This window comes from Centroberyx affinis, unplaced genomic scaffold, assembly GCF_046629955.1.
Source record: "Centroberyx affinis isolate AG114_WGS23_722 - 3 ecotype Tasmania unplaced genomic scaffold, CSIRO-AGI_Caff_v1 ptg000355l_1, whole genome shotgun sequence".
NCBI classification, from domain to species: Eukaryota; Metazoa; Chordata; class Actinopteri; order Beryciformes; family Berycidae; genus Centroberyx; species Centroberyx affinis.
Window position 1 is genome coordinate 145,354 of NW_027279026.1, and position 52,934 is coordinate 198,287.

Below are 52,934 nucleotides of genomic sequence, written 5' to 3' on the forward strand. Positions count from 1 at the left end.
AATGCTGTGTCTGCCGTTTGCCGAGTAGAATACTACTCACAAAAGCTAGAGGGCTAATATATAGCTACGATGCTAATGCGGCCATGGTAGTTAGCATTAGCGTTAGCGACTACTAACATAGTACCTGGATGTTACTATCCAGTACACTGCTGCTCAGAATGGGCTGTTCTACATGGTTTCATGTTGTGTTGATGGTTTTGCTGGAGCTAAGAGTTGGATTAAAAGTGAATGTTTTACCACAAAAAAGTAATCACACAGAGCTTTAAGAAACTATTACTGGTCATGTACTGCTATTGTAGAAATTAAGATTAGACTGATATTTAGACTGATATATGCTTTTGAAGGCTGATAATATTTTTAGCCTGAAGTTGCTGATTCAATATCTTTAATTTTTAGCATGTTCATGCCAAATAAGTACAAATATTCATTGTTTCCCCCAGAATTGTATTCTTGTATGGGTGGAAAAGCTTCTACGTCAGCATTTACACCACCAATACAATACAATACAACACAGTGCAATGCAATACAGTACAACTTTATTAATCCCCAAAGGGCAATTTGATTTTGGGCATAAAAACATGACATAACACAGACACACTTATAGACACATAGATATAGATAGATGAAGTGCAATGTTGGGTCATGGGCTGTAAGTGCAGTTGCTAAAAAAGAAAAACACTCTGAGATGCATTACCATCTTTAAATTAATAATTAATTTTCAGACAAAATATTGAACAATTAAATGAATGAATAAAATGTGCAAAGAAAAAAATTATTCATTACAGGTTTTCCAGACTGTTTTTAATGTAGCTGTGGTCACGGAGGAACCTCCATCATTTTGGAGGTGGATGACACTGACTGGTCGATATCTGGTTAATTTACCATTTGATTTAAGAAAAGGACGGTTGGGGTTAGGGTTAGGGTTATATATCAGCAAACCGACATATCAGTCTAACCCTATTGGAAGTCTTTTAGTATTTATAACCAATTGATTTACTGTGATTTGTCTTGCAGTTGATGGAAGGCTGACTGCTGAGGTGTATTTGAGAATGAGCAGGAGGGGGAGGAGGAGGAACAGCAAGAGGAGGAAGAGCTCCAGCAGCAGTAAACGTGAGCGGCTTTAAGGCAGGAACCTTGGGTAGTGCATTGAGGTTAATCGTGTAGTTATTTGAGTCACTTTTTGCCCAAGGCTGCACTCAGCCTGTCAATATTTTGACGATTAATGGTGGATTAATGATGGCTACTCAATGGTAGGATATGTTTAAGAGGTTCGACGTTTGGATTAATGCCAACATTAACTCTGAGCACCATCTTAGAGAAGTGAATGCTGATCAGAATTTAGATGTAAAAATGAATGCTAGAACCTGAAATTATGAGCATATATTCCCATTTAGATGTATCACCTAAATATGTCCCTAAATATTCCCAGGGTATAAGTGATCTCAGTGTAGAGCTGCAACGATTAATCGATTAGTTGTCAACTATTAATCGCCAACTATTTTGATAATCGATTAATCGATTTGAGTAATTTTTTAAGAAAAATAAGTCAAAATTCTCTGATTCCAGCTTCTTAAATGTGAATATTTTCTGGTTTCTTTACTCTATGACAGTAAACTGAATATCTTTGGGTTGTGGACAAAACAAGACATTTGAGGACGTCATCTTGGGCTTTGGGAAACACTGATCCGCATTTTTCACCATTTTCTGACATTTTATAGACCAAACAACTAATCGATTAATCGAGAAAATAATCGACAGATTAATCGACAATGAAAATAATCGTTAATTGCAGCCCTATCTCAGTGTTTTGATATTATTAACATTATCATATTTATTATTATGATTTTCTTTTTTCATGCAGAGAGCGTCTCACCGTTTGCCTTTCAAAAGCACAACAAAAGTAACAGTTGCAGCTATGAAGATGACATCATTGAAAAGGGTGAAACAGACTCTTTTCGAAAGGAAAATGTTTTATCAGGATCAGAAGAGGACAAATGTAATGATATACCAAGCAAGGAGAAAAAATTCAAACAAGATTATCATCTGAATTTATTTCAAAACCAAAGAAATCCTAGTACCACAAAGTCAGAGGACAAAGAAAAAGGAGTGAAGATAGTAACAACAGTTACTATCGATGACATAAAAGATTCATCCCCAAAGATCATATTTCAGCAGTCACAAGAGCCATTATCTGACGAGCCCACCAACTCGACATCCGTCACTAATGTGGTGAAAATCAACTGTACTGGCTCATCTGTGAAGCTTGAAATCCAAGGAATGCTACAACTTGATACCTCTGGCATCAAGACCACGTTTGTTTTCGTGAATCAAAAGGGAGATGGTGCTGAAGGTTGTTTCAAGAGCAAATGTGAGAGGACATGGGCACCAAACAACGACCCAACTGAGCAGTCATCTCAAAATCTGAAAGTGATCAATCAAAATAGAACACAAGACACCATAAACTACAAATTTAGTTTTGGCAACCCAAGTGAACAAAAGGACGCTCAGAAGAATTCCAAATTTGTTATTCCATCGAGATTTTGCAACAATTCAAACTACTGCCAATGCTGTTGCTGTGATAACAACACAGACGTTACATTGGCACGTCAATCATCAAGCCCGCCACCACTTTCATATGTCTGGCCTCGAGGGAAGAGGCATTCTTTTCGCAAAAGCTTAAGTAGTGATCAATTCCGGGACATTCCCCCACCCCATGAGTTTGCAGATGTTAAATATAACACCTTAGAGGACCTTACACAGGACCTAGCTTCCTGTAGGATTGGTGCCTGTAGTTCCACTGACAAACAGCAAAGGGATTTTCACCCCACACCTAACACAATGAATAATAATAATAATAAAGAATGTGGTTTCCCATGTTCACTGGATGAGGATGAAAGTGCAGATCTGGCACCTTCCTTTGATCAATTATCAGAATCTGACAACTTTGAGCCCATGTTTATGAGACCCTCACTGTCTATTAGCAGGTCCAGCTTTACCAAAGATTTTATCAACAATCACGAGAGAAAAACCTGGATCCGAAACAATAGCATTGCCACTGTAGAACACAAAGCATGTTCATTACCGAAAAAAAGACGGCAAACATTTCCTGGCATGTCAGACGGTCCAAGTTCGATGCAGGAGGATCTCTTGCCTTATAGGGAATCTTTTTCCTCAGGTACCATCTCCTCTTTCATCATGCAATCCCTTCCTCTTCAAGCTGAGAGACTGGGAAGGTTTTACCAGGGGGATGACCGGCTTTCTCCTTTTGGAATAGAATGTTATAATTCCTCACAAACCAGAGATAGTTATAAACCTAGCTCAGAAACTTCAAACAGCCATATTGGGAAACAACAACCTGTCTACCCCACCAACTTTGAGGAGAGCCCTGAAGATGCGTTCATGATCAATCAGCATTTTCAAGAGCAGAGCAAGAACACACACCAACCTCTTGAAGATCTCAGGCAGCATGGGATGGACTTAGAAGAGAGTGTTTACGAGGACATGGAAAATCAGGATGGCTATGATGTTGGAGATCAAGTAGAGCAGAGTGAAGTAGCAGAGAGTGGGTTTGACGAGGAGATGGGTGAGTTAGGATATCACAGCCCAGGGCCTATTGCAGATGAGCTCAGTCAAAGGGCCTTCGTTATACAAGTCATCCCTCCATCTCGCTGTGGCTCTGAGGAGTACATGCTAGAGAGTAATTCAGAAAGATTATTCCAGTGCCAGGACATGCTGGACACCAAGGTCAAAGAAGCAAACCAAGATGGTCCAGTTTCTGTACTACCCAAACATAACAAAAGCTCAGTCTTGACGGTAACAGCTGGTGCATTTGAGTCCCTGCAGGTGGACTCAAAACCATCAGAGGGTAGTTCTATGGAGAAACACCAAAGGGACAGCTTTAACTCTGAGGAAGAACCCTCCATGTCCTCTGTCGTGGACATGGATGAAGTTGATTCACTGAGCACAAATGAGGTTATAGAGGAGTCTCAACCAACAAGATGGCCCTTTGCAAGCATTTCCAGCCCTGCTCTCTCACAGAGTATTGAGAAAACAAAGGATCCTCTGTTAGAAACAGGAAGACAGAGTATGGAGTATTCAGAAAGATCTGCAATCACTGTATCATTTCTTTCCAATGACTCCACTGATCAAGAAACAGAAAGCCATGGAAAAGAGCAGCTCTGTAAAACTGACAAGGCAGAAAAACAGATTGTATCCAAATGTAAGTTACTCTACTGTAGATCTCTGAGCCTTTTTTCAGAAAAACACATCTTATAACTAAGTTCAGATCCAGTAAACATAAAAGTTTAGATGGACCTCCAAGTGATTGTGATGATTGTGTGTCATAATCTTTTGCAGCTTCCTTAGAGATGAAAGAGCATCTGAAACCTTTGATTCATCAAGACCAAGACAGTGGCTCGGACCACTGGGCGAAGAGGCGAAAGCTCTTCAAGGACAGCAAGCAGTGGAGCTCTGCTGGGGGAAGTTCAATAATGAGTGACATTACAGAGGACTCAGGTACCTGACAATTAATCCAGAGCTACACTGATTTTGTCTGGAAGAGGACAATAGCCATATACATTCATCTAAATAATGACATAAATAATCACTTAAATGCGGCTTAAATGCTGATCCAACTTTCTGGTTATTGAGAAGGCCTTGTCATGTTAATGCAATTGTGCTTTGAGGGGAGCTTATCGTGGTGTGTTCATTATTTGTCCATACCTTGTATGTATTGCACTGTACATTGTACTCTTCTGTGTTATTTTTTGTGTAGTATCAGAGGACACCCGCTCTATGGACATGACAATGCGAGACATTGAAGATAGAGGCTTTTATACAGAGACTTTCCACTCTGCGGCATGGATTTACCGAGGAGATGATGTCAGTTCAGGGGCTAGTCCTCCCAGCCTCAGCACCAGACCTCGAGCTGTCTCAAGTAAGCTGCAAATTCTCTGCACACGATTTTTCACAAGAACACCGCCATTATTCTACCTCACGGTCAAGAGTGAACTTCATTCAGCAATGTAATTCAACAAGAGGATTGGAATCTCTTCAATCAAAAACAAATCTGAAGAATTTCAAGTGTTTCAAGCACCATACAGAGATGATTCTCTATACTGAGTTTGTGCATTAAATTGACAGCACCATTAGATACGTATGGAAGCATACCTACCTTTACTGAATTAAGCTTTTCCTTCCTTTCAGTTCGTGAGAGGACTGTCAAGATCAGCAAGGGGATGGGAGAGTATCCCTGGGGCTTCCGAATACAGTTTTCTAAACCCATTGTGGTTACAGAGGTCGACACAAGTGAGTAAATTTGCTCATCATGCAGTGCTGACTTATCTACATTATGCAGTGGGCCCTTTCAACAACCAAGCCGCTTGGTAAATCCAAACTGAACATCTCGGGGATGAAGCTCCCCATCTAGGTCTTAAAAAATATAAGGAAAGTCAGATTTTTTGTGTTTTCTGTGCTGGTGACATCCAGTTACTCACACTATAAGAAAGACTTGGAGAAATCTGGATTTGTGCCTAATTGATATGTTTTTAATAGAGGTGAAACTTACCCTTAATATCGCTTCTAACTTATCGCTAAACAATTAAACTCCACACCCCCACACCAAGCACTTGGGTGAATGGTCATGTGAGAGGAGAACTCCAGACACCATCACTTATTATTAGTGTTAATTGTGATTTAATTGCAGTTATTTTGTCCCATTTGCCTTCCTTACTACATTCACAAGCGATGGCAAAATAAGAAGATTAGAAGCCCACATAGGCCAACAACGTATAACCAAGACCCTACTGCAGTGGTTCTCAACGTGGGGTCTGGGTACCACCAGGGGTCCTTGAGGTGGTTCCAGGGGGTCCCCAGCAAATTGATGAATTTTTAAACTTCACCATTTTTTCATTTACAAGAAGTTAACACAATTAGAGAATGTAGAAGAATGACTGTTTTGGTCATAGTTTCACTGTTATCTCTCTACCTACAATACAGATAGTCATGGAATTCTGGACAAAATAATTTCTAACAATAAAAAATATTCTCAGATTTGGGTCTGAGAGACAAAATCTCGTCAAATGGGGGTCCGTGGCTCTATTGTGGACTAAATTAGGGGTCCTTGATATGAAAAAGGTTGAGAATCACTGCCCTACTGCACCTGACAGCTGCAATCAAGATTGCAGTGAGATGCAAACCTCAGAGAACTTGGCCTAGTTGTCCATGTTTCAAGCAACCACTCGCTTTCAGTCGCTCAGATTCAGTCTAAACAGAAAGAAATTCGGGATTTTTGGAACGGAGGGCTGATGAAGCTAAAGCCAAGCCTTAGGCAACACCGTTGAGGCACTCAATGAGACATCCTTCTCTGTTGCAGCCCTACTTTTGTGGTTAAGGCTGATAAGACTGGATTTTAAGTTGGATTTTTATATATAAATCTTGATTAGCATTTTATTCTATAGAATTTTATTTTATTATTTCTTTTTCTTTTCTCTTTTTGTATTCAGATTTTGTATTTTTGTTAGTCTTTTTCCATCTCCCCTCTTAATGTAAAATCCTATTTGAATTGTCTGAGTTAATCTTTCTACTTTTCCAAATGCATATCAAGAATCATATCAAAAACTATCATTCAATCCTGCGGTTTCAGATGGTGCTGCCGAGGAGGCAGGGCTGATGGTGGGAGACTATGTCCTGGCTGTTAATGGAACTGATGTAACCAGCGTTCCCCACTCTGAGGCTGCTGATCTGGCCAGGCAAGGTAGGGCATGGATACTGGATGCAGGCCTAGACTGCTACACTGTTGTCTCATGCCAATATGCAGTGAAATTTTGTGAAATGTGCCACTACCTCTTAAAATGCAAATACATGCTCCATGCACAAAAAGTGAGAGAGAGATACGTTTCCACGCTGTCACAGGATCACATGAGGGAGACATGACAAGAAACAGGTAGTGGTCTGTGGACCAGTAGTGGAAATAGCGTGGTGGAAAGTGAGAGTGTGGAGGTCAGGATGGTGGATAGGTGGATACATTTACCTTCAACTCCAATGACCTCGGTTCAATTCCCAACTCAAAAGGTTTTCAACTGTGAGTGAAGTTTTCATTTTCAGCAAAGCTTTGTCTTAAATTGTTTTTGTTGCCTAAACATAACTGTTAGCTAACCTTTTCAAGTGACAAACAGTCCGACACTCCAATTTGTACTATTGTTACATAATCCTTTTATTTGTGTCCACAACATGCAATCTGCATGTCAGAATTCATGCTCATTTCACAAAATTTTATGAGACTGTGTTGGACATACGGAGTATGTTGTGTTGAAATGTAACACAGGTATATCAGACACATAGATGAAAATGACAAACCCTTTTTAAAAGTGCTCATTTGACAAAATGTAATTGTTTAGAACATTTTTTTACAGTGTTTGAGTATAATGGTGAAATGCATGCTATCGAGTGAATGTTTATATAATGACATTAATACTGTAGGTCCAGACATTCTGATCTTGACCATTGGGTCAGACATCGCCCGTGGTCCTAACACCCCCAGACCAGCATGTCGGGGTTATCTTCATAAACGCACCCAGTCTGGACTGATTAAAGGCTGGAGGAAGAGGTGGTTCGTACTCACACATGACTGCTGCCTTTACTACTACCGACACAAACGGGTGAGCAGGGAACAATCGTCAGCATCAAGTAATAATTCTGTCTTTGAAAGCGACAAAATTGAGTCAGCTAAGGTTCAACAAAATCCCAATAAGTCCCCCTTTTGAGTCTTTACAGTTTTTATTCTATTCATTACAGGATGAAGGCAGGAGGCGTGCTCTGTCAGCAGTGAAGCTGGAAGGGGCTGAAATTGGACCAGACGTCACTCTGGGAAAACCATTTGTGTTCAAGTGCTGCCCTCAGTCTGCCAACCGAGTGTATTTCTTCTGTGCCACTTCCAGTCAGGAGATGAAAAGGTACAGTATTGAGAAGTATTTGCAAGCTGTGTTATTGATTTTTCTTTTAATCACGCTTACTAATTTACTCATGTTTATTTGTCTGTATATCGTCTTTTATTATCCTGGTTTTCTTTTAAAGTTCATCTGTGTATTTAAGCAAAATTGAGATTTAATTTCATTGCTTCAGAGCCTCTCTCGTAAGCAGTCTTTGAACTGCTGCTGCCATAGTTTACTAAGCTGTGCTATAATGACAATGAAACCCTTAAGCTGTGTTTGCAATTTCAGGTGGCTGGAGGCTATGGAGAAAGCCATTCATCCTATTACACAGGTAAAATCATTTTTAGACACAAGTTATCAAGTTGACTCATTAGGTAGAGTTGTAATGCAGTTGTGGGTAAACAACCTGTATGCCAACATCCTGCATAAAAGTATCAATGTTGTAATTGTAATATATTTGTCATAAGTATATTTTGACTGCATAATAGTGGCCATACGGAGAGCACACTGGTGGATTTGCATGTGCCATGTTGTTGTCCATGCTAGCTTACCACCTCTATATTTAGCACTCAGGCTGTAACACTAATCTCTTCAATTAACTCTCATGTCTTAGAATCACGTGTGGGTGGACGTGACTAGACACAACTCTAACCTGCCCCCGCTGGCTCTGAAGAATCCTGAGTGTCTGGGATTGCTTCATCAGATTGACAAAAACAAGGACACGTGGGTGCAGCACTACTGCATTCTGAAAGATGGCTGCCTCTACTTCTACAGTGGCATCCGTTCAACTCATGCACTGGGTATGGGTTCATATTTTAGCAATTGATAGGCAACGTGGTAATAATGGCAGGCTTTCAAGTGACCTAATGCACCCTCTGATGGCCATATTAGAGGTCCTCAGCTCTTGAGTAACAGTGGCTGTGAACAGCTGATTGTGATTTAAACCATAAAATTTGGCCTTCTCAACAGAACTGAATAGACATGGTTAATTTCTGCATTGATTTTGACTGGGAACTGATCATTTAGCCACTGATACATTGATTGATTTTGTGTTTAATATCAGCCAGTTAACTAGTATCTGATCAGCTAACCATCACTGTCTTGTTGTAAACATACATGATTTGCACACTAGCTAATGTATCTAAAACCATTCGTAGTGGCTAGTAGTTGCAGGTTAACTTTTAGGTAATTTAGTTTTTTTATTTTTATAATCTGTTTATTGTTTTATGGGCAGTGTAAACCCCACCCACTTCCTGATCCCCCACACTTCCCTACATGACTGAAAAAGCAATATATTTGTTAATAACCTGTAGGTAATTAATACATTCAAGAGTGGATAATGATTTAAAAAGTAGTAGTAGTATGACCAGTGAAGTATTAATAATAATATAGATGCAAGCGGCAATTGCAGGGTCCAAGCACACTTTGAAAAGACAGACAAACAAAACATGGAAGGTAGACATGGTAGGCAGACAGACACACAGGTTTTGTGAATATTGGACAGACAGTCAATTAGCTATTGTCAATTTTGTGTTTGCCTGTGACTTTTGTCAAGTTTATCATTTAATTGCAGTCATATTGTTCATGGTACATTGTTCAAGTTATTCACAATGGCCAAACTTTCTGTTTCTGGAAATTACGAAATTACGACTTCAGAAAAGACAAGCCATTTAAACCCACAATATTCCACATACGGAGCTGATGTTTTACCCACTAAGCCAAATTCCTTGGCCTTGCCCTTGGCCACACCCCAATCAATGATGTGATTTAGCGCTGGGTTACTTATCATGAAACTTCAAACTTCAAAATGATCACAGTACGTCAGGCACTTGAAATCACAATCCTGTGCTCCAAAGAGCTGTGCTTAACCACTCTTCCAACTTACACTTAGGTGTTCCATCCAGAGTGGGGAAATTAAAAAAAAAGTGATGGCTCATAGGTGATAGTCCCATCTATGTTGAAAGAAAGAATATTATAACTGTATTGATGCCCCACATTAAAGGCATGGTTCACCCAAAAATCTCCTCACCCTCATGCCAGTTGAAACACAGGTGAAGTTTGTCCATATAACACACAGGGAGGTTGCCAGCACAACTCCATAGCAGCCTTCTCCAAAACAACTGAAGTCAGTGGGGACCAGTTCTTCAGAGTTCCAAAAAGACCTACAGTATATTTACACCATCATTTAGTGCAAATCTGAACTACAGCTGATTGATTTGCAACAAATAATGGTGTATAGGTCTTTCTATTCACAGTGTGATTGTTTGGCTGTTTTTGTTTTGGAGCTCTAAAGAACAGGTCCCCATTGACTTCAGTTGTTTTGGAGAAGGCTGCTACCAAGTTGTGCTGGCAACCTCCCTGTGTGTTATATGAACAAATTTCACCTGTGTTTCATTTGGCATGAGGGGGAGTAGATGATGACAGAATTTTCATTTTTGGGTGAACTATTCCTTTAATTAGTAACCTTTGTCTTTAGTTAGATAAAGATTGATCAAACTATCTTGAACATGTTACACTATCAATTTATCAAACTACTGATAGTAACCTAAATTTGGAAACAAACCTACCTCATCAGACTATCTATTTTTACTTATAACATTAATTAATGGATGTACACTCAGACCACAACAATCTTTTTCAGGTATCTCTCTCTTTCCTGCCCAGTTTTTATACATTTAACCAGTATTTGCACCCAGCCAATTCTCCACTGAACCTCCATGATGGTGCGGTTGTTGGAGATCGGTGACATGATGACAAAGCCTCCATACAAAAATGTAATACTAGAGTTACTGATCAGTGCACAATCATCTCTGTCCACAGGTGGGATTTACCTTCATGGGTACACAGTGAGAGAGCAGCCCTTGGGATCCAAGAAATCCACTATTGAGTTGAAACCTCCATCTGATGAGTTCAAAACATTCTATCTCTGTGCTGAAAATCCTAATGAAAATAAACGGTAAGGAGCCGACACTTGTTGAGCTCACCCAACACTATTGAATGGAGGAACGAATAGAGCAATAGATTTAGAAATTCAAATTTGGGCATGTTAATGATTCTCCTGATGTTGTTTACAGATGGAACATAGCTATCAAAGCATCAATAAACAAGTGGCTGCCTTTGCATCAGGCCATTCAGGACTACATGAACCGGCCACCGGAAGAGACAAGAATGTGAGCCAAAATGCATGCTGCCCTTGACACTAGCATGTGCTGTCTTTGCTTGGAATTTGGTCCATGTCGCCATCTTTGTGAAAGAAGTAGAATTGCATGTTGTTTGCATTTGATGTTTCTATGATAGTTATCCAGTGAAGGCAGGCACTATTGCGAAGTGAAGTGTCAAGTTTCTGCTTGGGGCGTGATTTTTGTTCACACTTGCACCTCGAATTTATGTTTTATGTCATAAGTAGTCCTATCTGGATGTAATAGGTTTGTCTTTGTGTCAACTCTTAACAATGTTAAATGATGGTCCACACGCATGCACTTCTTCCTTCTGAGAGATTCCTGATAGTCAAAATCGAATGTGTAGTGTGTGTGTGTAAAAGCTCTTGGATCAACCAAGAATCATTTTTTAAAATAAAAAATACAGTAATAGCAGTGATATACATCAAAGTACTGAGCTTGCAATCTCAATTACCAGAAGACACTGTAGTTAATCTTTTTTTATGTTTTTATATTTATCAAGTGTCTCAGAATCACTCCAAGGAATCACACTGAAGGTTTGACTAGGACTAACAAGCACAGATCCTGTACAGTCCCGCGGCGCATGTTCAATTCTATCATAGCTGTGATAGAATTGTGTAATGCCTATGATATGGGTACTGAACTGGCCTTCTGCTATTGGTTGATCTTTGGTGCCAGGTGATGTCACCTTCTATAGAGTACAACAGGTGGTGACATCACCTGGCACCAAAGATCAGCCAATAGCAGAAGGCCAGTTCAGTACCCTACTTTACACCATTAGGTTGTCAGGCTTCACCAAAGATTTTGGTTTGGGGTTTAGTTCCTCTTGTTTTTAAATGTATCGGTCTTGTTTTTGGAAATGTTGAATGTGTGTTCTTCTTCTAGCCTACAAGAAAACAACGTCAACCAAACGTCATCACACTTTCAATATATGGCTCGGAAAGTCATGAGATGGTGACATCATTCATTCATATTAGAATGGTCCTACTCCTCTCAGAGTGCATGTAAGAGGCTTGATTCTAACTCCCATGTCCTACTCTGAGCTAATGTTTTTAGTTATAACCAAACTTTTAGCGCAATTCCTTGAAGTAATCCTGAGATGCTTGATAACCACAGGCCCAGAGCTAAAAACTGAAGATGTTGATAGGTATGTTTTTAGCACTGAATACACTGGTTTATTCACTCAGATAATCAACACTGTCATTCCTTCCTACTAATGCTCGTGTGTGTTTTTATTTGTAGTAATGTTGGTCTTTTAGAATGTTCAAAAGGGCCATTATATAATATACACTGTGTTGGAAATTTCCTCCAAAGTGTTTGGAGAAACGTCAAGATTTGACATGAAACACTGCCATTTTATGCCTTTGTACTACTTGTATATTAGATTCTCTCAGTGTGCTTTTTCTGCTATTCCATGAAGTAATTCTTAGAATGTAAATGTTTGCTCTCAATTTGTTTTATGCTTTTTGATATACAATATACAGTATATATACAGTATAGTATGTACTGCTATTGGTACTGCTTTTACTTACTTTAAAGCAGAATGTAGTGCCTGATTCTGTTGGCCAAATAATAAAAACTGCTGCTTGAAAGTATGAATCAAATTACCTCATTACTATTAATTGCTCATAACTGCTACACTGTCATTCATTGAATGACAATCTGAAAATGAGTAAACTTAAATTCGAAAGAATCGTATAGCCTCAGTAACTACGTGTGATTATAATTCTATTAGGCAAGCAAAGAAAGGATAGAAAAGTTTCAATACACTCCAGGTCAAGATGCCAGGAATTGTATTATGGCAACCACAGTGTGTTGTTTCATGATGGTGACAAGTCTTAAACCCTGCATGCTGCCACATAGGAGCTCAGGTCATGATACTGACAGTGACAGTGCCAAGCCACCCTTCAATCAACAATAATACATTACTAATGCTTATTTAAGAATATGTCAAGGTACATAACAAAAGCATAACAGTAATTAAAGCTTGTGAGGCCTTACCATGCCCCAATGCCACTGAGGTCCTGAACCACACACTTGGCACAGCAGATCGCTATGCTGACATCATTGGTTAGAGGTTCTGTAAGGAAAAAGGAAATGTATTTTAAAGGAATACATTTGCAGTTTTGTGTAGACTGCAAAATGGAAATAAAATGAGTTAGCGCTTTGAACGAGCAGGGACTACTTTCCCTGTTTCTGGAAATGAAGGTGGTGGGCGATGGGAGACTATAGCTGAAAATCAATCATGTGAAATTGTTCCAAAAATAACCTGTGGTTACATCAGCTACTGAGTTAATGATAATTCATTTTTAAAATGTATTAATCTAGAGGCCATATAATAAAACTCACTAACAGGTTTTAATTAAAAGGTCAGTCAAAGTCAAAGAGACAGCTAATTGCATATGATCCTTTAAAGGGGAAATAGGAACAATTTTTACTGCCCTTTAGCACAAAATGACCATAATATATTTGTGGGGGATTGATAGGGTTGTTTATCAATACCAATTGCTTCCCCTTTAGTGTTCCTTATATAGGTCTAACCCAGAAGAAGTTCAATATACATTGGTGTAGCTACATCATACAATGTACCATTTGCTTTGAATGTAAGCCAATTTCAACAAACATGTTGAAACAGTGGAGTTTTTCCACCTTTTGTCCACCATGACTCAGGGATATTATGGTTAATCTTTGAACAGCAGGTTTGTTTTAGGATAGCCAACTCATTAGGTAAATTTAATCAACAACTTATCAAAGCTATCAAAACTACACAGCTGTCATCTCTATAGCAACATGACGTTATAAGGTTTACATCTGGCAAAAAAACATGAATAAGTTATCCAATTCTATGTCTACGTGCTTGACACACCTACCAAATTGGCTTTGTGAGTTTGTTGTGCTATCACCATAGTAACGGCCTCTATGGATCATGGATATTGTTTTGTTTGGTGTCGTTTTAAACACGGAAGCAACAGAAAAAAGAAAAAAAAAGATTTGGCATTAACGAGGTTGAAACATTTGTAACCGAGGATCATTACGGCAACCTTGAGTTTCGTTTTTTCTGATCTCGGAGACTCAAGGGATTCTCTGTTGTGTAATATGGCTGCTATCGCTAAAGTTAAAATCCCTATGAGTCTGGTGGCTGGAGAATCTGCGTCAAAAGCGCTTACGGAACCGGATGTCTCGACTCTATGGGTTGAAACTTCTGGCCACACCCCAATCAGTGATGTCACAACAGGTATTTTGCCATTGACACGATGCTAAACACCTGCTTTGAGTTTTATGCACTATGTGTTTTAGTGCTGATTTACTTTTCATGAAACTTCAAAATGTATATCAGGGTCCCGAACTCACAATCTTGTGATCCACAGACCTGTGCTTAACCACTCCACCAACTTCCACTGTATGGTTCAGAGTGAGGAAATAAAACAAAGGGACAAGTGATAGGTCATAAGTTATATTCCCATTAATCAATTACTACCACCTTTAATCAATTTAAACATGGCTTTACAGACATCATTCTTATCTCAACACTGGGGGACAAAATTAGCTTAACTTAATTTGCTTAGTTGGTGATGCCAATAATAATGATATAAGTAAATGAATAAATGAATAATTGGCCAGATCCAGCCCGCCTTGCTTCCCCAAGACAGCAGCGCACACCCCAGCATGAAATCCCCATGCCTCCCAGCACACCAAGTTAAGTTCACCAAGTTAAAATCACCTAGTATTAAAATTCTATCGGGTTTAGGCATGATGAGAGACAGAAGGTCGGAGAATTCCTGGGTGAAATCATGGTTCAGTTTAGGGGGTCTGTAGACTAAGACACATACAGTAGCAAGGGAGCCTTACCATTTACCAGGAAACTAAGTGATTCAAAGGTTTAAAAAAAAAAAAAAAAACTTTGATTGTACAATTGCTACATATTCCTATTAAAGGCTTAGCTGATGAAGAGTGTGATACACAATTGCTTTGAATACTGTTGACAAAAATGCACTCATTGTAAGTCGCTTTGGACAAAAGCGTCCACATTACATTACATTATGTTTTGTCATTTAGCAATGTGACCAAATTTTCTCACTGCTTAGAGTAGGACCTAAGAGGTAGTTGTCTACAGAGCCTCTAAGGCAGAGGTTCTCAATTGTTTTTCAGCCAAGGACCCCTTACAAGATAGAGAATATACCGGGGACCCCCACATTCTGATTTGTGATTTTGGGCTATATAAATAAAAATTGACTTGACTTGACATGTATGTCCCTTGGAATAATCTGACGTAGCCTATTTTTTTACTTAGGTATGTGAAAGAACAACACAAGAGAAATGTATTAGAAAGATATTAGATATGTTTTAAAAATATTTGCACCATCTCAACACAGAATACCCATAAAACAATCAATCAATTAGCTGCAAGTAACACTGTACCTAAACAAAATATCAAAGGGAAATCAAGAGAAAAGTGCTAATTTGAAGTGCGTTTCAGAACACACACACACACACACATACATATCAAGATAAAGTGTTTCACTCTTAGTTCATACGTAATGATTGATAAAAGTCTAATCATAACAACCCTAACCCTAACCATAACAAACTGAACACATGCCTGCATTGCAATTGGACTCATCCAATTGAACCACAAATTCAGACACTCTCAATCTTTCCAGGAGTTGTGACTTGATATCAGAAGACATGTCCTCTTCTGTACACTTCTTTTCACGGACCCCCTGGCAGAGTGCCACGGACCTCTGGAGGTCCCCGGACCCCACTTTGAGAACCACTGCTCTAAGGGGACATGGGCAAAAAAAAAAAATCTTTAAGTTTTTGGTGCGCACAGAAAACTATCTGGTGCGCACCAGAAACTATCCCGTGGGCACAAGAAAGTTTCCCGTGGGCACGAGAAAGTTTCCCATGGGCACGTGCCCATGTCCCCTTAGGGGCTCCGTAGTTGTCAAATGTCTCTCACGGGAGAATAGGGCACATTTCCAAAATAAGACATCATATTTTTCCCCCCAAATATTATTTAGCGCATTTCATCCAGTCAGTGAAGTTCAATGTGCTTTCCATTAACAACAAAAACAGAGGAAAAGACAAAAGAACAAAGTGCAAATAAAAAAAAGTTACAGTGAAACACCACTGAAGTGAAGTGAAGTGAAGCCATCAGCTAGCTAAAGAGATGGCTAACATGGCTACAGTTAGCTACGAGACACCAAGCTAGCCGAAGTTAATTACATCGTAATAACAGTCACAAAACATGTTGGATTACCACAACAGTCAACAAAGTGATGAACAACAGCTTGGTAAGTAGTTTTCACAACTAAAATAAAGTTATACATAAAAATAAGAATATTTAAGAAAAAAAAAAATGTAGGAGTGCTTGCAAAAATGTCAACCTACCACAGGGAGATGAAACAGCAGACTGGGGAAGATTGTAAGGGTTTTACTCCCCAAGTCTGCAGGGGTCTAAGAGGGGGGGGCTTGTCACATTAAGGGGTCAGACAGAGGGTCCCAGTGGATTCAGAGTGACATTTGTGGCCATAACAGTAATGGCAAGTGGAATCACATTATATCCTGCTACACGAGGGTGAGCTAAAAACGCTCCTTGTGATCTTGTGAGCCCTTCAAGTGAACCAAAAAAAAATATTGGAGGTATATTATTTGTATTAAAATAACACTATAGTTTTTTGTATTAAAAGTACACTACATAGCCTATAATAGCCAAACAGAAAGTCATGGGTAGATCCAGGTCCAACATCAACAATCACATAATCAAAAATGATGATGATTGTGTGAGTGATGATTTTTGATATGGGTGCAGTCAATGACACCCAACAAGTTGTTTTTGAAAAATTTGTTGTCAATAAACCTTTGTACGATATGAGGTGCCATCAGTGCACAAAGGGTTTGACGGATTGTTCTTCTGATAGCAGATTTGGGTAGTAGACCCAAATCATTGCTCTTACACTGCTGCATTTTTCCTCTGGCCAAGAAGCGTAAAGTGGCGATTACTTTCGTCTCTGCTGAGAGAGCATAAAGATCTTTCCATAGCTGGTGAGGTGGCCTTCGTCACATAACAAATACCATTCCTGTCTAACTGGTATCTTTTGATTAAATTGACATTATCTAGTGTTTGCAGAACTGTCCTCCTCCCCCTAAATGTGCGTGCAGCCATCTTCTGGTAACTCAGGTAACTAAGGTTAGGACTCTTAAATGGACAGTGACATAGTCATAGTAATGCTGATAACTTGCTCTTACTCCTATGCATAAAAGTAGGACCAAATTTGCTTTTGAATTTTTGGCCAATCGGGACTACTTTTCTTCTGACACACTTGATAACTATGGGCCTTGGTCTAATGTTTTGAACCTGTTTTCCAAGCACAGTCAAGTATTGCAAAAAGTTGACTTGAGACTCTTCAGTCCCTCTGCATTGCATTAGCATTACCCCTTATGAAAGATTAGAAATATTACGAGATTTAAAATTATTTCTCTAGTTTTCTGTATCATAACAACTAAAACAGCTACTAACAGACACACAACACGACCATAGCCTATTGCCACCTTGTGGACACCACATAATTGACCCCTTTGACTAAATACAGTGTTTTCTAAAACAATAGTTAAATTACCCAGTGGATTTTGAGTTAAATACTAGGCCTATCTGCATAATGAGACCTTACTCATTGTGAGTTTTTGGCAATTCTTTACTATAAGTAGCCTATGCCTATATCTTGCACTTATGGCTGTAACAGGACATTGTTAATTGATATGCTCCCTTTAAATTTTCACTTCATTTTACCTTTGGGTCTTTGTATTATTCCTTAACCTGGCAATATTGCTGCTGCCATGTGAAAACTTCCCAACTCCAATTTTGGTGATTTTCATTTTTCAGCTTCAAAGAATCCCACGACCTCTGGCCTTATGAACTGGATAATTAAAAAAAAAAATGCATGGCAGTCAAGCTAAAAAGAAGGCTGTTTTTTCTTGGTTCCTGAAAGGTTGATGTTCTGAAGATAGGAGTCGCGAGGGCTTTTATTTTGAAAAACGTGGACCGGAGGTTTCATTTTTTTATTCCTGCAGGTTTGACAGCGGTCGGACAGACGAGGAGAGGAGTGAACATCTGATTCTCTGCAGTCGAACAGGTTTGTTATTCGTCGGTGTATTTATGCAGTCACCGTTGTATAGTTCCTCGCCAACCGTGAGATTATTAACCATGAGATATTTCACCGAGGATTAAACGGTACAGGGACACCAACCGTAAATTTGCCACCATCATGGAGAATGGTCAAATGCGTCCTATGGCCTCTATCTAATAAGGATGATAGGAATCAGTGTTTTAAATTACAAAATGCTTCATATGTTTCGTGTTGGTAACATAGACTATTAAAGACAATATATGGTCCTAAGACGTTAATTGTTGTCGTTTCCATGCAGTGGTGCTGGGCTTCCCAACCAGCACGGAAAAACAGGATGAAACCGGCCTGTCATGTTTTTTTTTTCTTCTTTTTTTTTTTTTTTTTTCCTCTTTTTGTTTTTGTTTTTTACGACAGCCGTCTTTTACACAGCCTAACATATTTACATATTATTAAAAAAATATTTACATTTTTTTTTTTCATACAACTTCAAACACGTACGCATATTATATCTCGTGTTGGCTATTATGTTACGTGTCTTATTGTGGAGTAGCCTATTTCTGTGATGGCAATGACTGAATGGCGCATCCCTCGTGATATTGAATGGGAGGATTTTCTACGGGCATTGCTCTCTGTTTTAGTCAGGGAGTCTGTGATTGTACGTTATTTGTGGATATGATCAATTTTCTGCGCCATTTATGATTTATGATGGAGTAAATTTGACCGGAGCTTTGATGAAGGGCTTTGACTGAATGGGGTGCGCTTGTTTCTGGATGTGCTTTGAGACAGAGTGGGCTTCTTGTCAATGCCATCAATACCACGCCATGTGTAGGCTATAAACCCAAATCTGCTTGCTCATTAGCCGGAATTCAATAAAAAAAAAAATAGGCCACACTTTTTTTTCCAGCCAGTGCAGTCTATCCATCTCTTCCGCTATCTATTTGGACAATTGCTAGTTAAATGTTTAGGAGGGTGGGGCCACAGTGTACCACCTTCCTATCTATCAAAGAAGGGACACCCGGGCATGAGGGAGGGAATATGTATATGTATTATTCATTATAGTTGTAGTATTTGTTATAGTTTAAGTAGAACCCTCCACCACCAAAACATGCCCCCCACCCCAAATATATATACTATGGGTGTGTGTGTGTGTGTGTGTGTGTTGGGAGGGAGGGGAGACGGGAGGGGATTACCTATAGCAGTGGTTCTCAATGTGTAGAAGAATGACTATTTTGATCATAGTTTCATTGTTATCTCGCTACCTACAATACAGATAGTCATGGAATTCTGGACAAAATCATATCTAACAATAAAAATATTCTCAGATTTGGGTTTGAGAGACAAAGTCTCATCAATAGGGGGTCCGTGGCCCTAATGTGGACTAAATTAGGGGTCCTTGATATGAAAAAGGTTGAGAATCACTAAACTATACAATGCATATTTTAGAAATGTGTTGATTGGTTGTTAGCTTATGAGGTGACATTAGTTATTTATACAATATTTATGTATGGGACAGCAATACCAATACCTACCAATGTGCCTAATATAAGCTTAACTGATAATTAATAGGGATGGGACGATACATCGAAATTCAATATCGCAATATAAAAAGGCAAGTATTTTGGGGCAGGAAAATGAGTGGTGATATTAGCTCCATTTTATTCTGCTGTAGTAATCACAAATTAGACGGCTTGACCATCACTATTTCACAAGCTCTTCTCTTATTGGTTACATGGTATCTTGGTTGTATTGAATCGCGAACCTCATCTCGCGTATAGAATCGTATCGTGAGATCAGCATTTCGTCCCGGAAGGAATAGTTCACCCAAAAATTGAAAAAAAACTCTGTCATCATCGACTCCCCCTCATGCCAAATGAAACACAGGTGAAATCTGTTAGTCCATATAACACACAGGGAGGCTGCCAGCACAACTTGGTAGCAGCCTTCTCCAAAACAACTGAAGTCAATGGGGAACTGGGGCCTATACTACGAAGCAAGTTCAACAAAGTCAGGGTATCTTTGAGTTAGCCGGCTTCACTAAACCTAACATTGGCAATCCTGGATAACCGGTCTCACGTAGCTGGTTATCAGCTGGCTCTGTCAACCCAGGATTTACCTATCCAGCTATGAGCATGTTCACATGAAAGAGGCGGGGTTTGTAACAAATACCCAATCACATGCAACATGGACAGATCTAGATCAGACAATTCGGATAAGATAAGATGAAACTATTGAAGTAATATGATTCAGCGGGGAAAAGGACATAGAATAGGCCCATAAGCGCAAAACTATAAAATAATAGTAAAAAAATAGGCGAAAATAATAAAATAGGCTAATCAAACAATAAAAGCCATAGAGAATAGACCTAATTATAGGATGATATAAGCCCTAATATTTCCTGCTGACATTTTAAATCGGAAAGAAATGGATAGCAACTAACATTGGGTTCTTCTCTCAAGAAGAACAAATTCTTATAATGAATAACTGTCAGCATTACAAAACATAACCGCGAAAAGTAAAAGTTGTTTCTGCTTCCAAGGCTAGAGAGGATGACTGGAGGAACTGTCTGTCATCAGGACACAGTGGGAATATTTTTCATTGATAAAATAGTTTGTGGACACACTGAGGCTGTAAAAAGATTTTCTATTCATAAAGTCGGCCTCATGTTCTTCGGGGCTGCGGTAATGGAATATGAAATAGCTTACATTGAACCAAACACTGTCAGGAATCCAATTAAATAAAGTCAGCACAATTAATATATGCAACGGTAACTTCCATTAATAATATGGTCATATGTAACCCTATATATATATATAGCCTACCTGCTATATCTCCGATATAATAAGTTATCATGGAAAACAGCGTGATTCTACTGGTCTGTAAACACGTCGCCCTGCCAACAGCACTTCTTACTGTCTGTTAATTCAAAAATAGCCTAACAGTTTTCAGTTTTTTATTGTGATTTCCATTTGTATATTTGTCCATATCGGGATCCAGTAGGAATGGTGACTCCCTGTTTCCAGAGAGCTGATTGGTCAGAAGGCGGGCCTTTCATACGTTTTTGATCCGATACCCTGAACTTAACCTGCTCCGGAGCAGGTTGCCATGGTGATCTACCCCGGTTAAAAGTGAACCACCGTCGTAACCCTAAAAACCCAGGGTTAAACCTGAAGTTACCTCACTAACCCCAAATCCTGCTTTGTAGTACAGGCCTCTGTCCTTAAGAGTTTCAAAACAAAAACAGCCAAACAATCACACTGTGAATAGAAAGACCTATACACCATTATTTGTTGCAAATCAATCAGCTGTAGTTAAGATTTGCACTAAATGATGGTGTAAATATACTGTAGGTCTTTTTGGAACTCTGAAGAACTGGTCCCCACTGACTTCAGTTGTTTTGGAGAAGGCTGCTATGGAGTTGTGCTGGCAGCCTCCCTGTGTGTTATATGAACAAACTTCACCTGTGTTTCAACTGGCATGAGGGTGAGGAGATGAGGACAGAATGTTCATTTTTGGGTGAACTATTCCTTTAAGCTGCACTTCACTGAGGTAGAATAATGAAAAAAAATATTGTGCACAAATTTCATGTTTTTTTTTTTTGTCATGTAGGCTTATACTCTCCCACCCATATTGGGTGGTAACACATTAATAATGCATTACATTAATATTAGTCTACTTTATTCAGTATTGAGTATTGTAATCACTATTGTAATATCGGTACTAATACTGCAGTTGCCAATCAAAAAGAAAATTTGTTTTGTTATCCCTTCAATATCAAAATGAAGATGAATTATATCTTTTGATTTAGGTCTACATTTTAAGCGTTTAGCTGATGCTACCCAAGCATAGGATGATATGAGCTAGCCTAGATGCAAAATGGCAGGCAAGCTGGGTGGAAGTATTCCTGTGATTTTTATCAAGCCAAATGTTAACAGGAACATTGTTATCGACTGTAAATTGTGTGTGGGCACAAAAGGTCCTTCCACTGCAAATAATACAACTTCAAATATCCTGAAGCAGCTGAAAATGACACAGCAGCATCACAACAACAGCCAAACTCATGGTGAAAGATCTCAAATTGGACTTTAAATGACAAGCAGGAATCAACAACAGTTGTAGGCGACAGAAAAAAATTAAAGGGGCATTTAGTAATCTCTCAACCATATTGGCGACTGGTTGAATTTCTCTCCTCCTACATAAATCTCTGGCAGAACCCCCCCATCCCTCCCTCCCGTCCCTGTGAGCTGTGGTCAGCCTGTAAACGGAATAAGTAATTACATGAAGGTTGCACACTTCTCTCCATATGAAAATATTTATTTTACACCACCGACATGTTTCGGCAGTATGCCTTCTTCAGGGTATGTTCCAAAAACTATAAAAAAAAGGTAGCACATCTCAAATTTCCAAGTCAAGGAGGACAAAATACTAACATTTTACTTGTTTATTTGGCTCACATCACAATAGAAAAACGCTTTTGACACAGAGCCTTCTTCAGAGCGTTTGAGCTATACAGGTTCAATTTGGTAATATAAGGGCAGAGTTAATACACAGCTGGGAGTTGGACCCAATTATTTAGGAACCAATCGCTTTTCTTATCCTATGGTTCTAGATACAAGGACCAATCACAATGTGAAGCTTCACAAAACACTGTTTCTGGCCATCACTATTAAGACCATACACTAGATGGCAACAAAGGGACATAGATTAAACAGTCTTAACTTAAAAAGCATTTTAAGCTGTAGTCATCATTAAGTCCATTTGGTGTCATAGTATTGAGTGTGTATATGCAGAACATTTCTCTCTGGGCCAGTCTCTTCAGAACATCACCTCCTCTTGTGGGCATCATGACTTTCTCAATCCCACCGAATTTTAATGAAGAGGGTGAACCATGATTTGCTTCAGCATAATGTTTTGCAATTGCATAATCCATATTGCCTGTACGGATTGCAGTTTTGTGCTCCGATATTCGTTGTTTAAGGGGCCGTTTGGTTTGTCCAACGTATGCTAGACCACAGGGACATAATAACATGTAAACCACATGAGTAGACTTACAGTTTATAAATTCCCAAATAGGAATTTTCCTCCCAGTGTGAGGATGATTGAACGATTTCGTATTTGTTGTATTGTTGCAGCAGGCACAGTTACCATGTTCCATTGTTCTTGTATAAATTATAGGGTCACTTAGCCTGGATCAGTTGGGCCATTACTCAAACGATGATGTCCCAGAAGAGCAAACTAGTTAGCCATGAACTAGCCATGAACAGGCTCACGATTAGGCTTGCTCATGTGGGCCAGGCGGGGCCAAGGAAAGACACTAATGTGCATGTATTTTCAGCCATGGAAGTAGGGATGCCAGATGCCCGGTTTTAGACCGGACTGTCCAGTTTTCAGATGCATTGTATGGGTGTGGTCAGAAGGGTCGACCAGACGCTTGAATGTCCAGTCAAAATCAGTCTGTAAGCAATATTCTATTCTAGCCCTGCTGATATTTCCTGATCGTGGGTTGGTATTAGGAATGTCCATCAAAAATCAATGATCGATTTATTGTTTGTTATGTATCACGTCGATTAACCTTAACCGTTAGCGGCTGTTTGAATTGCGTCATCGCAGCCGGTTAGTCCAACTGCGCAAATGACCATTAAACCAAAGTGAAGAGCTACTTGCAAGAAATGCCTCCACCACTTGATACGAATCCACTGGACTGGTGGAAAGCCAACCAGGTAGGATTCCTGGTCTGACAGCACTAACGCAGCGGTGCCTCTGCACCCCGGGACCTCTGTCCCGTCAGAGCGTCTTCTGTGGGACCTCTGTCCCATCAGAGCGTCTTCTCCGATCATGCTGATCTGTATAAATGAAATGTTCAGGCAACAGCACTAAAACAGTTAACCCCAGACGATTTGGTCAACAATAGTTTTTTTTAAATTTCATTTGGAGTTTGGAAACGTTATTTCAGTCGGATTAATAGTGGAATATGAGAATCCCAAATGAAAATGCGGCAGGATTTTACGAGCCATAACTGCATCGCCTACTAATACTGTAGCCTCAGCCTACATAATATTCTTATTTTGTTCTTTATGATTATAGCCTCCATTCAGCTTCAATATGCTTGTCAGTGTGACTTATGTTGTTTGTCTGGATAATGCTTCGATTCGAAGTGTGTGTAGTGGCGCACGTGTTTAACTAGCAGTGCAAATTGATCAAGACTGTTTTTGAAAATGTGCATCCCTAGTTGGTATGTGTTGCTTTAACACGCTAAAGGCGTTTTGACAGGCTCATGACTAGAGCACGGGTAATTTCCACCAATCACAAGTGACCATATCACCCCACATGGGTGGATGTTTTATTGTGGTCTGTCTGTCTGTCTCTCTCTCTCATTTCACCAAGTCAGGGCTTGCTGCATGAATTTGCTAGTCAAGCTGGCACTGACTTGGGGCAGCCAACTTGTATCGAGCTCTCATTAAAGGACATCAAGTCCATCCATCAGCCTGTGTACCCCAGTGCCTTTTTTGGGTTGATAGCCAGAGACTTTCACCTGCTGAGTTGTCCTGTTCTGAGAGCACCGATCCCGAGGCTGAAGCGCGAGATACAATGCGTTGTATCTCTTCTTTGTATGTAAAAATCGGCGAACTTATCCTTTAATGTTAGGCAAGCTCCGGTGTAGCATTGTTGCGCTTGATGTAAGCCAGATACTAGCCTTAATGAAAAGAGCAGTGTAAAATCCTGGCAATTTGAATAATTCGAGGCTATTTTCTCTTGCTAACATCTATCAAGGTTTTGGACTCAGAAATGTTAAACTGACATTATGGAGTTTGCTAATAATGTTGCTTTACTCACCCTGATGTGATGTTACACCTCTACATGTGCCTTCTCCCTCTCCATGAAGAGCTAGGGGGGGTGTCTTTAGTCAGAGTGCGCTGCAGGAAACGCTCCAGCTCAGTATCTGCTCTTTGTTCAGGCATTAAAGTCTTTTAAGGTTGCTTTATACTCCTAAGTTTAAAAAAAACATCAACATTTTTTTATGTACAAAATTAATGTTGTTTGACCGCTATCTATCTGTGACAGAGAGAGAGAGATACTTGATAGGAGAATGCCATGAGAATGTGCATACCTCCACGCTGTACACCATGCATATACAGACTTTTATGAGTCAGCTGTAGTGAGTGTGATGTAGCAATGTGGCAAAGAGGAGGGTAATAGCAAAGAGGGAATTTGGGTGCCATTTTATTTTGAGTCTTAATCTTTTCAGCGCACTATAGTAGCCTATTAGGTCTCATCAGAGTTAAATATAATAACATTTATAGATGTGTGCGTTAACCTCCTTTTTTCTGCGAGTGTGATTTTTATACTAGTGCGAGAGCAGATTGAAGAAAGATTAAGGAGGTTCGCAAACATGTAAATTTGTATCACATCTTATCCCCAAATTATAAAGATTACCAGAAATCGTAGCGAATAATAATCTAGAACATGTGTTTCAGAGAATGTAAACAGTACTACTTCTGTTGTTATTACATCCGTGCTAACAAAGCACGCCACTGACATGTTGCTTTCCGGTGGTCTACGCACAGAATCAGACCTTAGATTGGGCCCAAAAAAACAAGCCCATGTACGTTCTGTCTGAGCCCGGCACGGGCCCGTCCCATTGGCTGCATTTATGGGCCCGAGCCTGGTTAAAACCAAAATTTTCTTAGTAAGTTGGCTGTTTATAAGTAAACTAATTCCGAATAATCAGAATTACGTGCGGGATCTTACTGAATAGCCTACTTCCTCTCGCAAAGGACTCGCAAAGCGAGTGGTGACCGTCGGTCTGCTCTATATTTTACAAGGTTTGGCAAATCAAATGCAGGTTATTCTAGCGATGTCCATGGGAATGCCAATCATCTCTCTCATTCCTAGAAAGCAGAAAAGGCAGCTAAACCCTAAATCTCCCCGTCATTAGGAATTTGTTGTTTGTGGTTGGCCTTCTGGGGTTTTTGTCTTGATCTCATTGACACAAAATGATTTTTGCTTTGCAACAGCTTTGAATCCCATGCTTGGCTCACCCCAGATCATACGACCATATGTCCATTTTAATCGAGTGTTTGAGCTGCATTCCATTGTACTCGGAACTCTGAGAAAAACGACTTCCAGCACGGAAAAGTTTGTAGTTTCCATGTGTAACGTAATTCAGTTGACTTGTGCTTCGTTACTTGGTAGAAGTCTTTGCTGTATGAACTCGCCTGCTAACATAACTAGAGCTGTCAGATAGCTACCGTTAACGTTAATGGGTAAAGGCTGTTGCGTCCATGTTTTCCCGAGAAGACGCACTGGAACGCATTTAGATCGGAGGTCGGTAGTTCCAACTCGGAACTTCTGACCTCCGACTTCCAATGGAGTGCACCAATAGTGCCAAGTGGTTCACAAAGCTTTCAGCAATAGCTTTAGTATTATTTATGGATTTAGTAGTCAATTCGAAAGCCTTTAGGGAGATTAGATGTCCTTTTACCCCAATTGTTGAAGAACAAAACACTTTCAGATATACTCTAGTCCACAAGCCTGGAGAATTTACTTAAGCTCATGAGATGAAACAAAGGTCAAAGTGCAACATATACTGTAGGACCCTGTAAAAGAGTGGTTCTCAACTGTGCATCAAGGAGTCATCATCTTCCAAGAGTCTGCAGGTTTTCATTCCATCCAAACACTGCAGCAGCTCATTTCTCTGATCAACACACCTTCAACCAGAGAGGAGGAACTAATCAGTGAAATCAGCTGCTGTATGATTGCTTGGAATGAAAGCCTGCAGACTGACTGTTGGAACCTCAGTACCACACGGTTGAAAACCACTGCTTTAAAGAGTAAACCAATGTGATTTTTGCAACACTGGTAAAATGATACCACAATCTGTTATACAACAGCGATTGAGTGATGTTTGTTTTGTTTTTTTTATCTCTGCCTTTCTTCAGTCAGGCTATGTCTGTAAAGATGGAAATGGATATCAGTGGAGTGTCAAGGGCTCCCATCTCCATTCTACCTGCTGCTGAGGTCAAAGCCACGTTGAAACCGGAAGCAGACAGACCCCGCTGTGCCAGCACCCCTTGTTCGCCCATCAAAAGTACTGTTGCAGGATACCAGATCCTCCACATGGACTCTAACTACCTGGTGGGCTTCACCACCGGCGAAGAGCTGCTCAAATTAGCCCAGAAGTGGTCGGCCAGCACTCCGGAGAAGAGCCCTGTATCGGAGGCGTTGCCCAGCTCCGTCCCAAGCACTGTCCCCAAACCGTTGGACTTGGGCATCCACCGGGCGTCACGAATCTTCAAAGCCAAAAGCCGTTACTACCAGCCCTACGACATTCCTGCTGCCAACGGGCGGAGACGGAGGCGTATGCCCAGCTCAAGTGACACCTTCCTCAGGTCCCTGGCCCACGGGGAGCCTGGAAGGGGCCTGCACGGGCCTTTACCCCTCTGCCTGCTTAAAGGGAAGAGAGCCCAGTCCAAGTCTCTGGACTACCTCAATCTAGACAAAATGAGTATCAAGGAGTCGGCAGACACAGAGGTCCTGCAGTACCAGCTGCAGCACCTCACCCTGCGCGGAGAACGGATGTTCACCAGAAACAAGACATGAAAGCACACCGGAAGGCCTTTCAGGCGCCATCTACCCTGCCGGGGATTTGGGTGCTATTTCCAGCTGTGTGTTTCTCTCAACTCAGATTATAGGCAGTTCTTTAACGAGACACTCAACGGGCCGATAATCTTGTTATTTTATTAAGTGGGGGGTTACAAGTGGGTCTCTGAGACCCAAACTAAAGTATACCCTATACACATAGATTTTGTGAAGAAAATGCTTAAGTTAGTATTTACACTGTAAGAGGGTTGTTTAGGTACAAACATGTGAAGTATGTCAAAATTAGCAATAACTGGTGAACTTATTTATTGACAATGTTGTGCGTACTGTACTTTGGTGTGGATGCGCGAGAGTATGTACGTGTGTGTGTGTGTGTTCCTCTTAAAACTGGTAATGGATGTGTTACTAATGCCTCTATTGCAGAAAAAAGGGTTTCTTTCCTGCACTTGATTGCACTGTTAGACATCTAACGTATACAGACCTAGCATCTCTATAAACTACAGCACACCTTTATGTTGTCAACCACTATGGCACCAATTAGCAGTTAGCATTAGACCCTACAATATTGTATGTAAGGTAGCCTTGTGTACATTTCCATGTAAAATCACTCTTACACACTTCTATTTTTCCTCGAGCTAAACACAAAGGAAATGTAGACTTGTTAACCAATGACTGTTACATGATTAAAGGTTATTTAAGACAGAGCTTCTTGAGAGGATTTACCAGGGAGAGGCTTATCATTAGAGTGCCTGAGGTGAAATTACCTACTGATATACAGAATTAACCCATCTTCTCTATTTCTACGGCTGTGGATGAATAGTCAGAAGTAGGGCTATAACGGAGTTGACTGTCGGGGTGCGGGGATTTCCAACAAATTTTTATCCATTCTTTGCCTGCAAGTATTGTCCTGATAGCCTTTAAATGGCCTAGGTTTCAAGATTTTTTTTTTCTTTATAATTTTTTTTTTTTTTTTACCCCAATTAAACGCGGGAGATCCCTGTTCGTTTCTAAAAATGACTTAAAATGAAACGTAAAATTTTGGAATGGTTCTGGCCAAAAGGTGATGATCACCAAACACCTAATAAGTATCTGAATTGCTTTCTGTCCCCATACTTTAAATTGTTGTTGAAACAAATGAGTTAAAAACTACAAAGGCTGCAAGTCTAGCCAATGGAGTTAAAATTGTTACAATCAAAATTAACAAAAATAATAATAATAAATAAATGAATTAACCCAAAATCTATTGTTTGTTGTTGGCCAGTGGTTTCATTTGTGGCACTCATCCAAATTTGCTGGTTCTTACTCATTTCTCAAACCTAAAATGTGGCCTAAATAGGACATTTAACATTCAGATTTACAAGCAAATACATGCCGATTCCCTATCCACAGATTTTGATCATTATCGAGGCCTAAGGCTATACAAGATATTTCTATGGCCATCATGTGACCACTATAACCTCTTCCAAATAAAATAACTCAGGACAAAGCTAGGCTATTGTTGGTGTGTGTTTGTCAGTGTGAGCCTAAGTATGCTCAGTATGATTTGTATGGCTCAAAACTAGGCCTACTCAAACCTTCAAGATATTCTAGAATTGAACATCATTAATTCACCCCTTATTTGGCGTAAGCCTGGTAGTTTGTTCCAGACAAAGTGTCCCCAGAGCAGCAGAGGTGTGCTGCCATATACTGATACAACCTTTTTGAAAGAATCTCAGTAGAGTGTGGCAGATTCAGGACAAATCAACATGTTTTTCAGATTACCCACACTAGCATTAATGCTTACCCACAAAAATGAAAAAGTGAACATTGGAACCAATTTTCAGAGTTTTTTATGGCAGTAATTTCCCCAACCCCATAGTAATATTCCTAATATCCTGACATGGCAGACGTGGTTACCCTACTCAGGCGGGATGAGGGCTAGACAGGTCTAGTATTTACAGGTTTTTCCATTGAATTATATTTTCTGTCTGAATCAATTCATTTCTTTTTTCAACAAGAGCAACAATGTCCCAGAATTCAGGTTAAAGAAAGTCTTGTTGCATCCTCATCCCGGCTTGTTTAGGCTGAAAACACAGACACAATTCATATCTGCAATATCTTGTGCTCATTTGATGGATACTCACTAGGACAAGCCTAACACCATCCTACTCTATTGTTTTGATATTGTTTTAAAGTATGAAGTCCCTGCACCAGTATGATGCTGGTTCTATGTTTAAAGACGATTCTCCTGGACACAATTTAGTTCTTATCACCCTCATAGAGGCTCCTGTACCACATGGCTATGAAAACCAAAGGGCAATCCTGGAAAACCTTTATCACATTTTTTCCCAGTGAGATTTACAGTATGTGGGGTGCATAGGACGCATCATTAAAGGTGCTATATGTATCATTCAACATATCACTGTCAAATTAATAGTGCAACCTCGTTTTAAATACTGTAAACAAATGTGACCATGGTGGAGACGATTCCCATAGACCCCGTTGATTCCTATCCCTTCCTCCGTGGCGTCTTTGATTGATTGTATATATTTGACAAATTAAAATTAATGACGTGTACAAATCTTCAGGCAGAAGATATACATGAATTAAAAGAAAAGGGTCAGGATAACACAATAAAATTAGCAACATTTGCTCCGGAAGAACAGCGCCCTCTTCCTGTTTTGTGCCGTAAAGCAATCCAGCAAATTTTCCCGCCAAATCCAACCCGGTGCACACAATGTAAAATGTAGTGTAGAGGCCGGTAGTGTTAATCTCTACCAATCTTCTCAGTGATGGTCTCATTTGTTTATTGCAATTATACTTATGTCTCAAAATTAATGTGGTAATGATTTATTGATATTGATATACAATTACACATGTAGCACCTTTAAATAGCTAACGATTCACTTGAAGTATTCTTTGCTTTAGGTGACATTATTGTGTGCATGATTAGTGGCGAATGATAATTTACCTGTCAAAATGAATTTTAAGATTACATACGCACTGTTAACAGACTGATGCAATCAATCAAATTGACCAGGGAAATAAAGATGGTGGCCACCTGAAAGTGTACCGTTAGGCCTTCTTGTTCCATCCCACAATGCAATGCAGTGCATTCCAAGCTTTTTCTTCACTCCTTCCTCTATCAAACTGGCAAGAAGAGATGCTAACTTTAGGATGCCTTGATCTCTGGGTTGTGTATGAAAATGGCATCAAATCATTCGGCTGCCATCTTTGTGCACCAGGTTTATTGTCAAAGTTTGACGCTGCAGGCATTTCAATCTTGTCGCCCACCTTTCCATAAGCAACTACATATACCCAGTTAATATTCTTTGTTGATGTGACTTAGAAAGATAATGTTCCCATATTGCCATATTAAGTATTAATCAAAACAGTCACCTGCACAGTGTCTGTCTTCACTATCAACTCCATATTATGTAGTCATAGTGTACATAGTAGACTGAATTAATCAAGTACCACTCAGTCACAACTGCTACCATGCCGTACTAAATATTAGCCACGTTGTCCATGTTGTAGTTTGTTTTGATACTGCTGCTGGTCTGAATGGAAATTTAAAATTCATCTTAGTTTAATTACCTTTGGCATGGTTTGATTTGCCTTTCCTAATTTACTCTTTTTCCACATGATCTGACATTTCGACCTGATTCGAGCAACTGAATCCAATTCAACTGAAACTTCAGTGTGATTGTAAATGTCATTCTAGTTAATCCAACGCAGCATGACTACTACTCAGTCAGGTTGAGCAAATGATCTAATTGCAACCTGCATAGAAATGTATTCAGTATATCCTGATAGTCATTGTAGGCACCTTGACTCTACGGTGGAATCTGTTAACATATCCAGCAGTGTTGTTATTCAGTCCAACAATTCAGAGCGGTATTGTTCATATTATTTTCAATCCTGTCGGTCAATTTTAGCAACCTGCACATGGAAGAATCCATGATACCTTTTTGCTGGCTTTTGTGATATATAGAAAATGGTGAAACTTGGAATATTTATCTATTGACTGAGAATGCTTTACAGTTTAAAATAATATTTGAAGAACCATTTTGGTAAAAACACAGTTTACACTATAGAGAACTAGTGATTGAGGGGAAGTCTATGACGTTCTGTCAAACTGGCCATTATTATATGTGATGGTAAAGGAAATCTTTCCAAGCATCAGAATAAACTATCACACTTTTTTTTTTTTTTTTGGCATTTCTGCTTTATTAGACACAGTCACAGTAGAGAGAGACAGGAAAGAGGGGATGACGTGCAGCAGAGGGCAGCTGTCGGATTCAAACCCGCACCGCTGCGATTAGGACTTAGCCTTAATGGTACGCACTCTACCAGTGGAGCCGCCCTTGTTAACCAACTTTTAAAAAAAGTTTTTGTTGAACTGCATTTTATCATTGTTATCAAATCTCATCATTCAGTTTGAGCATTGTGTTTTTGTACTTACCTATTTACGCTCCTTGATGTGACTGACTGTTTTACATTTATTATATTTCACTGAACATTGCTATTAAAACACTATGCTATTAATATGTCTGGAGTTTTTTTTTTATAATAAGACAACACTTAAAGAAAGGGGTACTAATAAAATAACAATGCTGTAGTTACAGGGTAACAAAACAATAAGTCCAGGAAAATTAAGGGGTAACAATTTTGTAATTATGAGAGATTTATAAGGTTGCTATGGTGTAACTATTTTCGTACTTAAAAATAGGACAATTACAAGGTACAGTAACGTAATTAGGGGGGGCAAAAGTAGTGTTATTGGTGCTTGTTCCCTGTAGTTATGCAGTAAGTCCAAAGTGTGCGGGCTGTAAAATACAGCAGTGCTTGTTCCCCTCTTGTTCACTGTAGTTATGGAGTAAGTACAAGGTTGCCCCACAGTTTAACAGAAAATCACATCTAACTACTTTGGTAATCAATGTTAGGAGAGGAGACCCTAGACCAGCTGTTTGGGGACATTTCTGTAACAATATAACATACACAAAAATATGGAACTTAAACACAGTAACAGACTTAATTGAACATACAAGAACTTCATTGAATGTAATATACAGTATGTTGAGATGAAATATCAAATATGTAGTTTCTGCCTTTTCTTCAGGTCTTCCATCTTCTCTTGCAGTTCAGGGCAGCCTGGACAAAAGTCCTCAGCTGAGCACAATAGTCTTTTAATGTTGTCCCAGCTGTGAACTTGGAGACTGCAAAGTCCTCCCCCTCCAAAGGTAGTGCCACCTGTAATCACAGTTAATAATATGGCAATACAATCATCCATAAAAAGAAAAAAAAAAAATGTTTTAACTGTCACAATAAAATTCATTAAATGTTCCCTTTTAGGACTGGACGGTTGCTAATTTACAATAGTTAATGTAAAAATGGGGAGGAGTGAATAAAGAAAAAATTGACTGCAACTGAAGTAGGACAGCTGTCAGAGACACAAGTGCCGGTGCATGTTCTCTACAACATCACTGTACTGATGCGTAAGACTTGCTTGATATGCTATGTAGCCAGCTTGCTATCGGAGGAAATTTGAACTTACCCTAATGATCAGAAATTTCATTTTCAGAGAACAGCCATATCCTTTGTTCATTCACTGTGTGCAAATTCCTCTATGAACCAACTAAAGTCCCCACTTGAGAGCTCGGAGATCATTGGCACGTTCGACTGTCAAGTCTTCCTCAGCTTGCCAATTAAAATCACAAACACAGGTGTATTTATAATGACATCAGCCGTAGTCATTACCATAATTGATTGCTTTGTTGATTCTAGATCCCCTCCTCTATGGCTTAGAGTCATCTCCTCAATGCCCATGCATTTTAAACTGGCCATTGAGTGGTGCTCTTTTTGAAAATGCCTTGCTACAGGGGATGTGACATCATTCCGCCTGATGGCGCTCTTATGTTCACCTAGTCTTATTTTAAGTGGTCTTGTGTAACCCATTCCACAAACAAATTATGTACATGGTGGTACAAGTGATTCTGTCTCGAATGAAAAATCTCTTACCCGTCCATGGGTGTGTGAGGCTGTTTCCCTTTGCAATGGGTGCAAGTTTGGCACCGATAGCAGCATGTTTTAGGTTGAAAATAAGGCTTAGGAGGGGTATACATGTCTGAACGCACCACTTGATCTTTAATGTTTTCACATCTCTTATAGGAGAAAAGAGGATCTTGCAAGACTGGGTATAATTTTGGGTCTGGAAACTACATATAGCAACAAATTAGAAAACAGATGTCATTTTCCCAGATGTCAATATGACAGCCATCTTGAATTAAAAATGTGAATTTCCCAGTATCTCAGCTTCTAGATGAGCTAGAGTCAAGATTCTGCAGGCTACATTTTCAGGGTCAAGGAATCCAATGGTGCTAACTAGAAGAAGGTACAGACGATTAAATAGGTTATGGAAGTCAGGCCTGCTCTTGCAAATGCATATTTATATGTAGATGAATTCTTCAAGGATAACGCACAGCTTAAAGATGTTTGCTGGGAAGCCATAAAGAGAGTAGAAACAGCCTGCTCCAATGGAAACATATCCAGGAGGGATGAATCCGAAAAGCAAGCTAATGTCGCACTTCTTGAAGCCCCAACTAAAGCTGAATTGGTGAAGGCGTTCAGTGAGTGACAGGTCCAAAAATGCCATGTTCCTGTCCATCATGAACTACCTGCATCAAGTGGCGACAGTGCTCTTCTTTGTGGCAGGATCTAGAAATGCTGACCTGAAGCTTCGCTCCAAGCTGGAAAAGCACATGATCGTGAAATGAACACGACCTCTGAAACGCAGATTTACATGCTGTGGACACGTATTATATTAAATTAAGTTTCTCCACCATGAATTGAATTACATTCCCTGCCACAAATTGAAACACATTCCTCCGCCACAAATTGAATTACATTCCAAAGGTTGGCTAATGGTTAAGTTTAGGCAAGTGTGACCAGGCTTACTGGGGGCTTTGATACCTTGAATTACCGACTATGCCACCTAGGGAAGTACAAAAAAGTATATTTATTAAGTATAGGAAAAATAGTTTTTTTTTTTTTATAGAATAGTTTTTATTGGTGAAAAGCATAGGCAAACAACAGACACAATGCCAGATTTACAGGTCACCATTTTTCACAATACCCCACCCACCCTACCACACCACCCAACCACTGCACAACAACAACAACACACATAACAAAAAATAATAATACAGTAAAAAAATATATATATATATGGAAAAGGAAAACAGTGATAACAGATGAAAACTGATACGATAATACCGACAATGAAGTGAATAAGTAGATGGCCAAGAAAAAAGTGGAGGAGTAAAAACAAACAAACAAACAAAAAAAAAAAACCAAAAAAAAAAAAAACAACCTCTGTTTCAACTTATTTATATTCGGCCACGGAGGTAAGGAGTACATTGATCAGGGATCAGCTACAGGCAGGTAACATGTAGAAACACAGGCAATCAGTCAGGAGGAAGAGCAGATAGGCCATTAAAATAGGAAACAAAGGGTTGCCACTTTTTTAGAAAGCGCTCGCTAGACCCTCTAAGTGTAAATTTTATCTTTTCTAGGTGCAAAAATGACATCACATCTTTCAGCCAGGCGGAGAATGGGGGGGTGTAGGCGATTTCCAAGCTAAGAGTATTCTTCGCCTGGCTAGAAGTGTTGCAAAAGCAATCATGTCAACCTCATTAGAATTGCAAGGGAGGGGCTCTGCTGACACCCCAAAAATGGCCAGTAACGGGCAAGGCTGTAAGCTATTATTCAACAACTTTGAGAACACATCGAAAATCGAAGACCAATATGTTCCAAGCTTTGGGCAAGACCAGAACATGTGGGAGAGGTCTGCCTGTAGACTGCCGCAACGATCACATTTGGGATCAGAATCAGGGTAAATTTCATGCAGTTTAGATTTACTGAGGTGGGCTCTGTGCACCACCTTTAGCTGGATCAAACTGAGTCGAGCACAGGATGATGAGGAATTCACCATATCTAATGCCACCTCCCACCAGTCCCCCGCCAGTTCCATTCCCAATTCCTCCTCCCATCTGGACTTTGATTTGGAGACTGTGTCACTGTTCAAAGACATGGTGTCTTGATAAACTTCAGATATAAGCCCCCTCTGAGTTGGAGACAGCCTAAAAAGACTCTCCCATAATAATTCTTGAGGGGGTCTGGGAAACGAATCAAACTTTGTACGTACGAAGTGACGGACCTGAAGGTAACGGAAAAAATTTGAACGTGGCAGATTAAATTTAAGACATAAAGAGTCAAAGCTAGAAAAAATATCACCATCATAGAGGTCTTTGAAACGATCGATACCCAATCTGCTCCAGAGAGTGAAGGATGAGTCCAAAATGGAGGGAGTAAATAAGTGGTTATTGCTAATAGGCCCCAGACTCGATGCTGAGAAGAACTTAAAATGACGGCGGAAATGTATCCATATTTTTAATGTGGACAGCACCAAAGGGTTTGAGGAGTAGCGGGAGGGAGATAGAGGGAGAGAGGAATAAACCAGTGCAGAAAGGGAGGATGAATGGCACGATTGTGCCTCCAGGCTACACCAGTTAATCTCGGGGGTTTTTACCCAGTAAATAAGTTTTTGTATGTTGGCAGCCCAGTAATAGTGCATAAAATTAGGGAGCGCGAGACCACCAAAATTCCTTGGTCTCTGTAAAATAGCTTTGCTGATTCTAGGAACCTTTCCCCCCCAAATAAATGTAGTGATTGCCTGATCCACTGCACGAAAATAAGACTTGGGTAAAAACAGAGGAAGGCATTGAAAAACATACAGAAACTTGGGTAAGATGTTCATCTTAACGCATTGTACTTTTCCTGAGAGTGAAAGGGGCAGACTACTCCAACGCTGAAAGTCTGACTTCATGTTGGTGACTAGTGGGGCAAAGTTGGCCTCGAAAAGGGAGGATAATGTGCGGGTAATCTTAATACCCAGATATTTAAAGCCTGGCTTCGACAGACGAAAAGGAATTGAAGACTGTTTGATTTCTAGGGCAAAAGTATTGATTGGGAAACATTCACTTTTCTGAAAATTTAGTTTGTATCCTGAAAATGATCCAAAGTCTCGTAGGATAGATTCAACTGGGGGGATGGAAGACACCGGGTTAGTTACATAGAGCAAAAGATCATCTGCATAAAGGGACACCCTATGCTCAACACCATAGCGCGTGATACCCTGAAAATGGGGTGAGGCCTTGAGCGCTATAGAGAGCGGTTCAATTGCCATGGCGAAAAGCAGCGGGGATAACGGGCATCCCTGGCGTGTCCCTCTGTATAGTGGAAAGTATGGGGAGTGAATAGAGTTGGTAGTGACACAGGCCAAAGGGGAGGAGTAGAGCAGCCTAATCCATGAAATAAGTGTGTCACCAAATCCAAATTTCTGTAAAACTGTAAATAAATACTCCCACTCTATACGGTCGAAGGCCTTCTCTGCATCTAAGGAGACAATGGCCTCAGGAGGAAGAGAAGAGCTAGACGTATGGATGACATTTAAGAGCCTTCTAATATTGGAAAATGAGTGCCGACCCCTGATGAAGCCAGTCTGATCCTCAGAAATAATCTGAGGAAGAATGTCTTCAAGGCGTCTGGCTATCACCTTAGCAATGACTTTACTTTCGGTGTTAAGCAATGAGATTGGATGAAATGATCCGCACTCTGTGGGGTCCTTGTCCTTTTTAAGTAAGAGTGAGATGGTTGCTTGAGTGAGTGTATGGGGCAGAGATCCATTCTCCAATGACTCATTAAACATATCTAATAGAATTGGTGCAAGTTTGTCACAAAACGTCTTATAAAACTCTGTCCCGTAGCCATCTGGGCCCGGCGCCTTGCCACTTTGCATAGATTTAATAGCCTCTATAATCTCACCTATTTGCAAAGGCCTGTCCAATTCACTGGCCAACTCAGGGTCAATAGTGGGGAACTTTAAGTCATTAAGAAAATTGTCCATACCGCTTCTGTCAGAGGGAGGCTCAGATTTATAAAGGGTGGTGTAAAAGGTCTCAAAGACCTTGTTTACATCTTGGGGGTCGGAAACAAGATTGTTCAACCCGTTTCTAATCTGAGGTATCAACCGAGAAGCTGCCTGGCGCTTGAGCTGATGTGCCAGTAGTCGACTATTCTTGTCACCATATTCATATAACAGACCACGGGAGTGCGACAGCAAGCGTTCCGCTGTTTTGGTGGATAATAAATTAAATTCAGACTGTAGATCTAATCTCTTTTTATACAGCTCTGGAGAAGGGTCTGCAGCATATTGTGCATCAAGCTTGAGAATAGAGTTAGTGAGACCTTGCAACCGTTTTTTCTGATCACTATTCTTGTGAGATGTATAAGAAATAATTTCGCCACGCAGAACGGCTTTTAACGTCTCCCAGAATAATGAATGAGATATTTCGTCGGATTTATTAGTAAGTATGAAGGTATCAATAGATTTAGAGATTTTAACACAGAAATCCTTGTCGGAGAGTAGCAAGGCGTCAAGTTTCCAGGGAGGGCGTTCCTTTCTATTCAGGCTAAAGGAAATATCCAACTGTAAGGGAGCATGATCTGAGATCACGATAGCCAAATAGTCAACTGATTGGACAGAGCCCATGAGAGCTCTGTCAATAAAAAAATAGTCTATACGGGAGAAAGAGTGGTGAACATGTGAAAAAAAAGAGAATGACTTTGAAAGTGGGTTTAAAAATCTCCAGGGGTCCACACACCCATTCTCCCCCATGAAGATCGACAGAGAACTGGACATTTTGGAAGGAGTTGAGTATTTGGGGCTAGAGCGGTCCAGAACAGGGTCCACGGCACAGTTTAAATCCCCCCCAAAAATAAGATGGTGGGTATCCAGGTTTGGGAGAGAGGACAATAGCCTGTCCATAAAATTGACATCATCCCAATTGGGGGCATAAACATTTACTAAAAGAACTGGGGTCTGGTACAAAGTACCTGTCACAATAATATATCTGCCGTTTTGGTCAGCAACAATGTTCGAGGGTGTGAACTGGATCTTTTTGTTCACCAATATTGCTACCCCTCTGGCTCTCGTATTGAATTCAGAGTGAAACACCTGACTGATCCAAGGTTTGCGTAATCTAACCTGATCCGCTGTTTTTAAATGGGTTTCCTGTAAGAACATAATATCAGCCTTCAAGTTTTTAAGATGAGTAAAAATCTTGGAGCGTTTGACTGGACCATTCATAGATTTAACATTCCATGAAATCAATCTAACTGAATGGTCCCTCATACTACCAGAGTTATTTGGTATAGAGGTCATTATTTAGATTGGAGTAGAATGGGCTTGGATAAAGGCAGTGTAGGAAATAGCACCTGAGCTGACCCCTTGCATAGACCAGTGTAAAACCGTGTGGACTCCATGAGTATACAGATAAAGTAGCCAGAGGTAAGAGAAAAAAATAAAAATTCCATATGAGCAACAAATGCACACACAATGAAAACAACAACAACAAAGACAATCCCTTCCTAGGTTCTCTTTCCCAAACAAAGAGAACTGCAGGTATACATTGATAGACCACCAGTGCATCCACTCTCTAACTAGCCTAACCTACAACTGATAGGCTACTCTATCAACTGAGAGCATGGCTCCCTAAGGTAGTGAGTGCAACAGAACAAACCACAATAAACATGTTATGAGTTATATGTGACGCATCAGGGACACATAATTCAATCATTGCCACCGACGTGAGGACTGATAAGGGGATCAGAGTATAGCAAATTTGAGAACTACAGAGTCAAAAACAGTTTAGCATAGAAGAACAAGAGCTAGCCTAAACTGAGGGTGAAAGACTCAGACGCCTAAAACCAGGATCATAAAGAGATGGACCAGTTGGTTTCTGGTTAACCCCTTGCAAAATAGTTTGGATTAAACTAATGGCTAAGCCTGCCTGAAGAAAGTTTTTATTTTTAAAACAATGATAACAGAGCTTCGATGTGTCCATTAGGCATCCGACAGAAAGGCCTATCACCCAACTCAATCTATTGATTATTGAATACCAAGTAGGCCTACCATGGGACAAGTGGTAAAACACTCAAAAATAAAGAAAAGCATTAGTCAGGCAATGTAGAGTTAGCTTCTTGCAAAAAAAATTGAATGAACAGGTGACTTAAGCCAAAAAAAACATTAAAAACAATTAATAGAAGAAATAAAATAAAATAGCAGAGCTCGGATATGCCCGTTAGGTAGCCAACATATAGGCATGTTGCCAGACTCCGTCTATAAAGGCCAATAAGCAGATTAACTGGAAAACAGTAATTAACAACTAGACTAGGATATCAGATTCTTAATGTACAAAACCAGGCCTGAGGAGTTTGTTCATGTTAGTTTTTAGCCTACCCTTCAACAGTAGTACAATATACTATATATTAAATATGCTATACTAATATACAAAATACAACAAGATAGCATGACTCTGTCCCCGTTTACCTTAAAAATTCCCTCGTTGGTTTTGCATTATACACATCAGTCTTGCCAGTGGGAATTGTAGAAAGCTTGAGCGGCAGCAGGGGAGTCAAAGTAAAAAGTCTGTCCATCAAAATCCACGCGGAGGCGAGCAGGGTGAAGAAGCCCAAAGCGAATATTCTTTCTGTATAGTTTGGCTTTGACGTCGTTGAAGCCTGCACGTCTCCGGGCCAGGCATGCACTGAAGTCGGGGTAGAGAGAGATCTTGTGCCCGCGGAAGCGCAACTCCTCCCTTCTCTTCCCAAAGATGCGTTCCTTATCCTGGTAGTAATGGAAAAGCACGATGAAGACCCGGGGTCTAACATTGTCTCCTCCCGCGGCATTCGCTCTCCCCAGTCTGTGTGCGCGGTCCAGTTTCAGTGGTGTAGGAAAGAACTCGGCCCCGAAAATTTCAGTGAAGAAATCCGTCATAAACTTGACCGGGTCCGAGCCTTCCATCTTCTCCGGGATACCGACCACTCTCAAATTGGCCCTGCGTGAACGATTCTCCAAGTCGTCAACCTTGTCAACCAGCACGCCGTATTCACTTTTCAGCGTGGCGTATGCGTTCTCCAGCTCTACAACCCTGTCACTGTAGTCGGACAAGCCAGTCTCCATCTCCGTTATTCGCCGGGCGTGTAGGTCCATGGTGGATTGTATTGCGCCGAGGGACACGTTGACTGGAGCCAAAGCTTATCAAGCAAAGAAGTGACGGTCGCCGTGAGGTCGGTGAGTAAAACAGAGCGGAGATTTTCCAGGTCAGTCGGTAACTTGGTAGCGCTAGCTGAGGAACGCGCCTCCATCGCTGGGTGGTTAGCCGATGTGCTAGCTAGGTCGCAAGCCTGGTCGTTAGCCGAATTGCTGGCCAGCGCAGAAGTCAGCGTTTTCTCGTTTCTCCTCGTTTTTCCTGCCATTGCGAAATGTAGTGATGTACTATGTGCCCTTTTTATCTTGCAGTTTACTCAAAAAGGAAGCTGCAACTCATCAGTATGTGAAATGAAATGAAAATGTTCGGGAGCCACTTTCCCCCGACTACTCCGTCTCCATGCTCAACCGGAAGTCTCAGGAAAAATAGTTTAACAACTTTATTTGTAACTACCATAAAAAAAATATTCTTTTAAGATGGTTATATTAAAATGGGTAAAGTACAAAAATAGAGAATTTCTTATACAAGTGAGGATTTGCGTACCCAAGGGGAGTGGAGAATTGAGGGAGGAGGCCGATGACAGGGGAAGACTTGCTAACAGGACAAGGCCAACGACTGGTGAGGTGAGCAAAAGGTGTTTAGTGCAAATTTAACTCTATAGCATGCAAGTGATTCAGGAAAGGGCCCCCCTGCACTGCTTGTCCCTGTCAACACGGCCACACTCTCCTCAGGGTCCACAAAGGGCAGTTACCTACAGCTGGTTTGTCATCTAAACAAAATGAACAAATACACAAAATAATTCAGAAAGTATTCCCAGACCAGACAGGAGGTAGCTCCACACCACCACCACACAAGTGGCAATGCCGGACCACGTCAGGCGCAACTAAACCATAAATATAACTAAGGCAAAACAGCAGGGGCGGTAACCTACAAGAAGAAACAAAATTCAATAGTTATCATAGTCTGAAATCCAGACCATTACAACATTACACAAACTAGAAACTGGAAAAAAAGGAAAATACCTCTGGCACCTCAAAACACCACCGTGTAACCGGAGTCAGAATCAGAGTCATGGGAATTCCTACACTCCTCTGGAGTGCTATACTGGGGCTTGGCTTTGCTGGATCATCCCTATTCGAGGATAGCCATTAGTTAACCAACATAAAACCATTAAAACCAAGAAGAAAGAAGAGAAACACGTAACCTTGGTCCATGTCCCAATCTAATGGGGAGCCATAAGGGTCCAGGCTGATCGAACCTATAATAAGGTGAACCAGTCAGTGAAATAGTTTGGAACCTGCTATCATAATTTGCTATCATTAATATCACTCCTCTAGCATACTAGGCTTACCTTCAGCTACAAGCAGGTGTCCAGGGAAATGACCAGGTACATGGAGTATTGATAGACCAGCATTTTCACTTAACCCAAGAGAATAAAAGTCTCAAGACCGTTCACAATATTCCATGTGATTTTTTTTCCCCATCTTTTTAGCTATTAAGGTTTTAAAAGACACAGTAACTGGACTTGTGTTTTACATGGTGAAAATGTCATATAGAGAGCGCTCATCATTTAATGTACACCAGTTATAAAGATACCAAACTTAGGCATCTTCAAATCTTAACTTGAGTGGCTTACAGCTTCAGAATAAAATGGGAAACAATGGGCTTCACACAGTGATCATCTCTGCATTGCTTACATGTTGATGCACAGTATTGGGAAGGGAGATGTGTTGAATTTTGGTGATATTGACAATATTAACATTATGTGTGCTTAGTAATACTTCTTTTCCAGATGGGGAGAAGTCAGTGAGGCAGCAGCCAGGAGAGACTACACAGAGATGCTGGCAGGTCAGCATGAGGATTTCGTAGTTGAGGCGTCTTGGGCTCATTATCAACCCTGAACTCCCCAGGCATGGATAGTCAAAAATAGATGGAACTCTGAAACACCCGATTTATGTGCTGTGGACATGTATTATGTGAAAAACGTGGGTTTGTATTTAGCATAGTAAGGTATTGTAGCTAATCGTAATTGTTGTTGTGGCCATAGAAAATATACTTCCTGATCCAGAGTGGGCGTCTGGGCACCTTGAAACCATAGCTTGAGCCTCATTATGGTAAGTAAATACAAACTACGTACATGACAGTTTTGCCTTCGGGCCAGTCGTTAGCTAGCTAGCAAGCTAATAAACGTTAACTCTTTTGGAGTGGGGATAATGTTCGCTGTTAGGCCATAAGGTGAAGCCGTTTTTCATTTAATCCCGTTCCCATATATGGGGCACTAAATAATTTTTACTTAATTAAAAAAATCATGTGGTGTTGAGCGAGAAAATAAAAGTTCTCCATCGGTCATCCTGCAGTTTTTTTTTAAAATTAGTGTTTAAAATTGGCAATAGTTCTTTCCTCGCGTAATCATATTTTGATCATGAGTGATGAGGCTTCGCGGCCCAATCGCCACGTGCTTCCCGCTAGACCAATCAGGTGGCCGCGTTTTGGAACGACAACAACCAGGATCCAAGATGTCAGCTCTCTTGTCATCAACATGGAATAGTGAAGAAGAGGAAATTATGGCCAGACCTCCTTCAAGAGTACGTAAAAAGGATTATAAACAATGCTATATGCATCTCACGTCCATAAAGAAAGAAGAGGCAAAGGATTTTACACGCAAACGGTGGGATACATTCAGAAACAGCATCAAACGGTGGCTTGGCTTGCAGGGTGAGACTCAGAGGATAGCGGAAACATACAAACATTGTATAGAAATCGAGTTTGACAATGTTCCCGAAGACGCTGGGTTTCACTCCACTCCACAAAAAGCGCGTGGATGCGGCCGAGAAACGGGTCACACAGTGTTCTGAAGCTCAAGATGCGCACGGTCTGTTCCATCGGGTAGTAGCTCAACAAGTGAATGTCCAAGAAAGAAACTTAGGTCCAGGACGGGCCTGCCAGTAGCTTGTGCTGGACCTGTGCTTCCTGCCTTGTGCATAATTTGTAAGAAACATTACTGTGGCAGGCAAACGCCAGAAGGACCATCTGTCACAGGCAGAAACGTTGTCAGCAGGTAGGTAAAAAAACAAAAACAAATTACACACACACACACAATTACATCATTTATTTAATATTTATTGTACAGTCAGAGTCAGATAAGCATTGTTTTGCATACAGCTACAAGTACATATACATCTATAACATACAGTATAATAGAGCAGGGAGACTCTGCATTAAGACTTGAAGGAGTCGCCACTATTGAAACAAAATGACCATTGTGTTGTATTAATTACATTAATAACGTGTGGAAGGCTAAGATGGAAAATAATTTGTACAAATGATAACTAGGCTAAACAGTGTATGGATCGTTCTGGACCAAGTAATTATGACAATAATATTTTGATTTATAAATTGTTTTATCATATATACTACATGGATTGTACCGACAGCGTAATAAAGAGGGAGCACTGTTTTGCACATTAGGGTAATAAAATAGCCCCCTCCTTTTTTTATTTAAAGGCCAGTTGCTGAAAGCTGCCGAGATGAAGGAAGACACTAGCGTTCTTGTGCATATTCAAGACAAAGACTGTGTGTCCCTGGAGGTGCGATACCACAAGTCCTGTTACAGACAGTACACCAGGTTCTTGACAAAGTCTACTGCAACAGTTACTGGGACCTCAGAAGAAGAACAGTGAGTTATTATATTGCGTTATCAATGAATAATTAATAATTCCATCACATTATTGCACATTTCAAAAGTAAAGCATTGACCATCTACATAGTCTGTATACTGTCTGTTTGTCTGTAGACACAATCTTGACTACACAACTCTTGGCACAGTAACTCAATATGATAAAATGTGTAGTGGTGCATGAAGGTAGAAGAACCTAGAAATAAATTATTGCAAGGCAGGGGGTATTTCATCAACCACTTGCAATCGGATGTATTTTCTTTCTGAAGAATAATTTTAAAAAATCTTCTCAAATCGCTTGGTCAATTGCTTTCGATTCAATTTGCTACTATTTATACATTGTAATGAATTGTAATGAAGGATGACACATGCTGTGACATTAACACATAATTGCATATCATATTTTGGGCTTATTTTGAGCTGTAATGCATCTATTGTAGAATTGTCCATTTTTGGCATTATTCAAAATTAAGGGGGGTGGGGTAGCATTTTGATTAATTTCAGCCATCTTGGGCCAAAATGTGCATTTCTTTTTTTCTTCCTCTGATTACACAGTGGCTACTGAAAATGTTGATGTATAAAACATCAGTGTTTTGCAAAATTTACTATGTGTATGTTTAATTTTGCTTGGTGCCAATCACTGAAGTTGAAGCGTATTTTCTACAAATTTGCCATATTTCATGGTCTAAATTCACTTGAGCATACTAATGCACCAATAGTTATCTCAGATGTTTAGGTACATGTATAAATGTCAGTTTGAGAGATATTTTGTGTTGCTAAAATGAATATAAATGAAGTTACAAGCAAAACCAGCAGCATAAGATTTTCGTTTTTTTCAATTCACATTTATATACATTTATCGATCGTGACAAAAAACTGCAGGATATTTTGCGGAGAACTTTTAACACAAAGTCCATAAGGGTGTCTATGCAAAAACGCATTTAAAAAGTAGTGCCCAGTTGTGGGAAGGAAAATCACTTTCTAGCCACTTTTTCTTAGTTCACCTTATGGCCTATGTGTTGACTAGTCCTTTAACGTTCTATCAGCTAGCAAGATAGATAACTTTAGCATTTACGTAAGCAAAAAATTACCATGACAGTCAGTGTTATGCCAGTAAGCATACTTCATCATGTTTGGAATGAAACCTAAATTAATTTAGTGCAGGAACCATATTTCCCTGGCACTGAGTAATGTTGATATGGACTAATGAGAATTCTGTGGCACTGAGTAGCTGCTACCATGTAGCGGGTTACTAAATTGGCTGTGTTAACGTTACCGGAGGAGTTTGCGAGTCAACTTTGGCTAGCACTTCACTTACCATTTTTCTAAATGTGATGCAGTTTCCACCTCCTTTGTCTTCACTCTTCAAGCGCCAAAACAAAAGTGGAAGGCAAAGAAAGAGCATGTGGCTCCTTTTTGATGATTGGATGGGAATGGAACAGACAGTGATTGGATGAATTGAATGGGGAGAATCCACAATCACTTTCCTCCTTTACCATTTCCACCCTGACAGTAGAGCGAGGGAGGTTAGAATCCAAGATTATTTCCGAGATTTTAATGAATATGGTGTCGCATTATGAGTTTTTGAGCCACATACATTTTAGATAGTGCCCCAAGGAAAACCAAAAGCTCAATCGGTGGTTAATGAAAGAAGGCCTACATTGAAAATCAATGAAATTCCCCTCTTGCTCTCATGTTATGAAGCTGAAACTACCCTACGGCAAAAGGGCGGCAGCATGGTGAGTCGTTGTCCATGTACAGAGTTAGGCCTGTGCCAGTGGTGGAAAGTAACTAAGTACATTTACTCAAGTACTGTACTTAAGTACAATTTTGAGGTACTTGTACTTTACTTGAGTATTTCCATTTTATGCTACTTTGTACTTATACTCCACTACATTTTAGAGGGAAATATTGTACTTTTTACTCCATTACATTTATTTCACAGCTATAGTTACTAGTTACTTTTCAGATCAATATTTTACATTTAAAACATCTGATCATTGTGATGGAAATTCTGGTAATAAAGGCAAATTTGAACAACTCTCTTGGTTATTCTTTATTGAGCTTCTCTGCGCAGGGAAGGATCAGCTACTGAGCGTACAAGGTCTCATGCAGACTGATACAGACAAAGGGTGAAGTTCCCTTTAAATAGCATATTCTGTTGTCTGTTCTGTCTGAACAATAGCAGAAGTCTGAGTATGATAGCAGAAGTTGCCCTTTTGGCTAGGGTCATGTCCCGGTCACTGAGAAAGGTTTAGTAAGCAAAATCAACTAAGGAAAGTACCTATCATAATTATAAGCACATGATATAATTTTCCATTACATCATCTTTATAAAATAACAATAAAATAGCATTGTTATAGATTAGACTACCCTTTTGGGTAGTGTAATCTATAGCTAAATTATTAAGATTAGCTTCACATTGACAACTTTAAAATGTTGCTTACATGTACATGTATGTCAATAAATCAGTATTACTATTCCAGTAATTTATGAAAAATATAACTCTCTAAATGGGGACAGTTTGCATAATGAGTACGTTTACTTTGATACTCTAAGTACATTTTGCTGCCAATACTTATTTACTTTTACTTAAGTAAGATTTTTAATGCAGGACTTTTACTTGTAATGGAGTATCTTTACATTGTTGTATTGCTATTTTTACTTAAGTAAAAGATCTCAGTACTTCTTCTTCCTTCTTAAAACGGGATGATTTGGTTGGCAGGGACCTATAGCGCCTCCTAGAGGGCATCAGTTGGAAAAGGTGGTGAGCAGGGTGAGACGGGTCAGAGATTCTATTTTTTGCTCTTTTGATTGTGCCTTTGTGATATAGTGATTCAACTGATGGGAGGGAGGTGCCAATAATCTTGGACGATGTATTGACTATGCGCTGCAGTTTTTTGCGTGTGTAACTGTCCATGCTGCCGTACCAGACTGTTGGATGGATGAGGTGAGTATGCTCTCAATCTCGGTTAACTGAGTAACCATGGTAACATGCCCCTATGAGGGTAATGAAAACAACTACAACTGGTTTACAAAAAGTCACGCATTTATTAATTTTGCACATACCATACAGCCCTCACCCTAAACTTGCATTGTATTGGTTCGGTGCGTTTCACACCGACTAATATGAAGCAGACCTATTGGACAGATATCTTGGTGGGAGTACAAAAAAAATCAAACTAGAACGGTGCCTAGAGGGCATTCACATTATAATGCTACACCTTGCGACCCTTTGTTTTGACGACGTAATCCTCTGCGATGCATCTCACGTACTTCCTCTGGGGCAGCCGGTAGGTCTGGCTGCACTTGTTATTCATGCCGGGGTGCTCAGGCTTGATGTAGGCGGCGTAGGCAAAGCTGAAATCAAACTGCAAAATGTACCCGGTGGGGTGTTCCTTGTATATTTTACAGAAATCCTTATTTCAGCTAGCCTGGTAAGACCATCCTGATCACGTGACCTCACATTCTGTTTCGCTCCACGGATCAGTCTGGACTTCTAGCCGCCCACATCGATTTCAGTGGGCGGGAGTACTTGCCTTGACAAACTCCTTCAGCCAATCAGCGAATCCAAATTCAAATCCAGTCAGGAGAACGTCGAAAACGGCGAACAAGAAAACTCCGCTAGTGCATACTCTTGTTCTTGTTTAATTGTTATTGAGTCTATTTCTGCAATAACTGCACTTATGGCTGTGTTTACCGCTCGTTACTTCGGGTGACACCATTACTGTTTTGGCAGCGGCATCACATCATCAACCTCGACGCAGTCCGATTGGCCCGGTTCCATTGCAAGTTCTGGAAATCGATGTGGGCGGCTAGAAGTCCAGACTGATCCATGGAGCGAAACAGAATGTGAGGTCAGGTGATCAGGATGGTCTTACCAGGCTATATTTTAGCAGCTACTTATGTAAACACAACCCCCCCCCCCCCCTTCATCTACGTTTACTGGAAGAAATTAACCTTTGTATTTAATCATCGGGATATGCCGAGATTGATGTCACAAAGGGAAATCAGTCTCGAGGTCCATCCGAAGTGGCTCCATGTTTGAGAATTCTCATGACTGCAAACATGGATGCATTTCATCTATAGGTGAGTGGTGAAACATACAAACGTACAATAACACAAGCCATCAAAGACGAACTCAAACGCAGACCATACTGTTTTCTTTGAATGCTCTCTCTGTACTGTTGGTTGGGATAGGTCCCATCACAGCCGATGTTTACGAGACATGATTTTATATATGGGATGAGGTCTGAATATTGGTAGAATTTGTCAAGTCTGTGTATTGTATAATTACTGGGCTGTGAGGATACCAATGTACAAATGTCTTGTGCATTTTTAGGTCTTAGTGGTTCCCTGAAGTTGTCTCTAGAACTTCAGCTGTGTGTGGGTGCATGCACGTTGGGTGAGGCTTTCATTGGCCTTAATTACAAACAATGTGTGTAAGATCATGAGTGCTTTATTGTCCCGTCTGCAAATGGGAAATTGTGGTTATCATGTGGTGGGAGACCAGTGACAACTTAAGAAATTGGTTTCAACCCCCCCGCTCCTAAATTGTGTCATTAAAATATTTATTTGGTTGATCTATTACAGATTTGCCCAAGGTCTTTGATTGCGACAAGTGGACATGCTACAGGAAGGGATTCCTCGGAGCTCTGCGACTCTGAGTAAATTTGAAGACGAGCTGCGAAGGGTTTGCAAATCTGCAATGAAAAGAATGAGAAGAAGAGGCAAGCAGGCTGTTGGAAGAAGAGATTTTCTTCTGATAGATGAAAGCAAATTTGGCCATAAAATAAAGGTATTTAAATTTCAGCTGAATAATGGTGTAAATGTTGGTCTTTTCAAAGTCACTTTGGGATCGTTTGGCTTCCGGAGACTTGCATTATGCTGGACAGGCTGCATGGAGCCATTTTATGTTTATTTTCCATTATTTGTTTCACCGTCAAGTCAAGTCAGGTCCCCAGCAACTTCAGTTGTTTTGGAGAAGGCTTCTACGCCGTTCCGCTTTGGAGCTCAGGGCGCTGTATGGACTAACAAACTTCACCCGAGTTTCAACTGGCATGGGGGTGAGTAGATAATGACTGAATTTTCATTTTTGGGTGAACTATTCCTTTAAGCATTTTGGAAATGACTTGTGATTTATTCTCTCCTATTTTCCACCATGATTGTAGAAACAATGTTTTATTGTGGGTATTATTGTTAGAGACCTCATTTTGACATATTTCCCTCTTGTGAATTTCAGTACAACAGAGGTTCCTGGGTGGTGGGCATCAGGGATGAAAGGAGGAGACCCATTCTTAGGATTGTACTTCACCGGCCAGCCAGGCATCTTATGCCCCTTATAAAGAAGCACATTCGACAAGGAAGCTCAGTCATTTCAGATGGATGGAGATCTTCAGGATGAACGTTACAATCACCTAACAGTCAACCATCAAAGTTGACCCTGTTACAGGTGCACACAGAAGTACATGAGTGTGAAGTATTGAAGATGGTAGCTTAGCTACTAAAGAGCAAGTTCATATTGACCTGTGTAGGTTTTATCTTTGTGCAGTTATCTTTTTGTGAAGTTATATTGGCACTGGAAGTATGATTGCCAATTTTCAACTGTATACTATACTATACTGTACTGTAATGTACTGTACTATGCTGCTATATTTATTTGTCATTGTATGGCATGATTATATACACTTTTATGCATGTCCAGTATTCTACTGCTGTAGTCTCTGGTGCTGCTGCTTGGCCTGTGACTGTGTCATCAGATGTGGGATTTAGAGTGCTAAATGGAGCCTGTCTCCTAGAAATAGCATATTGACAAGTGTCAAAATTTATACAAGCATGTCATATTCTTACAAATACATAGAGATACGGTTGAAATCTGTGTGACCCTTTAAATACACACCAAAAAGCTCTGTCAGCTGAAAATTATAGAGCTAGTTTAGGTTGTGAAAGTTAGATCTTTGTACAGTTTTATACTACATGCAGTACATTTGTTCTTAGCTTTGAAAAAACTTAAATATCTTTTAAAAGATGTGTTTCAAAATCACTGAAGTCCATTTCTACTTGCACTGACTTTGTTCTTCCACTACTGAATGGGAATAGAACCTGTGCATCTCAATAGAATATATTTTTTCAAGGTGCAACTCATCACTTAAGAATAGGGTCTGTTAATTCTAGCTGTTAATTCTCTGTAGTTACTTCTCTTCCATTTTCCAATTCACACAGACAAATAAGACTAATGAGGGGTGTCCTAGTGGCTCAGTGGTCTATGGTGATACTCTGAGAGACAACAGAAAAGCTAAACAACTGTTTTTCATTTGAATGATAAAAAATGATTGACCACTAGGCACACAGACCAGCAACAAACATTAAATGCTTATATGCTTAGTTGAAACAAGTACAGATCCTGTACAGGCCCACGGTGCATGTGTTGAATTCCAGTAGCTGCGGCCACACTGATCCGAAGGAAAACGGACAGTATTATTGATTTCTGTCCACTGGGCTGTTTTGGAATGTCAACATGGTGGAGAGGCAGAAATACAGCAGCCTAGCTTCGCTCATAGTGGTGCTACTTCATAGAAACAAGTTAAATTCACTTGAACACATCGTTTTATCACTCACATTGGGTTGAAAATAGGAAAGAATGTAGTTTCTTCTTTCTCGACGTGCACAACACAACCTGTCAGCTGCGCGGCTCAGCTTAAACTGTCTGTGCCTGTCATGTGATTGTGCGTTTGTTTAATAATGTGGCCTGGCTTCCCGGTTGATAGGAGTTTTCCGTTTTTAATGGTGCATTCCATTGTCCTCGGAACTCTGAGAAAAATGACTTCCAACACGGAAAAGTGCAACAGAACGGTTGTGCAAGTCGGAATTCCCAGTCGGAAATTCGGGCAAGATTAATTCCGCCCGAGTTCTGTCCGACATAAACACAGCTGACGTCACAGCATCAATTTGTACTTAATAAAACTTGATTTTACTTGATATGCAGTTTTTGTGTCAGGAAAACGTGTTGTAACAACTTTGTAGTTTCAATTTGTAACGTAATTCAGTTGACTTGTGCTTCGTTATTAGATAGAAGTCTTTCTAGTATTACTAGAGCATTAATAGGTACCGTTAATGTTAATGAGTAAAGGCTGTTGCGTCCATGTTTGCCCGAGAAGACGCACTGGTATGCGTTTAGATCGATTAGCAACTTGAGACGCGACGAGTCAAACGTTTATCCACACAATACACAAACATCGATACTTTCTGTAGGTGTTTTAGGTCCAGACGACATTTCGGCTAATCTCTATACACAGATATCTGCATATGAGACGTTGTCTCTCAACTTCAACTCCATTCTTGCATCTCAAGTTGCTAATTGGACTGTAAACAATGACCGGCACATGGAAGAGGAAGTCTTGGCCCGGATGTCCTCTGGCTACACCGGAAACCTCGAAATATTGGCCGTCGCCCCCAGAGTCTAATCGTCATCAGACCGATAGACGATGGGTTCCGAGACTGGATCATCCCTAACACACATAAGCCTATCATGTTGAGCCTCAACAGACTGAACACTATTGGGTAGGTGGTCTGCAAAACACTGATGCCTGATAATCATCCTCCTCACCAATGTGTTGTAGTGTACTTTGTGGAGGCTTGTCTTCTTCGTGGCATTCAGAAACATCCAGTTCTGTATCATCTTTTTTTTTTTCAGGGGAACCCACTGATTCCTGATGATCAACCATCAAGTGTTCATCCTCCTCAACAGTGTGGTCTGATGCGCTGACATCATCCTGAATGTCATCACAATGTATTTCTGTCTCTTCTTGGTTTTGGAAGGATCACTCTGAGGCATTGTTGTTGAGGACATTATCCCCTTTGCTACTGGGTTCATCATCACTTATGTCATCCTTGACAGTTTTTCCCTTCACAGTCCCTGACATTAAAATTCTCTGCATTCCCTTCCATGACCAGTACCGTTTGTGCCATCTAAAATGCCGTTGACAGCTGTTCTTATGCCTCTTCTGTCCTGCTGCCACACAACCTTCTGCCATTTTTCGTATTTTTACTTTTCAGTTCAAAATAAACTAACTGATATTATTGACCATATATTAGAGTCCCACCTGCTGTTCCCTTGGCAATTTCTGAAGCTTGGAACTCTTGGAACTAATGTATCTCTCCCACCTGATTTTTTCCATAGGTCATCTTCTTTTAGCTTTGTCCTTTTTCTGAAGTGCCCCATCGTGACATCTTATCCTGACCCTCACTTGAATTAATTTGTCAATTTCCCTCCAAAAACATTCATAGCTTATTGGCTGGCAGATGTAGTAAGACTTTGTATTGTCCCCCTCATG

General features: G+C 40.2%; 1 protein-coding gene across 1 annotated transcript; it reads left to right on the top strand.

The window, feature by feature from the left end:
- The first annotated feature begins 18,187 nt into the window (after window positions 1-18,187).
- macir (macrophage immunometabolism regulator) lies at window positions 18,188-29,682 on the top strand. Its single transcript, XM_071515494.1, has 2 exons — window positions 18,188-18,243; window positions 27,174-29,682. Exon 2 carries the CDS (start codon window positions 27,181-27,183, stop codon window positions 27,832-27,834), a length of 654 nt encoding a protein of 217 aa, XP_071371595.1. The 5' UTR covers window positions 18,188-18,243; window positions 27,174-27,180; the 3' UTR covers window positions 27,835-29,682.
- The last annotated feature ends 23,252 nt before the right edge of the window (window positions 29,683-52,934 follow it).

Bases quoted from the DNA above. Each gene is read 5' to 3' on its own strand.
- macir (XM_071515494.1), top strand. From the start codon at position 27,181: ATGTCTGTAAAGATGGAAATGGATATCAGTGGAGTGTCAAGGGCTCCC.